The sequence below is a fragment of the Amblyomma americanum genome, chromosome 7 (genome assembly GCF_052857255.1).
Source record: "Amblyomma americanum isolate KBUSLIRL-KWMA chromosome 7, ASM5285725v1, whole genome shotgun sequence".
NCBI classification, from domain to species: Eukaryota; Metazoa; Arthropoda; class Arachnida; order Ixodida; family Ixodidae; genus Amblyomma; species Amblyomma americanum.
The window spans coordinates 20,415,295-20,474,932 of record NC_135503.1 but is presented as its reverse complement, the minus strand read 5'-3'; the positions used below and the strand labels follow the sequence as shown (position 1 = coordinate 20,474,932).

Genomic DNA, 59,638 nt, shown 5'->3' with positions numbered 1-59,638 from the left:
CCCCAAAGTGTTTTACGAACGCAGGCACACTAAAACTATTTTTTGGCGACGCAACTCTGCTGACCTCTAAATGAGCTTCAAGAGCGGAGCATAGCTCGTCGCAGTCTGTCGGGCTTGGCTTTTGCATCCCCCCCGCCCTTTGCTAACATACAAAACATTTCGTCTGGTTAACCTCCCTGCCTTTCCTCCTCCTCCTCCTCCTCCTCCTCCTCCTCCTCCTCCTCCTCCTCCTCCTCACTGCAATGCCTTGCAGGGAAAAGTAATTAAGTATTAAGCTCCATATTCGTCTGGTTCTCTTTTCGAGGTTTCAGTTTGCGCTATCCTGAATAGGCCTACATCATGTACAGGGTCGTCCACTCTTAAGGTGAACATGCCAGCGCGTGGCCGCACTATTCATTTAGCCGTCACCGCTAGTGTACATTAAATACACTGGTCTCGCGGGGGCTTTCCAAAATAATTACGTTTCCGACTGTAGAGTGAAACTACAAAAGAAAAAAACCTCATCTCATCTATACTTGATAAGTAACCTAAGCCTGCAGGCTGATAAAATGTTTCCTTGCAAAGTGCATCAATTTCTGCGTGCTAAGGTTTAAGGAGGATGCATTCCTGCAAGCTTTCTACGAAAAAAAAATGGTACGGTTTTAACGTAGTTAAACCGAGTAGACGTGCGAAAGCATCTGTTTAGCCTGGTTGGCGCATGGTTTAGCTTTGCGAGGTCGTCGGCATTAGTTAATGAAGACGACGATGTGCAATGCACAGAGCGATGGTGTGTTGCAGTTTAACACGAGGCGCGATTGGCTGCGGAGATAGCATATAGTGCTCTCGTGCAGTGGCCAGCGAAGCTGGTCTGTTCGCGCCGTCACCGGTTTGAATCCCACTCGTGGCAGTAATAATTTTATTCATTTATTTATGATTTGCCCAAGGTCACCCTCAAGGTCAAGCTTCACACAAACTCGGTTAACCGGTTTGACCTCGTGATGTTGTGCTTTCGCGCTGAAATGTTAAATTTGCTGTCTCCCGCGCGCTGCATCGGTGCAGGATAACTTCACGAACGTTTTGTACCAGTAGGCGTTCGTAGAAGTAGACTCTCCTTTGTGACCAAACGCATGGCCTAGTTTTACACAAACGTCTGCCAAGCACACACACATTATTGATCGAAACACTGTGGCTTAGAAATGTCATTGAGTCTTTATTCGAAAAAAATGGTGGGCCCTCATGCAAGTGAAACAGCGTCCCACAAAGACAACAACAAAACTCACAGAGAAGTTGAAAAAGCAGACGTGAGCGAAGAAAACACATAGAACACGTCACATTTCAGTTCATTCGTCTTATGTACCTATTTTATGCCCAGGTAGGAGCGGTGGCCACCTTTTTGCCGAGCGGCTGCACTACGGATTGACGCCTGTCGCTGTTTACAGCCGTGCCCTAAAATGCTGACTTTTTCTCAAATAAAAAAAGTGGCAGGTGCGTCACTGAATTGTTTCCAAGATACCAACCTCCCAGGCTCTTCTTGCAACCGTCATATATTTATTTCTCAGCATAAAACGGTTACGCTTAGAACATGAAATGTTGAGCTGGTATCTGGAGGTACAATGAGCCTTGAAAAAACATGGCTGAATATAATGTGCCTGGTTGTAGACACAATCGTTAAAATATATTTATTGTTGCTCTTAAAAAAGTTACCACGCGACCATCACACTTGCTGTTAGTTTCAGTGAGCGCTACTCTAGTAGGATACAACTCAGCACCTATTGGGAACAATGCTCCATGGCGCAGCGGGTCAGGTATTGTTCCGCTAGCCAACCTAAGCAGTAAACAAAAGCATAATTTAAGTGTCTCGCTCTAATAAACAAGTCAGATGCGTCAAAGTATTTGTGTATAAAATTTTGTCTTTTAACGTTATGTTAAAATTCCGGCTTATAATTTTGTCCTGTACAGGTGTCGGACGTCATGAAATCAAACAACGTCCTTTATGCAGCTTGCGCCGGAAACAAATGAATTTTTGAAAAGAACCGCTGAGCACGTCATAACTACCGAAGATGTGTGTTTGGTATCATGCAGCCGGAATCTGCTTATACATCAATCGGGCCTAACCAGATTCAGGGCCCCGACAGTAATACTGTGAGTGAGCGGGGGAATAAATACAGCGCAAAGAATTAAGCATACACACGGGACGAGAGTGACACGGACACGCGCTGACTAGTCGCCTCAAGTTCATATTTCTTTTCGTTGCATTCCACCATTTATGATGCGCCGCTGAACCCAATAGCCAGCTTTAATACAGTTCAACTGTGTCGACGAATTTATTTAGGGGTGCCAGATGCATAAAATTGGAGGGGACACTTAGCCACCGCCTTAAGTGTATGACGCGATAGCGTTAATTGCTCAATGCAAGTATATGTGGAATTGGTCAATCTCTATTTTACATTCTTATATCCCCGGGAGTCCTCATACCACTCCTGGCGCAGTGGTGTAGTGTTTAAGCGATGCGCCACTGCCTTGCGATGACAGGTGCTGCCACTGGTGGGACTTGTGCGACCCATGTTGCTATTCCCGAGCGACCTCTTGCGACCAATCATGAACTGCCACCTGGCACGGTGGTCAGTTTTTCTCACAATTAGGCAAGCAGGTTGTGATGACGCCACAAGGTCACGTGGCCTAGGTGACCCGCCTAGGTTGCTTCTCCGGGGTTTTTTTCGCTTACAACGCCCACGACGACGGATTTTTCGCAGAACGGGTACTTTAACGCTGTCGCGTTAAAATATATAGCGCCAGAAAACATTATTACGGGTTCAGAAGGAGTAGGGAGTGGGAAAATGTTACATGTAACAATAATTTAATAAATGTTCGTTCTTGTATACCAACACGCGTACGACGCCGAAATATATGTACAAATTTTATAAGATGTCCATGAATGCACCAATATACAAAAAGACATTCAGAACAGACCTCTACGCACGTGCTTCCGAGAGAAGCGTGCAAAGGCAATGCAGTTCACAACTGCCATCACGCATGAATTGGAGAGACCCCATTGTGTATGCTCCATTGTGTATGCACTGCAATACAAGAAGACATGAAAAAAAGGAACTGCACTGGTCGTGATCGCTGAGGACACATTTATCGGCCACGCCCACTGAACCTTGAGCCGATCAGAAGGCGGATCACCGGAGTGCTAAGTTTCTCTGTTGGGTGCCTCTCTCTGATGAAACGAAGGAAAGAGCTTGAGGACGGGATTGCAGAGAGAAACGAGGACACCGCGATGAAATTTCTTACGAAAGTAGATGATAGGGCTGTAAACAAACTTTTGTGATTGCTCGTTAGCACATCCTAGAGTGCGCTAAAGCTTATGAGGCCAGCTCTTGCAAAAAAAAGTTTTGAAAACCACTCTATCAAGAACATCATCGCTATCTCTTTTTCTTGGGCTGTTTTCTTCACATTAAATGAGCTCAATCGCTATGAAACCAGACCCCTCTCTAATTCTCCCGCATAGAACTTGAGAGCGAAACACAGCGACATGTCGGAATCACAAAAGTCCACAGCAGCAAAAAAAAAAAAATGACAGTAATGCTGGCACAGGTGTTGTTTATAAAAGGAAACTCTCGTACGTCTCACATATTTTCTACAAAGTACTGGTCACTTCTTCAATGGGTGCCATGGTTGAGCGGAACACCAGCGGTTCGTGAACGCATCGTGCCGCGTGCGTCCTTTTGGGCGACACCACGGTCCTGTCCCTGGGCAGCGCGCAGTTGCACAACGGTCCAGCCGCCGTCACCACACCGCACCCAGCGCACGTATTTACGTCTTCCGCGAGCCTTTCGTCCGCGATGATGCACTGCAGAAACTCCGGCCGCCGCACAATGTCAGCCAGCTCGTCATCGAAGCAGTCCGCGTCCGGAGCCGGCTGGTCCAGATAGTCCACCGACGTAGACCAAGACGTAGACCTCTGGTAGTACAGAAAAGACCTCCGGCAGACGCAGGGGGGCGTGTTGATTGCTATGTCGTCAGCGTCCGCGGAATCCATGCACTCGAAGCAGCCCTTGTTGGGGCCGTCGCCGACGCTGGAGGGACGGTGATGGTGAACTTGTCGGGGACATTGACAGTCACTGCACAAAGTTTCGTGAGAGTGGTTATGATTGTGGCAATGGTGAAGCTTGGGCTGATGAGCTGGGTGGCTGCATCGAAGTGGCTCTCTTTGAACGTCCGGCAGAAAGAAGAGGCTTGTAGCGCCGGCAAAAGTGCACGCCGCTGAGAAGTAGAAGCCCGCCTTCGGGTCCTGCCGCGACTTGCTGATGTAACCTGCATGAGTGAGCGCCTGTAAGTAGTCTTGGCTGTCCTTACGATAAAGCGAAGCAAATATCCTTTCTTTCAAGCCGTGATTCAGGACACGGGCGCCCTCGTGAGTTTTAACATCGAGCACTGTTACGGCATATATAATAAAGGCTGCGGTTAGATGGCGGCTATGGTAAAACACTCTCAAGCAACATCACTCTAGTCTATAGGTGCGGGCTGTGCGTAATTTCCGGCCGTCCTGCCGAGTTTCTTAGCAATTTTATTTTATATTAGCGCTACCTTTTGTGAGCGCACGTCAGACTCTGAGAGCGAGCACAGAACTACATAGAGTTACAGTTAATACAGCCGTTTTGGAAATACAACGAAAATCTTAACACCAGAGCCAAAGCACGTCCAAACTGGAACATTTGCGTCGTTACCACACGTAATGCGTGATTTGGCTAAATTCCAGAGCCAAAACACGTCTAAACTGGAACATTTGCGTCGTTACCACACGTAGTGCGTGATTTAGCTAAAGCCCATAATATATCGTCGAAAGCAAGTAATGCCTGTTCCACTTGATTCACGTCTTCCACACTGCAGTGCACTGATAGCCTACTTATTCTGAAGCAAGCTTGTATTAATACAGCCACTACCGCAGCTTACTTAAATTAGCTGTATAGCTTCCAAAAACACACCTCTGTTTGTTCCAGTTTCATAACTCCTATCGTGAACCAGCTTTACAGGCGCTTTAATCGACTTTCGTGGCTCATTAATTCGGCCACTTGTAACCATCAGAGGGATTCCGGTGTTGCTTTGCTATCTGGCAACGCGTTCAATGAGACGTGAACCCCAGTACCCGTGTACACCGGTGCAAACATGGTCCATAAGTGACACATTGGCCTAAAACCATAACGTCGAAGCTAGCTCCACCATAACTATGCTCCAGATGCTGTATTATAACTTCGGCCATGCGGTACAGCACCCCATCTCACCCTCGTACGAAGCAGCCCATGGCAGTCTGTATAACGAAGCACGCAACGCTATCCTTCACCTGTGACGGGCACTCCGACCAGGACGGGCAGGCACTGCACCCACTGGACGAAGCCCCAGGCGCGGCCGAAGTGCCTGGCCCGCAGCCGCTCGAAGACGAGCATGCGCAGCGCGTACGCGACCCCTCCGGCGCTGGCCCCGTACACGGCGGCGAAGAGAGCGTAGCCGGCGAACCCGCTCAGGGCGCCGAGCGCCGTCATGGCCAGGCCGGCGCCCAGCAGCGACAGCTGGCACAGGCAGCGCCGGCTGAGCACGCACTGCGCCGAGCGCCGCCGCACCAGCAGCAGGCCGGCCACGCCGGCGCCCCCGGCCGACGCCACGCCCAGCAGGGCCTGCAGCACCCAGGCGCCCTGGACGCCCTCGGCCGCACTCAGGGGAACCTGGCGGAAGTGTACAGACTTCGTACGTGAGAGCAGCGCCCGGCAAGACACAAGGACACAAGAGGCAGGAAGGCACAGCCTCTGCGTTTTTCTTGCCATTGACGTCAGATTAAAAAATAATAATAATTGTTTTTTGGGGGAAAGCAAATGGCGCAGTATCTGACTCGTATATCGCTGGACACCTGAACCGCGCCGTAAGGGAAGGGATAAAGGAGGGAGTGAAAGAAGAAAGGAAGAAAGAAGTGCCGTAGTGGAGGGCTCCGGAATAATTTCGAGCACATACACACTTCGGGGGATTGGCTAATAGACAGTAGACTCAGTATACGCTAATAGACAGAATTCTGAGTATACGCTTAAAAAGACTTCATCCGTATCGATCTGAGCTTAGACCAAGTTTTTTTTTTATCCCGGAGACGTGTCCGCCCGCGGAACAAAAAAAAAATTTCCAGACGTTCAGTGAGATTCATATGGCAGAGTATGCGTTAGCATAAGTGCTCCTCCATCAGAGCTTGCGAGCGGATAGCGGGATACAGTCCATCAATCATAGTGTGACACGCCGTACTTCTCCCCTCGCCCGATTTAATCCAGCAACCCCTGTGTGCTATTCCGTACTCCCTCGCCACTCCGCCCATCCCTCGACTCAGATTGGTGACCGTGGTCTCCCTCTAGCTACCAGTAGCCTCCACCCTCTCTCCCTCTTCTACTCTCATATAGTGATAGCAGGCTTCCCCATCTACACTTCTCCTCTTCTCCAATGAGGCTTCACACTCCATCGCCGGACACTTTTTGCGATAATTAGCGTTCTAATGCTGACGCATTTAAATGTGCGGACGCGTGAATGCGGACACGGAGAAACTGACAAATGTAGACTTATTGTGCATTCCATGCATTAGAAAGAGCACTGCGAATTGCGGCGCCACCTTCTGCCAGGGCCAGAAACGTACGAGGCAGAAGAATGGCGTGTACAGTCCCGCTGCGGCCAGGGCTGCAGCAACCATGACCACCCTGAGCGTACGGGTGCGCAGAACGGAGAAGTCGAAGAAGGGTGGCTTCTCGGTGCGAGGCTGTTTCTCCTTGATCTTGCGCCGCTGGTTCTTGAGGTGCACGATGGCGCGCCGCTGCGGGTGGTACAGCGACGCCGACCGGTAGAAGGCGCCCAGTAGGAAGTTGAGGGACACCAACCCAGTCAAAGCCTGAAGACCAGGCCGCCAGCCCAAGGAACTGCACCACGCAGGCACACCCGAGTTAGGCATGGGCAAGAGGTGTTCCATCTACCGTAATACGGGACAACTGCTTTTTTCTTATATGATAGAGTAAGGTCTGAAAACAATAAGTATGGAGCTTAGAGTGCCCTGCACAGTGCGCCAGGGAGAGATCAGAGAGAAAGCTCAGATGGTTCCTTTTTCCTGGTCTCGAACTGCCACAGGCCATGTAGCATAATCTTAAACATGACTATTTGGTTCATACCCCGTAGCGCTCACTTGGTTCTAAATATTCGCTCCTCGCTAAAACACAATATCACCTCTTTCAGTGGGTTATGTGCATCTGTGCAGATGGATTGACTAAGGTTCGTCTGTCTGCAAAAAGCACAAGAACATCGCTGTGAATGTGATTGTGAACACAAGAGATTGTCTCGTCAAGGCCCGCAGAGCGCACTAGCGAACGCAAGGCAGCCAAATGTAGATAAATTGGTGAAAGCCCATTTATCCGTGTGTCGCCTACGAACCCAAAAGTGAACAAAGTCGAGCTTCTTTAATATATTGGTTAATCAAAAGCTGAATAAATGTTATAGATGCATCGCTGCTTTTTATTTGCTTGCTGCCAAGTTAAAAGCTCGCACAAATGATCAAATTACGGCACGTTGAAATCGCGTAGTCCAGTGTGGAAGTTTTCACCTGCCTGATTCCTGCAAAACGCAATATTTCTTTTTCTCGTGCACGCCACTGCAAAAGAAAAAGGAAGCTGAGCTAAAAACCGTCGCAAGGGGATGAAATGCTGCGAAGCAGAAAAATTAGCTTCAAGCTGACAGCAGTAACATTATTTACTGCTGTTGGCGACCAACAGCTGAAAACGATTAGCAAGTAATAACTTCATTAGAGAGTCCGCGCTGCTGTGAAGACAGCCACGTTCGCGACATGTGCCGGAAGTGAGGCTGATAAAGCACTACGTTTTTGTATTTGAGCTCACGTTCGCTTTATATTTAGGCAACTCTCGACGATTCCATTAACAAGGCACACGGCAAACTACGATGCAACGCGCTTCGTCATGCTGTACACTCTTCGAGCAACGATTTCGCGACGTGCTTGCTAGACGGAAGCGCGTTGCAGGACAAAGTTAGGGTGAGTGAGTGCAAGGCTCGGCTAGTTATTGTTCGGAAGTTTATTTTCTGCAAGTAGGGTGGCTGCTCTCACGTGCATTGCACGTGGGTTTGCGAGGGCAAGTGCTGGCGAACAGCAGGATAAATAAAGTAGGGAAAAGAAACGAAAGCAACAAGGGAATTATGACATGTGTGCTAGTGGCTTAGAAAAACGGGAGGATTGTGTAAGAAAGAGAAAAGTGGTACGGAGGAAGGCCTCCCTTGCAGAAATATTTAGACAATCCATAGACAAATATTTAGACTGTCCATAGACAAAAGTCTAGTTTAGACCGTCTACAGATTGCCTAAAGATCTTTGTAAGAGGGCTAGTTTCTTTGTGCATGATTTATCACATTCTATTGCATTGCCCTTTTCTTTCTGCAAGTTATTTTGCAACCGAAATTTTATTATTATTATTATTACTTTTTTTTCCTTCCTGCAGTGACCTGACCGTGCACGTTTTTAACGTGTGTATATAATTTGCCCCTGCCCTGCACAATCCTCCACGATGAGGCTAGCAGCATGTTGTAAATAAATAAAAGTAAAAATATAGGCAATACGAACCCTATAAAGTGTAGACAGTCTATAGACTCATGCCCATAGACATTTAGTAACCTTTTTGACTGTAGACTGCGAATAGGACAAATGGTACCAACAAAATAGGGGAACAAGCACCTGAAAATCGTTTTGAGGACTTCTAGCCACCTCTGAAGCTTCTTACCCTAGCACTGAATGAAGGAAGGCCGCCATTGCAGCCGTGCCCAGTCCTGTGCCCGCGCAAGACGCCACCTCGGCGCAGTGACGTCTCCGCTTGAAGTACTGTCCCAGCACCAGGTCCCCTGCGTCGCGAGCCATGCCCAGACCCAGGCCCAGCACCAGACCCTGGCTGAACAGGGACTGGTGCAGCTGCGAAGCGAACGACGAGAAGAGACAGCCCAGTGCGGCCACCAGGCCCCCAACCAGGGCCGTGAGCCGGGCGCTTTTGCGACGACACCAGGCCGCCACCACGGGAGACACGAAGAGAGACGAGGCCAAGGAAAGAGATCCCAGCCACGCTGCATTAAGTAATTAAGGAGGACCGAATGACATAGAAGAAATTCACTACGTGAAGCGGCACACTGGGCTCCAAATTTCGAGCCAGTTATCTTTAGTCCACACTGAACGGGTAGTATCTGAAATTTCTCTGATCAAGATTCACCACGTAGGGGCACGCACGGCGCACATTACCTGGACGAAATAATCAAAGACTACCTTGAGGGCCCCTGTGCTTATCCATGATGGGAGCGAGTAGTAATTGACCACAAAACTGTTCTAAATTTTTCTTAAATGGTTAATTGGCAATTGACAGTGGCCTTGACAGTGGCCTTTACTGTGGCCTTGAAGGAATTCTTCAGTGTTAACGGAGAGATGCTACCGGGCTACACGAGAAATTTTCGTGGACTCAACATGGCGTCCGCGCTTCGCTGCAACACATCTGAGAGAGCTGTGCACAGTACACCACTGGATAATAATAATAACCACCCATGTGCTTTAAACCACACAATGCGTACGGGGCACCGTACGGCGCATACTGCATACAGGGATGCTTGAGTAGAAGTATAGACTATTCATGTTACCCAGGTGAACTTGGAAAAATATATAGATGAAGAAAAAGGAGAATTATTTGTAGAAAAAGAAGCAGACAGCTTGGATGCAATACATCGGTTTGTGCTGGTAATCAGTGAGAGTGCATTCCTGTAGAAGTAGTGTCCAAAGCTTTGTGCATCTACTAATTTTTAAACTGAGAACTACAACGACTTGCTAATTGAGAGCTGGGTACACTACGATAAGATTTGGCAGCGCATTTCTCGCAGTGCTGTTCTGCTAACAAAGAAGTGCTTGAAAGAACATTTTAGATCAACGCAGACAACCTGTGGGCCGCACAGGCACAGGTAAATAGAAGGCAGTGCACGTGAGTTGCATACAAAGCAAGATTTAGATGCACTTTAGAATAGCAAATTATTATACTGTGAAACACTTCTTCAAGCATAATGCTTCTAAACTGTCTAGGCCCATAGTTTCAGGGCAAAATGTTTGTCGTGCTGCTGCTGCCTTAATGGAGTTAAAAAGGCAGACGGGAAACAAATCAAAGCCCAAATTGCGAGCTTGAATATCTTTACGGACTCGTGATTTGTGATTTTCTCTGCTATATCTTTGTGCTATCCTGTTGAGCGAAGATAACAAAGAACTCGCGGATCATTTGCTTGGGTAAAAAGAATTCACTTTTTTTTTTTCAGCAACGTCTTTCTACTTCAAGCGGAAAAACAGAAAGCAACTACAAAAGAAACGAGACCTTTGTCAAACCTTTGTCGTAGTAACAGTTCCTATAACACGCTGTATGTGGAACAAACTGCGTTTGGTTGACGACCACTATTCTTTTTTTTTTCAGCTTTAGCACAAAGCCCGACGACAGACAAAGGACGTTGAACCCTTTCCGCTCAAAAAGAGGGTTGACGCTCGAATGCGCTTGCGCGGGTCCAGAAGAGGCCACGTGGGCGCATATACAGCTATAGAGACTAGAGCGAGCGGGGGTGGTGCGGATTGACGGAAGCTTGTTTGAAAGCAAGCACTGCCCGGGTGAGGGAAAAAAGTCGAAGCAATAACAATTGCATGTAGTGATGCTTGAATGATATGAGAGATCGCTTACTTGTTTCACTGTACGTAAATTGGTTCTAGACTGTTTTAAAGACATTTTAAAGGAGAAAGAAAGGCGGTTTCAATTTCTTGGACGCTTTCTTGTTGTTTCTGTACACTTCATTCACGGATAAATTCCCCCATAAGCACGCTCAGATAAAAGTAAACAGAACTGACAATTCAGATGGTTGAACATGTTGAAATGCGATGGTTTATGGTTTATGGTGGTTTAACGTCCCAAAGCAACTGAGGCTATGAGAGAGAAGGGCTCCGGAAATTTCGACCACCTGCGGTTCTTTAACGTGCACCGACATCGCACAGTACACGGGCCTCTAGAATTTCGCCTCCATCGAAATTCAACCGCCGCGGCCGGGAAATGCGATGCCTTTAAACCATTGTTCAAAAAAAAAAAAAGTAAGTCTAACCAAAAGTTAGAATCTGTGGGCTGGTTTGTTATTCGTCGCGTTTTCAGACCAGCAGAATCGACGAAATAACGAGACGTCCAGTTTCGCACTCGAATATTCCCTATTATCAGAACATGCGCTGTTAATCCTAAAAGTCCCGAAGTTATATTTAGTACGCGTCATTTCGCGTCGTTGAGCTGCGTTTCGATACAATTAATTTTCAGATCAATTCTACTGCTCCTTTATCATTGGCATGTATCAGGCAACTGCCTGTGACGTCAATGTAGTCACAGGCGTGACGTCAACAGAAGCGTGACCTCAAGCCTCCAAATAATGCAGGTTGACGGCTCTGGTATCAAAGGCGGGGCTTACATAGGCCAATGAGGCAAAATAATAGAACAAGAAAAAAAACGTACACTATGCCTACGCTGTCCTGTCGTTTGATTGAAACTCTTGCTTCTGTTATAAATTTTCTTGGCACTCTCCGGCTACCGCATTGTTTTTGGCGCACGTATGGCTCTGAGACTGGATAAAAATGTCCTGACTCTGCAGTCACTTGCGCCGCTATCAGACCGGACCCAGACAAAAGGCAACACAGCTAGATGCACGCGCTCTGAACGCGAACAAAGATAAGCAACAGATAAGATCTGAGAACGTTTCAAATTCCCTCAAGCAGAGAGCAGGAGGTGGGGGGGACCCACCGCACGCTATCGCCCACAATGCTGTACAGGCGACGTGCTTCTTCCAGTTGCTCACAGATATGCACACTGAGCGAAGTTTTCTGCCCCCGCCTTCCCGCAACACTGGGATTGTCGGCGCACGCTATATTCGGACGGAAGAAGCACAATCGGCGCTCGCCTCGCCTCCTGCGCCCTCATGAAAGACACGCCTGTGGCTTCAGCCCCGCATGCCGCGTCGTTTTCCGGCCTCACTTTTTGCTCGCCGCGCGCTTTTTCCTTGACAGATGCGCGCTTTGAAAACAGACCCGCAGTGTAAGAAGCGAGTCTCATACCTTTCCATGTTGAAGCACGCAGGTCCAAAGCGCACAAAGGCGTTCTCGCGTGCCCAGGCATTCTCGTTTTAGCTTCTAAGCAGCCATGCATCCAGAAGCGGGAGGGGGGAAGGGAGAAAAGAGTGGACGAAACATAGAGCTCCGTAGCTTTTATTCAGTACCAACTAGGATATTGTCCAAACGGTTGTGTTCTTTCTTCGGCCGCTATATTGGGTAGCGGCGTAGCTTGCCAAAAAGAGTCTTCGTCAGGGTTATCTCGCTGACAGTGCTTAAGGCGTCGCGTTTCGTCTAGATCTGACAAACTAAGGAACAGCTTTGTCAACTGCCCGTCCGTCGTGATGCCAGCGACAAGTTATAGCAGTTGCAGTTACCGCAAGCTTTCCCCACCGGGTAAATGTGCGAAGATGTCTAGACAAATTTCACTTAGCCTGCTGTTGCAGTCTGACTGACGCTTCTCGTGGGGTTCAGCGGTTTATTCAGTGCTTACTTATGTGCCGAGATATACGGTACTCACTTGGTAACTTAAATTTTCGGCGGGTTTAAGGATAATTTCATAAACAGAGACGCGCTTGCTACTAAACGAATGCTTGCTATTCCCAGTTTAGCTTTCGTAATCGAATGCCAGCGGCCCATGAAGAGTAACGACGTGTCGCAATTGTTAGAGCTGCAAACTAAAAATACATAGCAGCGTCAGCGTAATATTTGCAAGAACAAAAAATAAACTCGAGTGTCATTTCTTGATGTTCTACAGGCCCCTCATTTGTCAGATTTTGACTCGCACATTTCTTGGAACGGTGTCACGTTTACGGCGTACAGAACAGAAAAGCTAACCCAAGAACAAAGCTCATGCCCCTGGACATACTATTCATAGGATTGGTCACAAGAATGCTCCCTGTATGTACGTAGAACCATTCTTTGTTTTCGCCGCTGTGGTATACCGCAAACCGCATTACAAAATTACAGAAAGCTCTTTATCTTGCGTTTCTTTCATGTTACCAGAGGTCGTCGACTCTGTTCTTCATCTTAACGCCGACTTGCAAATGTATCCGGCGAAGCATCTACCTACAAACTCTGTATATTCACAGAAAAGAGAAAACATCTCAAGACGCTCCTTCATCTCACGTGTTTGTGTGATTCCCATCAGGTGCTTTTGTGTTTGTTTTTCGTCGTTGGAGGCACATTCAACACACACTCCGTTCCAAGAGCACTCGCTTATAGAGGGTTGTTTACCAAAGGGGAGGGGGGCTGCTCAACCTCCGGCCAACGTAACGCGGTTAGGCAAATGTTTTGACCGCGGAAATAACAAAGAGATGCGGCACACGCGCGTAATTTATGAAGCGTCCAGCGAGGCGACACTCGTTGCGTTCCCGCGGCACGGCACTTCTTGCTGGGCGGGCTTGCTTCGAGCAGGAATAGCTGAAGAAAACAAAAGCAAAGTCTGGAGCCCCTAGCACACGCACACACACAAAAAAAAGGCTGAACTGGGCCCCGGCAGTAGAAAAGAGAAAAAGGCACTTCTTCATATACGAACCAAAAGGGTTAGCTATTTTCTCAGCGCGCTTTCAGCCGCGTTCCGGGCAATCGCCGCCGTCGACGTGTCAGTCGATCCCTTTAGTTGAGTCCAAAGTGGCGCGGCACTCGACAAGGGTGAGGGGGGGGGGGGGGGGGGGGTTGAGCCGTCCAGAAGCTGGGGAGAACGTGACTGGTTTTCTGTCACTCGTGTTTGCTGCGGACCGCGCGGTTAGGGTTGCTTTTGTTTTTCACTGTGGACGATTTCTGGCTGCGAATGTGAGCAACCAAAAGCGATCGCAGTGATGCGGAAATTTGACTGTGATTTATTTTGCAACCTTGGACAACGCCGAAGCGGCCTAAAAACAAAACGAAAATTGGAGAGGATACTTAAGCTCAACTTTAAGGGTACGAAGAGATAGCGTAGTGGGTTACGCTCTCCATTCTGAGCAGTTTGACACCTTTGAACGCATTTTTCATTTTATTTTTCAAAATTTTCAATCATCTGTTTGATTAATTACACACTCTAAAATTACTTAATTAGTATTATCAAGCATTTGCTTTTCACTCTGAGGATCTTGACACCTTTGAACCCCATTTTTCCAGTTTTTAACTTTTCCATTTCTTTAATTAATTGATTGCAATAATTTCATTAACTCCTCAGCGCCTATCGCACATAAATAAATTATCAATGACTAGAACCACAAAATACTATGATACGATTTTTTTTTACGGAGCCCCCGACTATTTCCGACACGCGGTGCCGACTTCTGCTACGCAGACGGCTTCACGACCGAACGAGCTGTATACGCTATCGCTAAAAGAAGAGTGTTTCTTTAAGTAATTCTTTTAACCTTGGAAGCTGTATGACGTAAGTTATCGGTGTTTCGAGGCGTCGTCGTAGGTGTCACTGACCTGAAATTGTTCGACGTCATTAAGTCACGTGACGGCCCACTGATAGGTGTCACGCAGTACATAGAAAAGCACATCACGGACGCGGCGCTGTAGTTTGTCCACCATGGATATGCGCAGAAATGTCGGGAAAATAAGTTTTGTATTTGGCTTGGCTATTGTTGGTCATATAAAGTGCATTCAGCCGTAACAATACCACTATTTTCGAGGCAAAACTCGACGAAATGCTGTGAGTTTCCATACCAGACTAATGCGAATCTTTCAACTTTCGTTACATTTATTGAACAAGTGAAAATCTAACAACTGAAATAATTTAGTCTGTACACAGAGAAGAACATCACAGCACAGCTGAAGACTTTGAGGAAGAAAAGTTTTTGACCACACACTAGCCAAGCCAAGTACGAAACCTCGTCTTCCCGGCGTTCCAGCGGTGGATGAAGGGCTCTTCAAGAAACTCGCACAGACGGTGGGTCCAGCTTTCAATTCCGGGCAATATTGAGTAACTCTATGACGTAGGGGAAGCGTTCGCGTCGCAACGTCACAATGTCACGTGACCACGTGCGGCTGTATGATTAAAGGGCTGAAGCCAGGAGATGAGCGAGCGCATGCTCACTCGCGCACAACAAAAATCCCACAAATGGGAGGTATGTGGTAAGGTCACGATGTGATTTCTTTTTCATCCAAAGGCTTTCATTTATGTTTGTACAGTAAGCGTCACAGGTTAGCAAAGCATTTACAGGTGGTTTTACATTCACAACACACACTCGCACATTTCTTTAAACAATGCCTGGAAGTACGATTTGAAGGCCACTGCGCGCTCTAACTACTTGTGAATCTGCCAGTACGTGAAGGATAGCTTCTCTTATTTTGCAACAATTCAACGCCTTGATGACGCTCATAATCTGTCCTAAATTTGAGCGAGCGGCGTAACACGGCTATTATTACATTAATTTATTTAATTCAAGCCTTACAAGGGCAGAGAGGTGGCAAGTGAAGGGGCAGGGAAAGATGTTGCCTGAGAAGAGTTTGCCTTTGCGATGAGAGGCGTTGTGCCTGGAAGACTGATCATTACTGGGGAACCAAGAGAAGGCGGCATTCAGCCCAGTGGATTTATCACTCCTCAGCAGTATTGTATTTAACGAGCAAAGGCAGAACTGGGCTAGAGAACGTGCGATTTCCGCAAATTTCGACACCTTCTAGGTCTAGTCGGGTGCCTCCCACTAAAACGATCTCGTTCGGTAAACGTGCACGCGGTTCGCAGATGCATAGCGTTGCAAATATGAAACCATGAACCATCAAACATTGCGATTCATTCGCTCGCTTTAATATTAGGGCGCTTTATTAATGGCACTCTGCTGAAGACAAAAAGAAATGCAGGATGGCGAAGCTGTAAGATGGTTTGAGTTCAGCGAATCTCAGAAAATCCTGCGAAGAGGAATGAATCTTTCGGAATGAATCTGATAATGTTTTTTTTTTCTACTGCAGTATTTCTCCCTATGTATTTATGAGATGGAAGTGCCATTCTAGTTTTATTACTTGCTTCCTTCTTAGACTATGCTACATATGTTGCACGTGTATCGTCCTGTTGCTGAAGCTTCAAACAGTAGCCAATGAAACTATACTCGTATATACTTAGTCTATGCTACATATGTTGCACGTGTATCGTCCTGTTGCTGAAGCTTGAAACAGTAGCCAATGAAACTATACTCGTATATTATTTATGCTCTTGTCCACTCCTGTAAAAATCACCAAAATGAATTGACAGTATTCCGAAATAAATTAACACCCTACGTGATGGAGAAACAGCATACTAAAGAAAGTCAGAACGCCTCGCCGTCGACTGCTTGCGCCACTGTAGACTACGTCTCATTCTGAAGACATTCGGGAATAAGGAAAACAAAAGGTTTGGCAAGGATGCCGCCTCTCTTCCGCGCTATTTATATCGGCCGTTTCGCACGTGATCGGTTAACGGCCGAGAAGCAGTCGTAACGTGGACAAGGCCATTAAGATATCTACCCGCAGTCCAAAGCAGCTGCTTAGTGCGGACCTGTCTCTGTCTGTCCCTGTTCGGAGACAATTTATATCTGTCACCTTGGCGTTTTATTTTGTTCATACACGGGCTCTGAAGGAGGTCTTTTGGACTCGAGTGGTAGTTTAAAGGTTGGAGTGAATAAAGATTCAAAGATTTAAAAGTAATCGCGTACGTGGAATAAGGCTCTCTCTGGCAGCCCATGATTAACACATGAATCTGTGGCAGGGTTCTTCATCAAAAGCCTTTATTATATTCGAAGGAGGAGTCGAGGTTGTTTACCTCAATGAAAAATCGCGTATTCTACTAAGCTGACACTTGAGACAGATAACGATCGAGTGCGACTGAGAAATATCGTGTCGCACTATACACAGTGAGTATTCCGTTTATCACGAGACGACTGGTCGGTCTTCATTTTCCTTGTTAAAAGGTTAAAAAATAAGCAGAAGTCAGGAATTATGAAAATGATTTAAGTTTTAAAATAATGAAGGCGGTGTAATTATACGTTACGCTCGACTACTGAGTCCACACTGGGGAGTTACTGTGCACGAATAACAATTATGCCAGTGACGGCAATGTAATTACTTAAGTAGGTGGTTATGTGTAAATTCGAATTACCTCTACTATAGAGATGCCACCACTGCTACTGCTCCTACTGCTACTTAATACTTTTAGCACTCTAGTATCTGAACTACTGTCTTCCAATGTGTTAAAGGGAATCCTGCAAAAGTGTAATGGGTTTAAGGAAATAATTACTTTCGGCTCATTGCTTTTTATCATCCGCCAGAGTGCAGTCACGAGGCTACAAATAAATCCATACCGATTCCTCAGAATTCCCGCCAGCGAAAAAATCTATTTCCTGCTCCGGGACTCGTGCTCGGGACCATCGTCAGCCGGGTCGTTCGCTGTACCACCTAAGCCCACCAGGATAGGTAGGCAGATGGCAGAGCGATGTGTAACTAGAAGCGGGAACAATGTTAGTCCAATGTCATGCTTGTCCAACAATGTTAGTCCAGCTTTAATTTTAACCGTATAACTACGTTCTGGTGGTAGTTATTTAGTAACAACTCCTTTTTCAGCTAAGCTATACTGCTACTGCCAAGTACTGCTACGACTACGCTGCAGCTACTAGGACATCCCAGTCGTCGCAGGCAAGGGAAGATCTAGATATCTCTGTAAAAAGCTATAAAGAAAAATGGAAAGCTAGCGCATGCTCAAGAACCTGTTGAAATGAACGCTCCGTATTTACCATCACAAAGAGAATACGAGCAAGTCGCGCACAGAGGCCAGGCTCTCGTCATTAATTATTCACGCTGTACAAGGTAGGGAAGAAACAGGAAGTTCACAGAACAAAAAATCTCGCAATTTGCATGCAAGGGTGCATAGATGAGAGAGAAAGAGAGAGAGAGAGAAAGCGAGGACCACCCGGAAGCGTGCGACAGAGGTAATTATGACATATTCTTTAGGACTTTTTTTTTCAAGAGCGCCCACGCATGGAGCTGCGCAAGCACCGGCCCACACACGCATCCGCCCCCGCAGACGGCACACACACCACTAGAGAAACGCTCGCAGTCGAACAGAGCGAAGATCCCCCGAAGCAGAACCAAAGCGCCAGACGTACCCGAGAATCCCAGGTATGTACAGCCGCAGAAGTGGAGGCGGGAAGGGGGGGCTTTGTAAAGCGCCAGTTTCGATCGGCAGCCGAAACCTTGGCGGGCTCATGGGAGATTAAGGATGCAGCAAAAACGAGAATAAGAACATGGGAGAATCCCTTGCGCAAACATATAACACTCAGCGAAACCACCCACCTGCGTCGCTAACAGACAGGCAGATAGGCAGGCACACGGTGAAGCTTAGGGAAAGGGGGGGAGGGGGGGGGGGGGCTTGCAGAACAAATGGAGAGGAATGCGCTCTCTGCTGGCAGTTTTGCCAAAGGTTGATTTACTCCAAGGAGCGATGCACGCTAAAGAAGCTCTTTTCCGCTAGGTGCGCGAAGGCTTTGGCGCGCGAGGCTTGCATAGTACGTGCTGCCTGTTTGTACCGACTCCTTTGGAAGTCGTTGCCCCCTGCTGACGAAGTGCGGAAAAGCGATATCTGCCGTCGCTGCTGACGGCTGAAGCAAGGTAGCAGCGTCAACGTGCTGCGCGCGCGCCGTTCTGTCTGCCGTGTCCAGTTGATGCTATTTCTTCATATTCTCTGTCTTTCTTTATGGTCGCACAGACAAGCCAGCGAGTACTATGCGAAGGACGTTTTGCACTGGGAATCTCTCGGCATCTCGTTGTGATAGAAAGAGCACAGCGTGAACTTGAGGCATGTAGTGCTGAATTTTGCGACATCATTCTTTTTTTTTAAAGCAATAACAGAGATCGACGAAGAACGTTTCAACCTGAGATCATCATCACCAACTACCAGACTCGTACCACTGGCAGCACAATGACCTCGATACAGATCTCAACCATACCTGTCCTGGGGGAGGTGCGGCCACTTTCTCCAGGAATATTCTCTAACGTCACCTCCACATCTGTTTCTCATCACCTCCCCCCCCCCCCCCCCCCCCCAGCCGCCTTTTCCTTCCTATAGCGTTCAGTTTTTTTATCATAAGTGATCGCTAGTCAGGGTGTCTGCGCAAAACGAGTTACGCTCAGTTCCATTTCCTCTGCTTGATTCCAGCGCAAGTATCATCGAATAGAATATCAACTATAGTATAATATATTTATCTAACCAACTGCCTGATGTCATATCATCAACTCGCGTTTGCTCTCGAATAGAATATGAACTATAATATAATGTATTCATCTAACTAACTGCCTGATATCATATCATCAACTTGCGTTTGTTCCGTAATCTGCGCTGCATGCTCGTCTGTCTCATTTCAGTTTTTGTCGTTGCAAGATTTCGGGAATTCGCACCTTGCCACGGTGGCCGCATTTTAGTGGAGGCGAAATTTAGAAAAGTGCTGCGTACTGAGATTTTAATGCACGTCGAAGAAACTCAGGTGGCCGAAAATAAATGGGAGCCCACCAATGTTGCCCTCCTTATAGCCCCACGTCCTCGGCTTCGTCATGCATATACATATTAAAGTTAAATACGCAATAAACGAACTTCACTTCAACAAAATTTTCAGTTCAACGAACTTTTACGAAATCTCCCGGCGAAACCCTATTCTATCCAATAAAATTGTGTTTAAGTCGGACGGCTTTCAGAATGCTGCATGCTGGAGCGGATTCAAGAGGGGGGGGGGGGGGGGGGTGAACGAAGGCGGGATATCGCCCATCCCCCTCCCCGAGCAAGAAATGTTACGCATGAAAACAATTATGAACTGATTTTTCCGACCAAAAAAGTTCAAGAAATACATGGTGTCAGCTTCATCGTTAAGAGGAGCCCAAAAATCCGCTCCTGATTGCATGCAATTTTCAATTCAGGAAATATTTCGGAAAGTACTAACGTACTTCCCACGGATAGAATGTATCATTTCGGCAAGCAAGCCGTATGTTTGGGACGCGAAACTGGGACAGTCAGGAAAGTTTGCAGCGCCTTATTTTCGCTAGCACAACCTCGGCATTTCATATCTGTTTTATGACTACGCAGCAGGCTTGTAGCTTGAAGGTGCCTCACTCTTATTGTGAGGAATAAGTCGATAAAGAACCTATTTTGACGAAAATGCTATCAGAACTTCAGAAAAAGAGGCGCTAACCTGCTTGCAGAAAATTGAAAACCTTTACCACCCAGCAGGAATATGTGCCATAAAAGCTTTGCAAAATAAAGAAACTCTACCTGTTTAAAAAACTGGCAGTCATGAACGCAAAAGTTCAGCACAAAAATCACTGAATTTTGTAAAAAGCTGCAGCTGCAACGTACATTCAAAAAGTGCCGGTGTGCGGGAAGTAGCTTAGTTGGATTTAAAATCTCGGTGTCTTCATGTTGCAGTGAGTACAGCTGAAGGTATTTCGCTGAAGTGGTACTTCTGTGTACTATCATGCCTATCGTTTGCCCCCTACGCTTTAGCGTTTCAGGTTAGTATTGTCACGTAGTGGTGACGGCAGTCGAAGCAGCGATGAAGACGGACAAAGAGGTTTTCTAAAAGAAAACTGTTCATTGGGCTGACTTGCACCCAAAATGGACTGAATCACTCGGCGGCGGCGAAGCGACAAGCGTGCTCGGCGGTCGTCGAACAGCACGCCCGCCGCTGTCGGCCGTGCTCAATTTAAAGCTGATAGCGAACATTCGAGATAAAGCGTGCAAAGTTACTAGAACATTCCGGAACAACGTAGAATCAGCTCTGCCTGGCTGCGATCAATCGAGATAAATCTAGTCGCGTCTTGCGTCGCAAACAAAGCGATAAAGTGGTGTGGCGGCAGATTTGAAAAAAGAACAAACACTGCAAATATTCGCGGCAGTATTGTCAAGACATGATGGCGACCTGTTTTGATAGATATTGATTAGCCGCTGGTCATAACTTAAGGGCTCCTGCCAAATGCAGTGCAATTCAATCGTATAGCGGTTCATCTCTTTTTATTGGTCCGGGATCAGCGGTCAATGCTTAGGCAAGTAAATTTAATGCCAGTACGGTGGCTACCTGTTGCAATGCATTGCTTTTTTACTGGAGTGCTCATTGTGAAGCTGATTATTTTTTCTTACAAAAAATTATTTGTACTCTTGCACATTGCTTGCTCATTATCCCTTATGTGGCACTAACATGCTTTTTTTTCCTTACAGAGTAAATATCAGCAGTGTGCCATTAGAAGTAATGTCGTGAGTGGTAGGAAGGGTACCAGGAGCGAGGTGACAATATACAGCAACGTGAAATCTCTATTGGAGCCCGCATGACAAATAGCCACTTAACATCACGCAGCAGAAGAGACTCCGTTGGAGAAGCGGTGGAGGCGCATGCAATTCCAGCACTTGGTATCGCCGGATACAGGTTTTCTGACACCAATGTTACCAGGGATATAGAAAGAATAACTACCGAACTCGCACCGAAAACTTCGCATGTGTTTGAGAAGCTTTAATGAAATACTGATTGGTGGAAATCAGCGCCAGGAAATAAGCGACAAATATACACGGGCGGTTATTCCGAAAGATTCCGAAAGCATTTGAGTGTTTACAAGCAGTTCGTGAACCCATCACGCCACGTCAAAGTGCGCAGATCTTACTGCTCTATATTTTTCCTCCGGGTCCATGGGAAAGTGGTACACATGTCAAAGCATCGAGTTGAAAACCGCAAATAAAGCTAAAGCTGTGTAAGAAAAAAATAGTGCATATCTAACAGATGTCACATGAATCCCAAGAAAAGAAAGGGGACGCCGATAACATATGAGGCTGGGCTGCTGAATCTGCATGCACTGAGGAACTTTAGTGATACTTCTCACCTTGTTGAAGCTCTCTACGTTATGAAAAAAAATTCCAAAAGGCTTGCAATGAAACTTTAATCTCATAGGCTCATGTCTCTATCTCACCGCCGTGAACTGTGGTTGCTCAAATGAAGGTGTGTCAACGTTTCATTGAAAAACGAGAATTTGTGGAAAATAGAAAGGAACACGCGTTCTATAACTCTGCAGATATGAAGGGGCTCTCGTAGTCTTTACCCGAACATATCTTAAAATATAAATACCCTAAAAGCTGTCCATGAATCTCGTGGCGGCCACCCTGTAATTTTTTTTATATGCAACATGGGTGGAGCTAGAAGACAAAAACGGTATGGCTGCAAAAAAAAAAATAAAGTTTAGGCTGCTTTTGTTACAGATACAGCAACATGAGCTAAGAGAAAGGGAGAAGGACCAATACCGAATTCTGTTAGAACTGATTCTACGAAGGGCGATATTCCTCAATGTGTTAACGCTCGGTTGTTACCCGTTCAGAAGCCTTGGCCACGAGCTGCGGACAGAAAGCTGGCTTTTCACCAGCTCTCCGTCGCCTTTTCCTTGAGGTTTCTGCAATGTGAAATGAAGAAGTGCGCAGCAGCTCACTCGTGCCTTAATTAAATTGGCCCAATCCTTTCTGCCAATGTCGTCGGCGTTACAAAAAGATGATTCCGCTTCCTGACTTTTCTCATTGCATGTCGGAGGTACAGGGCATGCACTGAAATCCAATTTGCGACCGGACATCGTGAAATTCGTTTCGGGTACCCTTTTCCCCCATAACTGAGTAGGCTGGATGGCCCCCTGAAGGTAATGTGAGTAGACACTTCTGGAAGAACTTTATTTCCGGCAAAATGGCACGAACTTAAACCGCACCGCAGGCATAATTCTGGAGCAAACTTTTCTTAAACTGGGATGTCCGAGTTTTTCAGATAACCACCAAAGTAAAAGCCTTAGCTACGTTTGCTCTGAGGCTACCTGTCGAAATCTCAGTGCGTTAGGAGTGTTTAGAGCAAGTGAACAGCATCAGCCATGGGCTGTTCTCTCTTTTTTTTTACTTCTAGAGAAGAACGCCGCCTGAAACATGCCGGAGGGTGCGTTCAGACGGCGCTTTCAAGTACGAATTTGATGTTTGGTGGGCTCTACTGAAGGCAAGAGCACAGCAAATAAATCGGAGAGATTTTCGCATTCTTGCAGCCAGGTGCTACCCAAGTAGCAGCGAAATGTTGAAATAATGTTAGTCTCTTGTTTTTGTCGAAAGTTAATACATTGTTCACAATGTTCCTTTTTTAAAGTTCCAGACGCGTTACAAAACAACGTTGAAACAACCTGTCGTAAGTATAGTTAAACATTTCAACAACGTAACTCCAACTTTCTCTAAAATTGCAGAGGAGACTTACTGCACTCTGAACTGAGAGGAGTAAAAAAGGGAGTGACATGTCCACCAGCACACATCCTTTTATAAAAACAAGTGCACTGGAGGACATCTCACTCTCTTTTTACTCCCTTTCTACAATACACCACAAGACATACATGCACCTCGCTCACCTCCAAATGGATACCATAGAAAGGAGCTTATATATCCATTTTGGAAAGGTTTTCGGGGAGTGACAGTGGTTAATGGGCAATAAGCAAGGTTTTCTAGCAAAATAATGGGGCTGTGCATGCAATCTATGGCAGGGGCAAGCCAAGAGATTTATTGCGAGATACTGCTAGTTGAAGAACATCTGCACTGTAAGTCTGGGAAAAGTTCTGGGACACAATGCCTGATATATGTCTGTAATGTTGTTTTATAGCTATGATCTAAACACCATAATTACAATGTGAACTCAATATTAGAAAAAAAATTTGATTTAAATGTTGAAATAATGCTTATGGTGTGTATATACCGTTACTTGTTAATTTTTATCGCTAGAATAACGTTCCAGCATAACGTAAAACTTTAACGCAACTTACGTCACAATTTTATAGCATTATTTTAATTTTTGGTGCTGCCTGGGTCGCCCTGCGAGGACAATGCATACAAAAATAGCACGGAAAGTTCATTGAACATCCCAGGTTAACTACGGTTGTTGGGCAACTCTGGGTAAAGTTAAGAGCAAATCTGCGAAGTGCAAAGCAAGAAAAACCTAAATGTTAATAAAAGTGGTGAAAGAAAAAAAGTGTGCGATTCCTGTATTCCCCGGAAGTTCATAAGCGTGGCGAATCACTAAGCGACGCTTGTTAACGGGCGTGGCTTAAACCCACCGCGCCTAAAGTCAGAAACCGTGCGCCCGTTCCGGCCCCAACTGCCCTTAACCACACGCAACCTTAACGGAATGCCTATTAACGTGCTCAATAACCCTTCCCACTTCCCCAATGGCACACTCCCCTCCCTCTTCATGGAAGGCATGTTTTAGTTCAGAGCAGCCTGACTATCACGTGATCCTTGCGGGGCAAGCCCAAGAAATTCCGAGCGTTTATGTGCTGTATGCTCAATAAATAGTGTTCTCTTTAACTACTCATATGTTTGGTCGAAAGGCAGGTCGTTTCTGTCGACCACGCAGATGTAGCACTCGGCACAGGCTATGGCGTGCGCTTGGAGGTCCAGCGTTTACTGGACCTCCAAGCGCACGCCATAGCCTACAGCGTACACCGACAGCAAGGTGGCGCTGCAAGTTGCATGCGTTTAGTGCGGGAACATATATGTACACTGCATGCGTCCAGCCACTTGCGAGAGGCGCGGCATGGCGACCCGGTCGAGAGCCAAAATTTCCGCCCATCTCCGGCTATCAACTGCCCCGGCGAGCCACCTGACGGCGCTCGTTTGAATGCAGCGGCAACCCCCGTAAAGATGGCGCTGCATGCGCAGCACAATTCGATATGTGCTGGGATCTGTGGGTGCGCCGACTCGCAGCATATCGGCGTTTCAGCTTGCCATTCACATTTGTTTCATGTCTGTCATTTCCTCGAGGGCGAAGTGGTGCTCAGCAGTATAGGGGATATAACGCCAATAGCGGTTGATCATAGGTTGATCATGGGTTAATCACAGGTTGTTCCTAGGTTGCCTTCTATGCCCTAATAAGTGCGGGCGAAGGTGCCGGTGAGAAACCTTTATTGAAAAGCAGAAGGCTCAGCTGCGCGTACGAAACCAGCATTCTAGCGTTGCTAGTTGTGTACAGCGCTGCAAAGAATTAGGCTTACGGTCGGTAAACAAGACAAATCTCAAGCTCTCCTGCTCCTACGTTGCTTAGTTAGCAGTTCATTTTGCTTCTCACTCACTCATTCACTCCTTCGCTCGCTCGCTCGCTCGCTCACTCACTATAACTCACTCACTCACTCCTCACTCACTATAACTCACTCACTATAACTCACTCACTCGCTCACTCACTCACTCACTCACTATAACTCACTCACTCACTCACTCACTCACTCACTCACTCACTCACTCACTCACTCACTCACTCACTCACTCACTCACTCACTCACTCACTCACTCACTCACTCACTCACTCACTCACTCACTCACTCACTCACTCACTCACTGAAAGGTTAACGCCAGAGTCGTGTCATTGCGTTCGCCCACACCCAATTCCAGCGCCCTGTCTGCGCAACCCAACCCCCGCCCCCATCGACCCATCCCCACTTCGCCCGTCCATGCTGGTCTGCCACCCCTGAAAATGTCGAAGTTTTCTGCGCAGAGATGAAAAGTATAGAAAGCCTAAGCCTGAAGCTGATAAGAACGGACTCTCCGTAAGTCAATAACGGTCAATAATTAGTTATGTTAGGCACCCCGCCTAAGAAGCGTCAAAAGTCCCTCCCTCCCCCTCCCCTCTTTCACACGTTGCAGTCGTTCTACAGTGTATCCTTACAGGGTATCTCTCGGTTTCAGACTAAGAGCACAGCGCCCCTGGAGGGGACCGAATGCAACATCAGGAAACTACGTCCCGGAATAAATTGTAACGCTGAGACCAAGATGAACAAGGCTTAGAGAACTTTGATGAAAGTAAACACGAAAAGACGGACAGGCTTTGAGAGCGAGGACAGGAGGCAGGAACTCTGAAATAAGGCCCGAGGGGGAAGCTTGCAGGGGAGTCGAGATTTATTCAATTTCTGGCCACGCTTGCGGGGTCGATAAAGGGAGAGCGTGATAAATGATCGGCCCTCGCGGAAGGGCATATTAAACTTGAAATATGACAGCTGGCACGCCCCCCCACGATCTAGGGTGTGTCGGGGGAGAAACGCGGTGGCTTCCACCGGAACCGTGAAACCGCAGAGCAGGATAGGCGATGGAAAACAACGCACTTCTTCCAAACGAGATAAAAGTACATATATAAAAATGAGAGTTTTGTTCCAAAAGAGATAAAGGCACATATATAAAAATGAGAGATTTTAACCCTGTTAAACAGAGTACGACGTGCGAAAGCATTCGGTTTCGAATTAGCTTGACTACCCGCCTAAACATTGCCTTAACTGTTCCTTCGAATTCGCTTGAATCTTACCTAGACATTGCCTTACATTGTCCTCCAAGGCAACTTCTTTTAAACTTTCGTACCACGCGATTTTCCTCTAGCTACACCGTATCCAAGTCACTGCATCGCAAGGGTCAAACCTCGAGGCTTCATAGATCCATCGGTTTTATTTCAAGCTTGCTAGTGAAGTAGTGATTACGCACTGGGGGAAAAAAAAAAAATAAGCGAGAGGTTAAACCATGGACCAGCTACTTTCATTATACGCTTCTAAGACGCACCTGAACAATTCAGTCATATGCTTCTCTACATATCCTCTATCCCCCAGCTGAAGAAGGCACGAGAGAATTTCTCCTGATATGGCTCAGTACGCGGATGGGTCGACTTCACGCATCAATTGGTATAATAGAAACCTAAGCTTTCAAACATTCGTTCTAATCGTTCTTATTAGCAGCGTACGATCACTTCGGCAGATCTGAAGCAGTTGTGATGCCTTCGCTTTGGAACCAACGTTTGCGCAAACTACTGTGTACGGGGGTATACCTTTTGATCGCTATTCAGAGACCTTTACATGAAAACGGTTACGTGTAGACTGTAAATCCCTGAATAAGCTTTTGCTCGGCGTGTTTCTTGTGCTGCTCAAGAATGGCGAAACTTTCCTCCCTCGCGCTACTTTGTCGCACGGAAAGAATCTTTACACAAATAATACTTATCGCCTTCACATGCTTAAGTTTTCAGCCCAATGTAGCATTCGTCATGTCTGCGCCTGGTCCATTTTTACGCGCGCATTGTATAGGAACACTGCTCGATTATTCTTTTGTGTCGACTGCACCCGAGTGAGGACAAGGTAGACCCCGTCGCAGCAAGTTGCGTATTCAGCGTCAAAGAGTCGTTTCGGCCACAAAGAGATTGCATGGAAGGGCACGTAACAACAACACGAAATATGGCACAAATGAAGAAAAATTAACACCGCTTTTCTTCCCCCCTTCCAAAAAAAAAGAACAGTTTTCATAGATCCCCAGGTGGTCGAAATTCTTTCGGAGCCCTCCACTACGGCACCTCCTTCTTCCTTTATTCTTTCACCCCCTCCCTTATCCCTTCCCTTACGGCGCGGTTCAGGTGTCCAACGATATATGAGACAGATACTGCGCCATTTCCTTTCCCCAAAACCAATTATTATTATTATTATTATTATTATTATTATTATTATTATTATTATTATTATTATTATTATTATTATTAGTAGTAGTAGTAGTAGTAGTATAACCTTACCGCTTCATTTCCACTCTATTCCTATTTATTTGTTTATTTACATATTGTATGGGCCATACATGGTACTGCCCGTGGAGCAGGACAAAAGGAGGTAATTAGTCTCCTGACGAGGTCCTGGCCCCACTGGGCGCAACAGCAGCGGTTACAAAATACATGTAGACAGTACAAATACTATGCGACTGCGATTCTGAAGGCCTTGAGACCAAAATAAATTTTACATGCGTTTCTTTGCCAAGCGCTGAAAAAACAGGAGGTGTCGGTGAGGAGGGGAGAAGTAGGTGATAGGGCAAGACGAAGCAGCAATGCAGGGCAACGGCAATGCGAAAGCAGGTAGCAAAGAAAAATGCGCAGTAACCGAATTTGATGAGCGCCCGAAAGCGAGAAATTCGCCTGACGCTTCGGCGTCGAACGGCTGCCTAAGCCGTTATGTCAAGCGCCATAACTTTTCGACCCGAATTGGAAAAGAACTTCGCGCGCACCCTTTCTGGTGGTCGCCGGGAATAATATACGAGCTATCGTTTCTACGTCTGTATATCTTATGCATCTTTCAGCATTTCTTTTTGGTTTATCGAGAGCCCGGGCCTCCGTTTGTTGCACATGCTCACTTTTTAGTTTTTACGCGATAGCGGTATGAGCTCGCTCTGCTGAAGACACGGCGTCGGTCGTCGTCATGCGTCAGTCAGAAAAATACCCCGTAGTTTCAAAATGAAAGAAATTAACCGGCGTTGCGGTTTTAACGCAGGACCTCTGTGTGCCGGGCACACAGCGCATAGGCCACGAATGGTCCTTGATAAAAACATCTTAGAGGGGCACCTATTGAGCGCATTGTGCTGTGTGTGACAGTAACGTGTGTTTGGGAAGTGTACCGATCTTACAGTAAATTAAATAAAAAACAGAATACTGATATTCAAATTAGGCATCGGAAACTGCGCGGAATGGTAATGCGGTGTTACGGTGCTTCATTGTGCTGAAACAAACTGGGCGCATGAGTATGCAGTGGCGTAGTATTTCGTGCAGTGGAACCTAGACAGTGATTTTTAATCGGTAAATGTGATTGTAATCGATGATCGTTATCTATAATGTAACTGTGGATTGTAAATCGGTGAGAAATTAAAAAGAAAAGGTACAAAAGAAAAAAAGAATAGGAGAAAACGCTATCGCGTCTACTCTTAAGGCGGAGCTTAAGAGTCCTCCTCATTTCTTTTTTTATCGAATTGACACAAACACATAAGGTTCAGATTCCTTAGCAACGCAACGGCTTTTACTTTGCTTAGAAGAAGAAGAAAAAAAGAAAATTGAGCATCACACATCTGTAACACGCCTGTGCCAAGCGCTGCCGCACGGAATACGTTCCGATGACACTTTCATCATAAAGTCCGTGCGATTGCCAACTGGCTTTTTATCAGCCGTGATGGCTCTCTCTGTCCGAGGTTGACATTTAACGCGCATACTGGTTACCTTTGCAAATGTTGTTTCACTGGCTTCTTGTCTTGAATTCGGACATTATATCGTCCCGTTCACGTCCGCCTCATAAGTATTGCTCTAAAAACATCACTCAGAGACTCCGGCAGAAAGTTCTTTTCCATACCTGCAATCCTGCGCCTCCGTCTCGCTTCTTGCTTCTTTGCCGCCTTAGCTCTGCGTTTCGCCGCTCGCGTAACGATTGTCGTTAGAGGGCAGATCAAAGCCCCACAGATCTCCCCAAACCTGGGCGAGCACATAATATTTCCGGGTGGTTCGAGGTCGGCGCAGTTTGTCAAGAGACCCCTGTAGGTACCATCCCCGTCCAGAATCGACCTTTCAAAGGCCTCTGCAGCTGTCAGCGGTTCCAATCCGAGGCCCCTTCTTGGAGCATTGCAGTGGGCCAGGTCCAAGTAGTACGCGCCGATGAGAAAAGCAAGCCCCGCCTCCTCCAAATCTTCGGCGCCCCTGTTCTCGGCCTGGTAGATGCGCCACACGAAGTTGAAGCCGGGTCCGCACGCGAACCGCACGTGGTTCAGCAGAGTCCACCTCATGGTTTCGCTCGGAAGCCTCGCGGCGATGTCCTCCCAAGGAATCGCTGTGGACATGGACGGGACGTACTTGGCCATGCCTTCCAGGGTGCGTGCCGCTGCGGGTCCGGGGGTGAACGTCTTCGTCTTCGGGTCGTATCCAGTTGGAGGCTTGGCAGTCGCGTAGCCGCTCCTCATGCAGTTGTCGAACAGGAGACACGCCGAGAGTCGTTTCCAGGTGAGCTTGCCCTGCCCCACGTATCCGCCTATTTTGAGCTCGAAGCCTTCTTCCAGACGCACGTTGGATCCTTGGGCGGCCGCCTTCTTGATCGCCGCGCGTACGTCCCTGCTTTTCACCAGGAACCTGAACATCGTCCATTCGAATAGTCCTGCGTCCAGCACCCTGTCGCGTATTTCCGAGTAAACTCCTCGGTAGATGTTCTCTATTTCGATAGGAACACTGTTGTCGCCTACCATGTCGTCAGTGAAATTATCACTGCTTTCATCGCTGCCGTTACTCTCGGACATTGCGTGCCTTCGATGCTGCCGTCTCCACCGATCCGAAAGAACTGAAAACCGATAAACCGATCAACTACGCCCAGAAAAAAAGAAAAGAAAACATAAGCGTCACGCTGCAGCTTGGTCACTTCCGATAGTGCTGCTATCGGCACCGCTACGCATAATGCAATCTCTGCCAGTCTGGAACTTCCAACAAAAGCCATTGTAGATCAATGCTCCTACTATTTCCGCTGAGCATTGCTGTACGTTATCTTTTCGCTACTGCGGAAATACTTGTACCCTAGGCGCAGTGCAGGCTCGGTTCCCAGCTTCTATGCTCTAAGCAGAGTACAGTCCACGTGAAAAAAAAAGCGCATAAGAGAGCACTTAGTGGTTCGCATAAAGCGCCGGGCGTTGCTCTGCGCTTACGATAATGCGCTGAAAGCACGATTGTCAGCGAGTCCGAGTTTTGCATGGAAATGAATTCGGTAACTGCGTTGATCCGGAGTTCCCGGGTTCGAACCCGACCGTGGCGGCTGCGTTTTTATGGAGGCAAAACGCTAAGGCGCCCGTGTGCTGTGCGATGTCAGTGCACGTTAAAGATCCCCAGGTGGTCGAAATTATTCCGGAGCCCTCCACTACGGCACCTCTCTCTTCCTTTCTTCTTTCACTCCCTCCTTTATCCCTTCCCCTACGGCGCGGTTCAGGTGTCCAACGATGTATGAGACAGATACTGCGCCATTTCCTTTCCACAAAAACCAATTATTATTATTAACCGCGTTGATAGTGGTCGTAGCTGTCATCTTTGCTTGCTCAATCGCAGAGAGCACCGATATACTTTTTTTCGAAATTTTAGTACCCCGCGCTTAGTTATTAAAGCGCAGTTCTATTTAAATGGACACTGGGGGGACAAACTAAAGCTGGTCTCTATCGGTACATTACCGTTTTCTATTGGCAAAGACGCTACTTTAACAAAAAGAAAAGCGGAGCCTTTATAGTCTAGAAAAGGTCAAAAAATAAAATGCAGGTGTCGACACCACTGGCTTTTTTCGCAAGCGATTGACAATGAGTCAGGTCAGATTTTTTTTGCGAATCTCTGAGGCTAGGCCACATTGCCAATCAGTTTCAATGGGGATGACAGAGACTTTTTGGGTCTTGGCGTCACGAGATTGAACTGAGTGGCGGGAAAAGAAATGTTCCCTTTTTAATTTTATTTTCTCAGCAATAAACGAGTCTCTTGCTGTCCGCCGACAAACATCAGCACAGCAAAAAATAAACTTGCTATACTAGAGAGTCGGTTCATTCGAGGGCAAAATTAGCCGCAGCTCTTTAGCTGTCGTCAATAGTCCCGCCGACCACTCACTAATGACTGCGTCGGTCGTCTGCCTAGCACCAATAAAACGCACTAATGCAATTATTATATCCACTGACTTCCCTTCATTCTAGTCATGCACAGACAACCACCTGTATTATATGCCTATCGTTCCATTCATCCTTTTTTATTTTTCACTATTTGTTGATCAGTTTCTGGTGGCGACGCTTTATCGGTTATGTTGTGGAAGCTTTACAGGCACACAGTCCAGCGTTCCGCTGCTCCTCATGTGGCAGGACACTTGTTTATGGCCTGCTCAAGGTTTCATTGAATGCACTGAAATTATTAGACCCCGCGGAGGCGATGCAGCGATATTTTTCGTGACCTGACGGTTTTCACACCAACCTTGCAAACTCCCCTTATGAGCGCGGGCAAGACGTGAATGAAGACTTCTTCTTGCCACGTTTACGCCATAAACCGTCTTTATTGGCAAGCGTCTCGCTCACTTGCACGAACACCCAGACGCCGGTCACAACACATCCGTACGGTCATGTCATGTCCAGCTCATAACTCTTGGAAGCCAAATGTATAGTAGTAGTAGTAGTAAAAACATTTATTTTCACAGAAGGAAGAGTAAGGGAGTAGGGTGTTGGGGATAGATAGAAGTGGAGCTGCAGTGGTCGGTATTCCCTAGTCCAGGATCCCGTTGGCCTCCGCCGCTGCCTTGGCCCTCGTCACCAGCATAAGCTGTGTGCTCGGGTCGGAGTCAGCCAGGAGGGCCTCCCACTGCTCTAGACTAGGGCTATTTATCTTTGGTAGTAAAGGGCTTTTTTCACAGCCCCAGGTGGCGTGGTACGTTGTGGCGTAGCCCCCACACCACACGCACTCTTTCGCATATCTGTTCGGCCACATTTTATAATACATGGCTCTGCTTGGGTAGGTGTCTGTTTGTAGTCTTCTGAGCGTGGTGGCCTGCTCTCTGTTGAGGATATCCGCCGGAGCCGAGTACTTCTTGCGCGCTCCCAACAACGCCTTCATTGCCTCCCCGTACGATTCTGGCGTGCTGAAGGGTTCGACCGGCAAACCCGCCCTCCGGTTCGTGAACCCTCGGACAACGGTGTCTGCCATGAGATTTCCCTCAACCCCAGTGTCAGGGACCCAAATGATGGTGTGTTGAATGTGTGTGTTGTTTGATCCATGTCTGTGTTGGTTTTGTGCGAAGAGAATCCTCGCGGCTTTTTGGCCGATCCTGCCATCTCTGTATGCCCTCGCTGCAGCCTGAGAATCCGTCGCTATCCAGTAACTCAGTCCCTGCCGATGGGCTTCAGTCAGGGCTAGAGCTATGGCGATCTCTTCCGCTGCTTGAGTTGTCCTTGTGCGCACTGATGCACCAGTAATTATCTTCCCATTGGCGTTCACTACTGCTACCGCCCTAGCGTTTTCCTTCGTTCTGTACTTGGACGCGTCAACATACAGAACCATCTGTTTCTTCTTTAGGAACCTGTCCAACTCCAATGATCTCGCCGCCCGTCTTCCTTCGTGGTTCTTCGGGTCCATGTTTCTGGGCACTGGTTTAACCAAGAAAGTGCTCCTAATTTGGCTGTCAATGTCTGTCTTGTCTTCGCCCTCGCCTTCTGCCGGGTATCCTAGCTTTAGCAGTAGTGCGCGGCCAGTGGCTGTTCTTTTAAGTCTTTCGAGTTGAAATCTGAGCATAGTTTCACTGTGCTCCTCATAGGTGCCGTACACACCCATGTTCATTAACTTTTCTGTCGAGGCGCAGGTCATGACGCCTAAGGCTTGCTTATACGCCTTTCTGATGCATGTTTCCATTTTGTTCTTTTCCCCTTTATTAGGTTGTAGGTACGGAAGCGCGTACGTCATCCTCGGTATGATGAGCGCAGAAGTGATCCGTAACGCATCTCGCTCCTTCACCCCTTTTCTCTTGTTCGTAATCCGGCTTAACATCCTGCATATCTGTTTCGTGGAGTGTTCCAAGAGCTGGATGGTATGGTCTCGTTTGCCTTTCTCCTGCAGCCACATTCCCAAGATGCGAAGCTTATGTGTCCTTCTTACGGGTTGTCCATCGATCTCTAACTCTATCGATCCCCTGTCCTCTTTGTTTTTGTGAAGTCTAATAAATTCTGATTTTTCTGGAGAGCACTGCATCCCGCTAAATAAAGCAAATTGACCGATCTCATCCGCCGCTCTTTGCAGTATTTCTTGCTTGTGTCCTGTCGATCCTTTTGTCGTCCACACTGTTATGTCGTCCGCATAAATTGAATGTTCTACATCTTTGATGTTTTTCAGTCTCCTAGTTAATCCAATCATTGCTATGTTAAAGAGCAAAGGTGAGATGATGGATCCTTGTGGTGTCCCTCTGTTTGGCGTCGTCTTCTTTTCTGACCTAATGTTGTTGATGCCGATCGTTGCTGTTCTGTTAGACAGGAAGGCCTTTACGTATGCGAAGATCCTCTCCCCACAGTTTGTTGTCGAGAGTTCTGCGAGAATGGCGTTGTGGCTGATGTTGTCGAAGGCCCCCTTGAGGTCTACAGCCAAGATTACGCCTTCTCGAGTCCCCGATATTTGTTTTAGTACCATGTCTCTTAACTGGAGCATCACGTCTTGCGTGGAGAGTCCCGTTCTGAACCCGAACATAGTATCCGGAAACAGACCGTTGTCCTCCATGTAGTTGCTCAGTCTAGTCTTGACCACTTTCTCGTATAGTTTACCAAGGCATGAAGTTAGCGATATCGGCCTAAGGTTCTCTAAACTGGGTGTTTTCCCTGGTTTAGGTATCACGATAATCTCAGCGTGTTTCCACTCCGCCGGGACCGTGCCCCTTTCCCAGTGCTCGTTGATTAGTCCGGTCAGGCTTTCCATTTGGTCATCACTGAGGTTTCTGATCATTGCATTGGTTACTTGATCTTTTCCCGGTGTTGTGTTCCTCGTGAATGACCTGGCAGCCGCGTATACCTCGTATTCTTTTATCGGGTCATCCAGCTTCGAGTTCCTTGTCCCTGAATATACCATGGTGCAGGGTGGCACCTGCGTGCTTCCGACGTACCTGGACCAAAGAAAATCTGTAATCTGGGCGTCCGTGCCCTGAAAATTGTGCGTGATACGTTCTATCGTTTTGCTGTTTTCTCTCTTCGATTTTGTCGGGTCTATGATGTGCCTGAGCAGCGCCCATGTTTTAGCGCTACCCAAGTTGCCGTTTAGTTCATCGCAAATTTGGTGCCAATTATCTCTAAGTAAGTTTGCGGTGTGGTCTTCTATCTCCTTATTGATTTGAGCTATTCTGAGTCTCAATTTTCTGTTATGTTTTTGTTTCTTCCATCTTTTCGTCAGCCCCCTACGAGCCTCCCAAAGATGTAGCAATCGTTTATCCGCACGTGGAAATTCATCGGTAACCTCTAGCGTCATAGTATTGTCTCTGTGGACCTCCCGTAGTCGTTTGGTCCACTTTTCGATGTCCGTTATCGCATTTCTTCCGCCTTCATTCTCCAACTGTTGTCGGAATTTTTTCCAATCTGTGATTTTTGTCTTCCTCTGGATTGTGCTGAACCTTGTAAGTTTAATTTGCGTTTGAATTACGTAGTGGTCGCTTCCGAACTGCTCCCCGGTGTTAGACCATTCGTAGTCTAGGATATTTCCTATGATGGTCAAATCAGGGCTAGTGTCTCTTGAAACGCTGTTTCCGACCCTAGTAGGGTATCTGCTATCGGTAACGATTTCCAGCCCGTGCGTGTCCACTCCATCTAGGATGGTTTTTCCTTTCTTTGTATTCATCTTGTAGCCCCACTCTTTGTGCGGAGCATTGAAATCTCCTACAATCACAAGGTGGTTTTGTTTTACCAGGCCGATCACCGCTCTAATGATTTCTCTGAAGTCATGTCTCCTCTTGCGCGGTGGGGAATAAATGTTAAGTACGAACAGGCTCTTCTCCCCGCGCTTCTTAGGTATTACCTCTATTAAAAGGTGTTCTATATCTTCTTCTGGCGTCGTGTGCTTGTGCGTAGTGACCCCCTTCTGACATAAAATGGCCACTTTTTTATATCTTTCATCTACTATGGTGTCGTAGCCGACTATCTTCGGCGAAGTGTTAGTTTCTTGCAGCGCTATTACAGTAGGTGGGTGTTTATGCTGCATTACATGTACGTTGAAATCGTTTTTGTTTCTAAATCCTCTACAGTTCCATTGCCATATTGTAAATTTTTCTTCTGCGTTAGCCATGATGTGACACTACTGCTGCGCCGCGAAGATCTTCGCGCTTTCGTTTAGGTCGACCTGTTCTGGTGCTCTCTTGTTTTGTCTCCTGAACAGTTCTGCCAGTCTCTGATCGGTCGCGTTCAGTCTGGTCATGATTTGTTCCAGCGTCGTCAAGACTGTTTTCTGTTGTTCCTGTATTTGGTGTAGTGGTTTAGTAGCATCTATTGCTTCCGTTACTTGCGGTTGTACGGCTGCTGGCCCCTGCGTGCTTGTTGTCGTCGAGGGCGATTGTACTCCGTGTACTTTTCCTTGGTTTGTTTGTTCTCTTTGTTGTTGCTGTTCTATAAACGAAAGCCTCCTTTTTAGTCGTTCGTTTTCCTCTCTAAGTTCCCTGTTTGTTTTTTCTAGAGCTTCGAATCGAGCCTGTATGGAATAGTCTAGAGCAGTGGGATAGACTGGAGACTCGCTCCTAGACTGACTCACCTTCTTGGACTTCTTGGTCTTCTGTTTGGTTGCGGAAGCGTCATGAGCGTTCCCTGGAACCCAGGCGTTGCCGCCACCGTGGTCGGTGGATCTCGCGTCTGCTAGCCCCGGAAAGTCTCCATCTTTGAAGAACGGCGTTCGGCTTCTGCTGCCGCCGCGCCTGTTCCGAGACGCAGATCTCGAAGATCCGTTCTTTCCTCTCGTTTCGGCTTCCTCGCTGTCGAACCACCGCGGCCTGTGGCCACCGTGGTAATTACTTTCTTTTTTCTTGCCTTGCTTGTTCTGCTGGCCTTTCTGCTTGAGGCGTCTCTTGCATCCTATATCGCCCGTGGCGTGAGCGTCGCCGCACCACTCACACCTGGGCTCCCCACACTCGTGTCCGTCGACGTTGGCACGTTTGCATCTAGGACACTGCGGAATGGGTTGTGGTTCCGGGCAGACGTCTGATCGGTGCCCCTGCAGGTGGCATCTGAAGCACACCTGCTTCGTAGGTTGGTAAGGGTAAACTCTGTACAGTCCTCCCATCACTGCGACTGTCTTGGGCAACCTCGGTCCATCGAACGCGATGAGCGCTGACTCTGACTTCCCGAGCATTCTGGCGTAGACTGCACGAATTCCCGGCGTTGCTACTTGGATGTGGTTCATTAGGATTTCTTGCGTGGTGCCGGCCATCACTCCGTGCACCACACCCCGGACAGTTCCCTCCGCTGTGGAGCAGTAGGCATTGAACTCGAATTCTTTGTCTCCGAGGCACAACTTCCTCGTCTTTTGCAGAGCTTCTGCCTTCGCACCATCTGGCGTCCGGACTATTATTATGTTTGAGATGGCTTTCACCGCGACAAGCATGTCGCCGATGTAGACCAGGTTGCATTCCTTCACCAGGGCTTGTATGTAATCGCTGGGCTTGAAATCTCCCACTCTTAGGTTGTGGCTCTTCGGTCGGAATACGATTTTGTATCCTCCTTTCGGGAGCTGTACGAAATCTCGCCTGTTACCAGCGAGCGTCTTCAGTTGTTTGTTTACAGCGGACGCCGGTGGCGCGTTCGGGACCATGGCGTTCGGTCCCAGCGTCCCAGGTTTCTGCTGCTGCGGATCGCTCGTACTCACTGGAGTCTGGTTTGCCTCGGAAGGTGTACTTGCTTGACCGGTAGCTTTCCTATCCTTCTGGGCTCTGCGCTCCACTAATTCCTTCATCACTCGCCACGGGGTCTCGTTGACTGGGTAGACTCTTGGTTGTTCTTGCGGTCCCCTCGTACCTCCGGCGTTGCTGATGCTTGCAAGCTCCATGGCTTGGGGCTGGTCCGTACCCGGGCTATTTTCAAAAACCGGGGCCGTAATGTGTGCCGCAGTCGATGCTGATGCCATGCCGCCGTCGAGGCTGCTCAGCCCCGGTAGGGCCAGCGAAGCCCATGCGTCTCCTGCTTCGGCCACGGCCGACGCTACGTCGGCGTTAGGGTTAGCGTGACTCTCGCCGCCTCAAGATTTCAATGTCCCGTAAGTGGAAATAGATTCTACTCACAGAGATAAAATTGGTGTTCAGATGGTCCTCGTAACTTCACGGAACACATCCAATAAACACTTTGCATTAAACTCGGGTTTTCCGGTCAAAAACACTGACGATTCACGGAGCCCATGCAGAGCACGTCCGCGTTCCCGCGCAGTTCACTCCATATGTCCCAAATGTATAAACCAACTGAACGTTGATGACCGGCTCTTACGCTGTATTTATGCGCCTTTCACTGCCGACTGCCTCAAGCATCGGAGCAATAAGTTACTTCCTGAAATTACATCTCTGTTAGGCTGTTCGTTGCTATGTTTTAGAGAACGTGAATTTTCATTGGTGTTTTTTCTTTGCTCCCTTTTTCTTCAATACGTAGTCGCACAGCAGTAGAGAAAATACTCGGCATAATTCTCGCCCGTTACTTGCACCCGATGTGAACAGAATATAGATGAGTCTAAATAGAGTAGAGTCCCCGCGCCACAAAAATATCGCGGGTACCCAATACGAACATTTGTTAGGTTTGGGCAACCTGAAAAGAACGAACACCGCCACTTCAGACACTCGATATGAACAAAAAGTATAGTGGGGCAGCCAGAAAAAGAATGTAAACCAATATGCCCCTGCCTGTGCCACTAAGTATAACAGGCTTACTACTCGATATGAACAGAGAACATTTAGAATGCTTTGTAGAAGGCCTCATTTATCGGATAGGCCTCATCGTATAAGCACTTTTTTCGCACCATGGCACTCCGCCATGTCTTAAAAGATGAAACCTTGAACGTCCTTTGTCAACTAACACTGTCAAGTGTGCTTAGAGAAAAACAACAGAACCATGTGCAGTCTCTTGAATCCTTTCCGATGTCCACATGTAAGGATAACGTTTTTGGCCATAATAAATTTAGCTTCATAAAAGAGTATGCCTTAGCATCATGTTGTGGGGCTGAAGCTGATGGTGTAACGCAAATTTCGCGTAACAGTTTTCCGGCATGCTTTCGCCTTTGCGAGAAAAACGAACGGACAGGGGTTGCGTTTGTAAAGATATCTTTAAGTGGGTCACTGAGATAAATTCTCATTACCCTTGGCTAACAGCACAAGTTGCCCAAAACAGTGGAGTTAAAGGCAATAATCTATATTCACATTCCGATTATTTTTCATTTGTCAGAGGAAGTGAACCGTATAGGGCCAAAAGCTGCTTAAATACCGAATGTTTCAGCGAGGAGGAGGAGGAACAACTTTATTTACGTCATGGCCTAATGGCATCATGACCTAATGGCGCCGTGACGGGGGCCCAGGCGGCAACTCAGCGGAGGATCTGAGGCCTTTGTCGCTCAAGAGCCGCCGAGACCTGCTGGACGGCCCAGGTTTGCACGTCACGGCGCCATTAGGTCATGATGCCATTAGGCCATGACGTTTCCATGAATGTTTCAGCGAAAACTTCCAAAAAATTTCAAAAATAGGCTTTTTGGGGTAAAAAAAAAAAGGTTTTGCGGCATGGTGTTACCAGTATCGAAGGACACCAAAAAACCGGTGAATTGTCCTAAGTAGTAAGCTGGTTAACAAATTTTAATAGTTGTAGTGTTAGGCGGATAGTTGCAATTAGAGTTTTGTAGCCGGTCGTTAGTAATAGCCCTATAAGTTTTTAGAAGTTCGAAAACGCGATTAACTTCTACAAACTGATATGGCTATCACTAACAACCGGCTACAGATCTCTAATTGAAACCAGTTGGCTATCTGTGATAGTTAAAAAGTTGGGTATCAGAAATTAGTTAACCAGCTCAGTACTTAAGACAATTCACGTTGTTTCCGGTATCTGCCAACCCTGGTAATACTATGCCGAAAAAGCCATACTTTTGCACCAAAATCAAGAATCCTATGTTTGAAAATTTTTGAAAGTGTTCCCGTGGCCTAGTGGTCTGGGCGTCCGCCTCGGCTGCGGGAGGTCGTTGGTTCGAAACCCACCGCCGGACACCCACCGGTAAAAATGGGTACAATCCACCCCTGGCCCGGCGCCCGGCTTCTTCAGGTGTGAGTGCTTGGAGGAGGCTCCGCAAACCCCGCTGCGCCCCTTCGGGGGCAAACCCAGTTTCGAACAACTCAACCTGCAAAGGTGGTTCGTGTTTCACTCCCCAGTGAAGAGTTCCGACTCAAGACTCGTACGCTCTAACCAGCGTCAGGTTCAAACACTATGGTCCTTCGTCAGAAGCGATTCAGAGTATCACTACGGTCATGGGCTAGTCCGGCTTCTCGGCTGCCCGACTTTGTGAGTTTTAAAACCTCTGGAGTGCAAGTATCGCTATCGCTACCACGTGAATGCAAAATGGCCAACTGTCGCAACAGCTGCCGTAAAACGATTGACTACACAGGCAGGGCGTCCTTTATTCACGGCAGCGCTGCAGCTACCGATTAAACAAACAGCAGTTATCAGGCTGACAGCGAACAGCGAAGCGGCGTGTGAGGGTTTAATAAGAAGCCAGGCAGGAGAGATAAGAACAGGAAGCGAAGTCAATACAATGAAAGCGTCAGATCCTGGCGCACTCAGCAATGGCCTCTGTATCAGCGTTGCGATCGCAGACGCCTCCCTACGACGGGGCGCAGCACATCTGGCGGTTTCTACTGAGCTGGCCGAGCGAAAAGCGTTTCGTCGATGAAGCGTTAAGAGTGTTATTGTGGGCACGGGCTTAACGCGACTGACCCCGAGTGCCATCTCGTGGCAGAATCTAAAATAGAAACGCCGCTTTTATGCGTTCATGTTAGTAAGCACACTGGTGAGCCCATTGCTATATTCAATCTAGAAGCGCCGGCGCAGTCATTCGTTGTAAAGAATGAGTTACAAGCTTGCGATTCGCTAGATCTGAACTCGCCGCTGTCAAGGAACTGGATGCACCGTCAATCAAAAGCGCATCGGGCAGCCCTATCGGGGAATAGGGAGACCGAAAATTTATCTCTTCAGTCCGATTCGAGGATGTTTTAACCTCCAAGGCTAGGAGTCGCCCAGGATACTTTGAGACCTGACGGCTGCCCGGGCTTGATTCCTGACTTCTTTTTGTATATCTGCGTCCGAGCTGTGGATCAGAGCTTCTCATGTTTCATCATTTATAACTGTCTCACTTAGTAGACAAAAGGTCACTGTGAAAAATAATTTTATATTCATATTTGTTCATATTTGTTGCCACAGAGCATGAACATGAACCTGGCCAGTAGGCCATTGGCTGGACTTAGTATGCTGCACTTGTTGGTCTGATTGAGCGGTCCTCTTAGTTGTGTCTGACAAAAGTAATTGATTGATACCAGTGCACGATACATGTGTGCGCTAAAAAAAATAAACAGGTATGAAGCGTATGTTTGAAAGGCTTCGAGTGATTTAATATTTCTTGTGCACTCAATGGCGAAATTCGTTATGAACAAAGGATGGCGACAAATATCAACGGCTTTACACCTAGTGTTTTGCAGTCGAATGACAGTGCATACGTACGTTCCACAACGCCATCCTGCAATCCCGGCGTTTGGTTTATGGTTTATCGGGGTTTAACGTCCCAAAGCGACTCAGGCTATGAGAGACGCCGTAGTGAAGGGCTCCGGAAATTTCGACCACCTGGGGTTCTTTAACGTGTACTGACATCGCACAGTACACGGGCCTCTAGAATTTCGCCTCCATCGAAATTCGACCGCCGCGGCCGGGATCGAACCCGCGTCTTTCGGGCCAGCAGCCGAGCGCCATAACCACTCAGCCACCGCGGCGGCTCAATCCCTGCGTTTCTCAACTTCAAATAAGACAAGCGAGTTCAGATGAGGAGAGCGCTTTATCGTAATGCTTGTAAGCAAACAAGTAACTCCTAGACTATTCGGTGAAGACAAGAAGACGCAAACGTGACCGTTTCTTGTTTGTTTAACGTCCTAGTGCTCTACAATATATAATAAACGGTTAATTAAAAGCACAAAAACGAGCAAATACCTAGATAAACAAAGGCGCTTCAGCTCGTGCATCCGCTATTTGGCTCCCAACAGTGGCGACGGTGGCTGCTCCTCAGTCTGCCTGCTTGTCTGTCTCGGAATCCAATTCGGTTGATGGAACTCGCCAGCGGGTAGCGTGTCTGGATCCCCGGCGTCGTATTTACGTCTGTCATTCGGCAGTCGCCTCTGCTGCAAATATAGCCAGCGTCTTTCGCGGAACCGTTCATCGTGCCGCGTATCGTTTGTCGATATCTGGCAGCAAGATGCCAAGTAATCTGGGAGACAGAGCACACACGTGCACGTTGGGACGTTGCGAAGCGACTGGTGCACTATCGCAATCTTAGCAAGAGGCGCGTTAGAGATTCTCTGCGATAGCCACGTAATATACCTAAAGCCATGTCGACGTGGTCATCGGGAAAAGAAGGAAGAACTATGAAAGGAAGCCCTCAGCGCTCCAGACACTAGCGTTTATTTGGTTATGCACCGAACTTTAAAGAGGAATATGAGCAGTATTCTCCCAAACTAAAATTAATAACACCAACATAAATATATGCTACTCGCTCATAGATGAAGGGTACGTTTTGTTTGAATGTTGTAACTGATCCATTTCACACGGTTCTCACCTGTCCATGTGCTTGGAACCAACTTAAACAGCAGTAAAACCTTGTTAATTGGTCTCTGAACTTTAATCAATTTTTTTAAAGTGAAAAGGTGTTTAAGGACATCATGCGATGCAACCGTAAGCGTGATCGGTCGCTTCGTGACGTCATCTAATAAGAAGAAGGAGAAAAAGGCGACAAGGGCTGGAAACTGCAAGAACCAGCTGCTAGGCTTCGCGTTCAAACCAAGCATCGTCATCGCTATACAGCTTACAAGGCGCTAGAGGGAAGTATTCTACACAGACACATGCTCCTCTAACGAAAAAAAAAACCCCCAATAACCAAGCTTACCGTTTCAGTAAGCAGATACCATATTTACCAAGCAGGTGCTAAGATCAGATCCCTATGACAGCTTCTCGCAAAATTAGGCGCGTCGTTCTATAGCTTAACATGCTAAATTTTTTTGCCCTTGTCAGGTTTACTTTTTTCTGGCTTACCGTCTTCAAAATGCACATTTACCAAGGTAAAACCTAGGAAATAGTTTTTATTATTAGATCTCCAACGCAATATTACTGAGTCATATGTAAGCCTAACATGATACCATAATTCCATCCCCATTATGCTCCGTAAACGAGTGCGCGAATTGCATCCGCGAGTCATTCAATTGGAGAGGGGGCCATAAAGCAGCCCTGTGCTTTTTTTTCTATTTACTTTCGAACATGCATACAACATAGCACTGACACACGTATTATATTTGGTTATGTTAAACTGCATAACTCCAGCTGTGCACTGTCCGCAAACGTACGATCCTCCACAAAAACTGAACAGCCTCAACCCACAGAGTTTCTTACTATTACCTAGAGGGAAAGCTGGCGCCCCGCCTATGGGGGTTTGCATGGGGCTTCCTCAAGACCACCTCAGCCACCATGGGCGCTCTAAGCATCATGGGACGGAGAGCTTCCGACTGCTGAGCCAGACCTTTTGGCCAAAAAATAGCGCAAAAATAAACGTTGTTCGACAATCAAGAATGCACTAACATTCAATTCAATATCTTGTCTATAAATTGCAACAAACGAGCAGAAAAGCATGTGAAATCAATGTTTGCCCAAATTAAGAGGTGGCTTGCTCTTCAAATGGCCAAGTATTGCACAGCACAAAAACTAACATTTCGTGCTTAACAGGCGCATTTTTAGAAATAAATATGTTTTTAAAAAATGTTATTGCTTAAACACTTTAAAATTTTTTTAATGGCATTTAGAAAAAAACAGAAACATTTTATTGACGCCGTGTGCTGTTGCGTTTTCGCGGCTACGGCTTTTGCACGCTACCTTCGCGCCAAAGTCGTCTGCGCGCGGGGCGCGCCATGGACGGAATGGGACATCTCATTAACGCCACTTTGTGTTCCCGGAAAAGTCCGACTGTCCCGCAACAAGTAGCTCACCGGCCCATGATGCCTTGAGCGTCCATGGTGGCTGAGGTGCAGCGACGCCAGCTTTCCCTCTAGTTAATAAAAAGAAACTCTATGCATTACACTGTACAGCGTGCATCTCGCTTTCTTTATATCTTAATACCGGTATCCGTGCTTCAATGTTTCCGTGCTAGGCGTCACCCCTGACAGCTCAAAATCCACTTGAACGACAGGCCCGTTGTTTTCGGCCACAGAAAGGGAAGCGCTACTTACTAAACAGCGTGCGGAGTAGGCGTCGCTGAAACCCCTTCTGCACGTTGCGATTCTCTGCAGGAGAGTCGAATGACGCTAGGCCAGCGGAGTAAAACAGACGACATGCGTGGCTTGCAGTTGATATCAAGGCGAACACTTAACAGGGAATAACACACGATATAGCCAACCTCTGACTTCGGCACACATTGCTATGGCTCAGCAGTAACCGATAAGTACTGATAACAGCCTTCCACAAGAGTTACTCTCATATCTCATATCTGACGCGTTGATGCAAAGGAGAGCCCGTTGATGCAAAGGAGAGCCCGTTGGAATAGCCACATGACCCGCCGCGGTGGCTCAGTGGTTAGGGCGCTCGACTACTGTTCCGGAGTTCCCGGGTTCGAACCCGACCGCGGCGGCTGCGTTTTTATGGAGGAAAAACGCTAAGGCGCCCGTGTGCTGTACGATGTCAGTGCACGTTAAAGATCCCCAGGTGGTCGAAATTATTCCGGAGCCTTCCACTACGGCACCTCCTTCTTCCTTTCTTCTTTCACTCCCTCCCTTATCCCTTCCCTAACGGCGCGGTTCAGGCGTCCAACGATATATGAGACAGATACTGCGCCATTTCCTTTCCCCAAAAACCAATTATTATTATTATGGAATAGCCACACTGTGCAAATGATACAAAGAAACTCTGTGGCACACTCTGCTGACCAACGTTTCGACAAGTGAACGTGTCCTCAACTACGCCAGACGAACCCGTGTCCTCTTGTCGAAATGTAAATCAACGAACTGAGAATTCCCTGTCTATCCTTGTTAAGGCTTCTGCTTCGTAAACCACCTTCCCTTTCTTTTGCAGTTGTTTTGCGTTATCCGTACTATTTTTAAGCTGTCTTAAGGAGAGAAGACTGATTTTCTGTCTAAAGCATTTCCTGAGCAGCATGTGTCTGAACGGCTTCTTTGAGCCTCGCGGTAATGCATCCAGGAGACAAGAAGGAGCGCCGATCCGACAGGGGAAGGACGATTCCGCGACGCGACGGGCGTGACCTCGCAGTCGCGATCTGCTGCCCGCAGTCGTTGAAGGCTGCTTTTCGATTAGAGCCGCCTAATTGCCGGCCCAGCCCCTGCAATTGGCGGCGACCTATTGATCACTGCCTCCCCATGAGCTGACGTGCGAGGGAACGGGGCACCGCAAGCCTTTTGATGTCCATTAATGCTCGCAGTGCAATAAAACAGGCGTACTTGTGAAACCAGAGTCCAGCCATTATACTAAGATGGCTGAGGGTCACTCTTTAATTAGTGTTTGCAGTGTCATTAGAAAAGTTAAGGCAAGTTGTCTTATACATGCTTTGATGTGTTCACGATGAGACAGTTGGGCATTGCCGCATTTCGTAAAGAAGGCTATGGATCGCCGAGCCATCTGCACAGTGGAATGAACAAAGTAGTGCAACGCATCTTCGTAGTTGGCGGTGTAATCATAGCTGTTTACTTTGCAGTTCGCTAACGTTAGAATGCTACTGTCCGGTGCCCTCCATCCAGACACGAACATCTGTTTAGTAACCATGCCAACTTTCTCCCATGAATGGACAGTTTTGGTTGATGACACTAATTTTGTTATACACTTGCAAGAACACTGTGAAATAAAGCGGCCTCCATGACTAAGCTACCAAGTCAAAGTAATGTCATGTCAGCCGAGCTCTTTCTTTCTTTCCTTCTTTCTTTCTTTTTATTTTTTCCTTTCTTTTCTTCTTTCATTCCTTCTTTCTTTCTTTCCTTCTTTCTTTCTTCCTTTCTTTCCTTCTTTCTTTCTGTTTCGTTCTTTCTTTCTGTTTCTTTCGTTCGTTTTTCTTTCTTTATTGTTTCGTTAGACGCAGTCTAAGAGGGGGCCCAGGCTAAAGGCGTCCGCGCACCTGACAAGGACCTCGACCCCCGTACACAATGTGAGAAAATGTAAAAATTTTAATTTAAATCTAAAATTGTCCGGCATATCGCTAAATTCCATAAAAAACTCAACAAATGGTGCGATAAGTCTGCTCTAAAACTGTGCATGCAGTGAATAAATAACCAACCACTTACAGCTACGCACACGCAAGTGTCAAGAGAAAACTTAAGTAACGTTGCAGTGGTGTTTTTTGAGCTTTTCAGTTAAGCACTCCAGCCTTCCCGTATAGATCCGCCCTCAAGACAAAGGACTGAAACAAGACAGCTCTTCAGTGCAGGCTGCAAGTGACGACAGTGCTGTTTGGAGCCCAATGTGTCCGATATCTCAAAAGAGCTGGCCTTCATCCATAGTGGCCTTCATTCATTTTTGCGGAGGAAAAAGAACTACCTGCACCACTGTTTGCTGTCCTGTTTTCTTGGGTTACGACAGATAGCAAAGAGCATGCATGTACGGAATCACGGAAACATTTACTTGCGAACAGAGTCGACTATGGTGACTTTACCAACTTTCTTCGAATTTCGAGGCGCAGAAAAGTACGATGAACTTCTAAGGCAAAGGTCCTGGCTGCCAAAAGTTGCTTCACGCTGATGGTCAGGTGATTTGGTGGCAGCGTCCGTATAAAGTACGACTAAATGAAAGCTCTCTTTACCAGCCTTGAACAGGCTAATCCAAAGGAGAATTAGAGATTTTTTCGTCTCGGCTCGTAGGTCCAGCTGATTTGCTTTGCGGAAAGGAAGGGGTCTATGTCTAAAAACCGCCCAAAATTCCAACAGGGATTCTTGAGCTGTACTGATGGTTAGGGACACACAGAAAACATAAAAATGACGTCAGATACATGTGATGCATGGCAGTAGCTACAAAAGTTGATCACTACCAGAAATCACCGCCAAAGCTTAAACAAAGCGGATGTAATTTACTCTTCACGCTACGCCTTGAGTACAGGGTCGTGCTCCGATGAGATCTCTCAGCACGACTGTGACGCCGATGCCAATGTGTACTCTATTCTTCTGATAGAAAGCGATTTCGTTATTTCACCGTAATTATATGCGTATTCCTGCGAGACACCATGTGTAAGACAATCTCTGCGGTCTATCTACACTGTCACTTACACATTTCTGATTAACCCGTCATGCAAAATAAGATAATTCAAATATTTTCTGTGACTTGCGGATGCTTCAAAAGTAATGTCAGGTCTTTGTTTGAAATTCTGTATGACGCGCTTCAAGTTTTTGACCTTGAACTTCAAGCGCGTCATGCAGGATTTATAGTTTGACCCTGTTTTACGGCTGTTCAAGGTAAGACAGGATCAAAGGCTGTTGCAGTTAAAAAAAACAAACAAACTAGCGAGGCAATTTTTTCGTGTCTCTCTCTTCTGAGACAACTGCGAAGGCAGCTATTGTTTGTTCTCTAATTTTGCCTGTTGCTGCTCCAGTGCATTTATGTGAGCCTAGCTAGAAGATAAGGGTAGCATCCTGTGACCGAGTCATTGCACGGTGCAATGAGTTTATTGCTCATTGGCTTTTGGGTTTGTTGATCCGCCAGTGAACAAATTCTCCCTCTGCATGGCAAAGACGTCCGGTGTTAGCGCTGCTGCCACCAATCGTCTTTCGCTTGTCAGCCGCCTTTGTCCCATGTGCTTTGGCAAAAATACGGAAGAACGACACCTTACAAAAAAAAAAAAGTCACTAACTGGCTCGATGCCAGAGGCACAAACTTTCATTTTTTTTTCTCCCTCAGCTTATCTGTAATACTTTTCCTTTTTCAGCACTCCCATTGAAATCACTGTTACGTTGCTTGTCAGAACAATAGTTGCCTGCCGCACTACCCCCGTTTCCGCCACTACCTCTTTGAACTTTCTAATCGTCACTTTTTTTTGCGATTTTGAAGCATATTGCAGGTCCAAGGGACTCCCAGTAAACAGTACGAAACATGAAGCTATAAGGAATTAACTATTTCGTCCGATTATTCCTGAAGGTTGCTGGTCTGGTTATACCCGCGTAAACGAGCCATTAAAAAAAAAGTAAAGGATAAACGCACGCAAGGCGCTGGTATTCCTGCCAGAAAGCAAGATGTTGCAGCGCTCGACATAATTACGAACCACTGGCTCGTGCTATCTGATCTGAAGAATGCAGGTATGTGACCACTGCTTCAGCCCGTATCAAGGTTGTAATATTTTGTGAACAGCGTGTGAATTTCTCATTGTGTTAGTGCATTCGTAACGGCTCTCCTGGAATAAAGACAGCAATGAAACTGCACCAGTACTCTTTTCTGCTTATAGTTTGCGCTCTGCATTTTTAGTCATCTTATTTCTTATTGTAACCTCACCGGTAGAGCTTCTGAAATAAATGAGGCGTATTAGTTAGGACTAAATTTTTCTTTTTTGCGCATGAAGTTACCGAGGGAAGAGTATAAAGGGTTTGTGAATAGGGTCAACGCTTGCTGGAAGGGCAACTGAGCCAAAATAAAAAAAAGAGCAACGGGATTCGCATTGTTTTTGTGCTGGTAAGCTGTGATATCCTTCTTTTTTTTGGCCCTATATATAAACATCCCCATAATGGCTGGGGCGAGTTTTGTGCATTGTTTGTGGCGTTACGCGTTCGCATAATTGCGCGCGACCAGTCGTTCGCCCGGGCTCTTTCATGTCTCACAGTGCACACGCTAAGTGTAGTTTTTCATTCAGCATTGCTGCCTTTTTTTACGGCGAGAGCCGTTACTTGGACCTTCCTTCGAGAGGTCGTCTAAGTGAAGCTCGTTGTAGCAGCTGTAGTTGTCAAAATCCGCAAGCCAAGAGAGAGAAAAAAAGATAGACAGTAGAGAAAGGAGACAGAAGTCAAGCCAGGCCAGGGAAGAGAAGACGAGAAGAAATAAAAGAAAGAAGAGAAAGAAGCAGAGGAAGAAAGAGAGAAGAAAAAAGAGGAAGAAGATGGAAGATGCAAAGAAGAATGAGACATATGCCATGTCAGGAAGAGAAGAAAAGAAAAAAGGAGAAGCAGAGGAGAAAGATTAAGAACAGAAGAAAAAGAAGCAGTTGGGGAAGAAGAAGAGAGAAAGAATAGCCACCAGATTCTTGGCTGTTCTTTTTAACATTTTTCTAAGCTCAATTCCATGCATTCAAAATGTGAAAACTTATGTGTACGCCGACGATATTGCATTTTTTGCATCAGCAGGTGACATTCACACTCTTTATCGAACCCTGCAAAATTACCTCAATGTTCTTGACAACTGGCTAGGAAGAATTCATCTGTCCCTTAATGTGAAGAAATGCGCATTGTTAGTATTTCCAGTTTCTGTTCCTGTAAACATCTGCCTGGTCTATAGAAATAACATAATACCTCAAGTTCAGACGGTGAAGTATCTCGGTGTAATATACGACTCTACTCTCTCCTGGCGGCCACACATTGAGCAAGTTTCTGCAAAAGGAGTTCGGGCCATTGGCATCCTGCGCAGGCTTTGTAGTGCTAGGTCAGGCATGAGAAGGCATACGCTTCTGATGATTTATAAAATGTACGTCCGCCCAATTTTGGAGTTCGGGTGTGTTTTATTCTCAGGAGCTCCTGCCTATAAACTTCGCCCTCTTGTGCTTTTGGAGCGTGAGGCGTTGCGCCTTTGTCTGGGGCTTTCAAAATATGTCGCCAATGCTGTTCTGCACCTTGAGGCGCGAATGCCTTCGTTATCAGCTAGGTTTCGCCTTTTAACAGTTCAAACATTTTTAAAATTGTGCGGCTCACCTCTTCACGCTTCCAGTATAATATTTCTTAGTCAACCTTCCGCCTTTTTTGGTGCTGCCTGGTCTCGATTTCATACCCCGCAGATATGTTACTGCAGTCCCTCCTTGATCACATAAATATTCATTTCACTGATGTCCGCCAAATATATAACAACTCCTCATCTGTCCAGATTGAATTCGATGACATTTTCCCATCGAATGCAAAGCTGCAGCCCTTCCCGCTTCTTCAGGGTCTATTGCAGGACCACCTAAGGTCCTTTCCCTCTCATGTTCTTATTGCTACCGATGCCTCGCAGGATCGCGAAAAGGCAGGTGTGGGAATTTTTTCACCTTCACTGGATTGGTCTTTTTCTCTCCGTCTTCCTGACTTCACTCCAATTTTTCTGGCTGAATTATTAGCAGTAATCTTAGCCTTACGAAAATTAGAATCTACCGTTTCCCAGGTCGTGGTTATGACAGACTCTCTGTCCATTTGCTCTTCCTTATCCTCACCCACTGACTCTCGGCCATTACGCCTCTTTAAGTTCCTGATTCTGCTGCATCTAAATTCGGTAAGGTTGCTTTGGGTACCAGGTCACATGGGCTTTCACTTAAATGAGGTTGCAGATTCCTTAGCAAGAGCCTCTCTCAGCGGCCCAATTGTTGCTGTCCTACCATCGTGTGCATATACAGCTGCGGTGAGGTTTCGCAGCTACACAATATTTAAGGAATTTGCTGCCTCGGCTCTTACATCATCTCCCGAATATCAGCATCTTCTGCATCCTTGGAGTAGCAAAGACTGGCGCTCACGCAGACTAGAGGTCTCTTTCACGCGTTTGCGTTGCCGGGTTCCCCTTCTAAATTTCTACCTTCACAGATCTGGACTGGCAGCTTCCCCACTGTGCCCTTTTTGTGCCGAACCTGAGACAATGGATCACTTCCTGCTGTTCTGCCGCCGCTTTTCTCATTTGAGGAAGCGTCTTTTGCAAATTCCATTTCATCAACTGGGCTTGCCTGTGTCTTCCGCGGTTGTTCTTTCCATTGGCGCTTCTTTGCTTGGACGAAGCGACAGGAGTGTGCGCTCTGCTGTGCAAAATTTTCTTCAAGAAACGCAGCGATTCCCATTCTAATTTTTTTTCTTTTTTTTTCCCGATCTCAGTCAGTAAGACATTGCAACATTACAGGCATTGTGTACTATTATGCACATTAAGCAATTGTCCCGTCTTCGATCTCCAAGTTAACTGAATCGCTTTCCTTCCCTCTTCCAATCAATCAGACTACATACTATTTCCACTGCTTTTCCCGTCAAAAATTTCCTGTATCCAGTAATTAACCGCCTGTGTCTTGGCCACTCCCCCGTAGTGGGTATGTGCCAGCAACGTTTGAGGCCTTCCTTCCTTCCTTCCTTCCTTCTTGGCCGATCCCCCATTGTGGGTATGTGCCATCTTTTGATAGGCAAACAACAACTAGAACAACAACAAGAGAGAGTTAATGGAGGTACGCTACCAGTCTTTTTTCTCTTCGTTATTCTTTTAACGCTAATTGTTAAAGATTGTTTAGGGTCTTGGGGAGTTTAACGTCCCAACGCGGACTCAGGCTACGTGAGCCACCGCAGTGAAGGGCTCCGGAAATTTCGACCACCTGGCGTTCTTCAAAGTGCACTGACATTGTATAGAACACAAGCCTCTGGAATTGCACGTCCATCGAAATTCGACCGCCACGGCCGGAATCGAACCCGCGTCTTTCGGGTCAGTAGCCGAGCGCCATAACGATACAGCCACCTCCGCGGCTGCCTCCTGAAATGTTTTTCACCAACAACGTAAATGCTTAATTTGTTTCAGCGTCCGCTGAAGCACTAATCGGTTTTAGAAGAGCTCGACCACAAGCTCAAAAATCTGCCCACGAACTGGCGCCATTACTCGAACCCTAGAAAAATTTCCGCGGTCAGTTCAGCGCCTAACGATTTGAGCGGGGGAACTTTTTAAAACCAGCCGTTTTTCGTCATTCACTTGAGAAACAGCTAATCGCGTTTTCGGGTCGTGCACCCAGAGACGGCTAATTTTAGACACCAAAACTGCAAGATAAAAACCAAGACTGTAATTTAGAATGCTCAGTGTGTCTGTTTAAAATGCTCAATATGTCTTATTTGAGATCGTCCGCCGGCAGCTTAACCGCTGCCTTTTGGTTCAGTGTTCGCCAGTGAGCCGCCTCAGTAGGACAAACTTGCTCCTTGCGTCTGCTTCAACTTTAAAAAAAAGAAATCATTTGACGCATAGCCAGAAAAGCAGGCGAGCATGTGCCAAAACAATATATTTCATTTTTATGATAATGTGCCAAGATAGCCTGTGACAAAAGCATCTCATTCAAAAGCCTATAAGAGGGCGCTGTGGCATGGAATTATAACTCATCCTACAAGGTAGTAGCAAAAAGAAAATGGCAGCGGCATCGCTATGCATCTTGCTTCAGTAATCTTGGCGTGAACTTTTGCAACGACCCCTAAAATAGAAGGATGTTTGCATTTGCACCACAGCTAGTGAGTGATTCTAGACAGCGGTGAATTGAGCCTCTGTTAATAGGCCACTTGTCGTCACTGTGTGTTATTAAGTACGCTATCACAGAAGAAATGAAATAACGACGCGTAAGTACTAAGAGAGAGCGGGTACAGGAATATTTATATTGATTCAGGGAGAACAAAGATATGCGTGGTAGCTTTTGAACGAAAACAGCGATAGCTGATCTTAGCAATTATTTCTGCCTCAGATGCAGCCTTCCCCTTTTGTACAGCGACAGCTGTTAAGGCCATGATTCCCGCTAATACAGTGCTGGTGTCGTTTGCGTAACACTCCAAATGCGACGCGCCACGATGACTGGTCAGAATGGAATGACTTCATGCATGACGTCATGACAACGCGCCAAGCTGGTTCGCCAGAATGCCAATCAGTGATTGGACCGAACACAAAGACGTTACTAATGATGTCACGAGAGATTCACTACATCTTACCCGTGGAGCTATGCGAGTGTAGCGGCATAAATGCAAATGGCGGTCTGCGAAAATACCCAGCATTAAGACACTTCCTATTGGCATAGGCATTTAGCGCCATTTCTACAATGAAACACATCTGACCAATTTCGTTTTTCGTTCACGCCACCCTGTCCTCATTTCGTTCCTGGAAGTAAATAGATTTAAGTCATAAAGGGTCAACACATGGGCAACAACACCGAACTCTGCCCGTGCAATAACTGCAAGCACTCACGGACGTCGTCGGCGTGCTCCTCTCCGAACTGCTGCACGGCGGCGGAGTGGAGGACGCCGTAGTTGAGCTGCAGCCCCCAGCTGAGCGCGTTGACGAGGCACACGCAGGCGCACACCACCCAGCCCCAGCCGCCCTCCGGGTAGTAGTGCTGCCGGATGGTGGCCGCTACGCGCTGCTCGGCACTCGTCAGCCGGGGAGTCGCGGGCTCGGACCGGGACGGAGGCCTCTCCGGCCGGCTGTCCGATCTGTGCTTCGGGCGGTTGTGCTCGCAACCAGTGGCATCGTGACCCTTTTCCTCGTCGCATTTGTCCCCTGCACCGTCATTCTCAGCGTCCGCCTCTATTTCGTCAGATGGTCCGGCTCTCGTTAGAGATTCGGCAGTAGCCACGCTCGAAGAAGCGATCGGTCCTGGCGTCGTCTCTACGGATGCCATATTGTCCGGCTCCTCCTTATCAGCGACAAGCTTTCTCACGCGCCGAAATGAATTGCAGCGTAGCCAACAACAGTGGGTCTATCACGCGGTTCCATGGTGAAGTCCAAAGCTTGACTGCTGACAAAGCGGCCTGGTGCCTCCGCAATGTCCTATTGAACCATACCATGCTAGAGACGCTGAGAAGTGTAACGCACACTTTCCTCTGATGATTCTTTCAGAAGAAATCGGTGCACTCGAGTTCACATGAGCAGTCTCTGGAGCAGTCAATGCATGCTGGCGCCTTTTTCAGCGACGTGGTGTTTCCTTTGTTTTTCCTCTTTTCGAAGATGCGAGGTGGCTTCACCACCTCAGACGTAGGAAATGTGGTGCAGGCTCATTTCGGTCCATTAAGAAGGATGCCAGCCGTGTCCAGTGGTTCACCATCACTGCGGGCGAGAAAAAATAAAACTTCATGCAGAAACCTCCATATCGGGATGCCCGTTGGACATGCTAAGTCTTAGTACCGACATTCCCGTGCTCCGCATTAACGCGACACTGTTTTGTATGGTTTGCACAACAGGCCCACCATCTTTGTCCTTCAAAATTGCCATATGAAACTTATCGAGCAAGGTAGGCTGATTACGAGCCATGACAGTAAACCCAGGCACGCGTTTTATTATCCAGGAAATACACGAATCTGAAAGCTTTTTCGCAAGAGCACCGCTTACTCCCAGCACCTCGCCTACGTTTAATTTACCTATCTTCAGTTGCATTAAACTCAATATAAATCTGTTTTTGCTTTATATAGCAAATTGCGCAACGTACATTTTCATTGCCGGAGCATAAGTTCAGCCAGAACTTTCCTCAGAACAAGAACACCGTTTGATACCACAGGTGCAAGTACTATCTGGCAATTCCAGTGTAGTAAATAATAAACGAAAATTTACTTGAACTGTATGATTGCACCGCACAACAAGCGCTAACCCTTCGCGAGAGTGCCACCGCGTCATCAGCACCTCCTCGTAGGCAGAGGTGCTTGTGGTAGCCTAAGTACAGGCAGCCTCAATTTTAAAGGGAAAGTTGGCTTGCACAGACGAACTAATTCTATCGTTATTTTTCCACCGAAGTAGATAATGTTTAGTGAGTATTATTCCTCCAGAAGGCAAGCAGTCATTGGTTGAGTGCTCACCGTGTGTTCTCTTTTATATGCCCGCTGCATGTGCACTAAAGTATTTCACCTTGTGAACTGGAAAAATGCCGGCTACTCGTGGGCGAAGTCATCTGCAACGACACCGTTGTGGCATCCAGCTCCAGTAATCGAACGCTCAAAAGCAACGAACTTAAACGATGGCCGCTGAAGCATCACCATTCTCCTGTCACCGCCAGGTCCATAGCGTCCACGGAGAAAAGAAGAAAAAAAGTGAAATGGCGGAGTCCTGGTCTCTTGAAACTCCATATTCCGGACCCCTGAAACCGCAGAAGCAACAGAGGCATAACGAAAGTAAACATTAACAGTTCTTTCGAATCCATGCTTTTACGTCACACGCGTGCGCCTGTAATGAACGTAGATTCTAAGAAAGGTTCACTTCACACCACTCTTGCACTTTCCGGACGTTATAGCTCAACTCGCAGTGTTAACATGGCTCAAAATACAGTCAGACTAGGCATGCGTAAAAACTGGGAAAAGGGTATACACGTTAAGTTGGGTAAGGCAGTTTTGCGACAAATTGATTCTTCCCAGTGACAAAATGAGCTGTCAACTGCAATATATCCAAGAAACTCTGAGCAAAAGCCTTTCACAGCGCGACAAGACGCGACATCCAGTCTATCAAAAACGCACACACCTTATCACCACGAAACACTCGAGCAAAATTCGAGGGTAGAACGGTGTACTTTACGAAAGCACGACGAAAAACACGGGACGCTCTACGACAAACAACACATGTCATCAGAAAAAACGAAGAAAAGCACGAAAATATTGCGCACTTTTCGCTGTTTGCTTTGGTCACTTCCGGCGTCGTCTGCACTGGAGCTCGCGTTCACTCGCGGTTAAAAATTGACCTCGGAACGCGCACAAACACAAATAGCGTCTCCATCTCCAAGAAGGAGCGTGTCGTGCTTGCTCGGACACCCGCGTCATCCGCGCAGCCTTTCGAAGCCACTGACAGCCGCGTGCTACTCATCCCGCCAACTCGAGAAACGGGAGCCCGCCGAGAGAAACGCCCCCTTCTGCTCCTCGAGCAGAAGCGAACCGCGAGCAGCACTCACCGCCGCCGCCAGCGCGCAACTGGCAGAGGGAGACGATCCGGCCGAGACGTGGTTCTCCCCCCGGAGCCGGTGCGACTGCGCACGCGCGTGGCAGCTGTGCCCTGCTGCTGTCTGGATCGCACGTGTCTCTCTCCTCCCGGCGAGCGGTTAGCGCGCGTAGGTGGGTGCTGTGTGTGTACGGAAGCGCTGGAACTGAGAAAACGCGGACGTCAACAGCTGCGGCTTGTCGCGGCTAGCTGTTTATGGGCACGGACGGAGGAATTGCTCGGTGAATGCAGGAACCTCCCAAAACAAGAAATTAGTGAACTACTAAACCAAGTTAGGATGTGATAACGAACGAGTGAATGAACTGTCGGAGGAAGCAGTTATAGAGGTGAGGGAAGAGAGGAATGAATGAATGAATGAATGAATGACATGATAACGAACGAGTGAATGAACTGTCGAAGGAAGCAGTTATAGAGGTGAGGGAAGAGAGGAATGAATGAATGAAATGATAACGAACGAGTGAATGAACAGTCGAAGGATGCAGTTATAGAGGTGAGTTAAGAGATGAATGAATGAATGAATGAATTTTAGGATGTGCGGAGGAAAGAAATAAAAAAAGAAACTTAATCGACCGTCTAATGAATACTCGTATTAAGAGTCCCACGTCGAGCTCATTTGCTGACGTACCTTTATTACTTCTCACCTTCTGACTATGGCCGGAGATAGCCATGGGAAAATTTTAACGCCGGAAACGCAAACAGTATGTCACTGCTATGCATGCGCACAGGTAGCGGATTCAAAGGGGGCGAAATGAAGAGGCCTGTGTGCTGTGCGGTTGTCAGGCCGGAATCATCCGGAGCCCTCCACTGCGGCGTCCCTCATAGCTTGAGTCATTTCCGGACGTCAAACCTCATTGATCATATACAAAACGGGTAGTGTAAATTAGGAAAGATTTTTTTCGGCCCACGATCAATGACTACCTCCCAGTAGGAGCGCACTGCAAAGTAGCACGAGATCTTTGCGCTCAAGAATGCCATGTGCCGTGCAGTGTAATGAGCGGACCTAAAGGGAAAACGCAGTACCAGAAAAAAAGGGGGATCCTCCTCGTGTAGTGACCTAATGTTTGCTCGTTCATGCCTGGGGGCATGCGCAACCAGATTCGGCATCTTGCCTCAGAAAACCGGCCGCATGTTTCAGCAAACGCGTATGTAAATCTCGACTGCACAATCTCGTCTTCGACAGCCGGCAGGTGCCGTGAAACGGTGTGAACAGAGCTAAACGAAGTTTAAAATATTCAGTATTTCTTGTGCGAAAATGTGGGCCACCCCTTTGCCCCTTTCGCAAGGTGTTCTTTTGATTGCACAGGCACGTAGCAATGATTTCTTGTCTCACGTCTTCGTTATGGTTGCTATGACACCAAGCGACAGATTGTTACGTGTTTCGAGCCAAAGCCCGTGATATACACACGGCTACCTTGTTTGGTGTCACACTGTTTGCGTACATCGCTTAAGCAATGCGTATACTTATATAGCGTTGATATGCCGTACACGTCTCCCCTCCCCATGGTAAAAATCCCTAGCGCGTCTTTCAGTATTGCAGGTTTTTTCGTCGCGTTCAGTTCGACGAACTTCACCCGTACGCAGGGAGGTATCGCATTCGTTAGTACTAACTCCATCATAAGAGTACTCCACCTGAAGCAACTGCAACTGGTGGTGGTAGTGGTTTTGTTAAAAAATATTAGTGAAAAGGAAGGAAAAGATTTTTGCTTGCCCCGGCATCTGCCATCGTTACTGAAGCAACTGCAACTGCAAAATTGTTTTTCCTTTTTTCTCGGACATGGACTTTTTCGCTTATCAGTGGCTACGAGTAGAGTTGGACACAGAGCTATTCTCTTATCAGCAGCTAGAATTTCCGCTCTGTAGTCTGTATATCTCTCTGCTTGATAGCAACCCCTTCCTTGCATCCCAAACGAAATTAAACGCTCTTCAAGAATTCGCAACGCTTGCCGGCAGCGCTATTCCAAGTCCACGAGACGGAGAGAGCGAAAGCCACCGTGGGTGGCACTTGTCTTTTTCCCTCTCTCTTTTTCTTTTTCCTCGCGAAAGCCGAGAATACTTCGTCGGTGGGCCCAACGCGAAAAATGCGTCTCCCGCGAGGTGCTGAAATTTCTTCGCGCTCTTCTTCAGAGACAGATTGTTTAAACGCGTCTAATGAAAGGCAAACAGGCCTCGAACTCGCATTTGGGGGACGCAGCAAATACACAGAACGCACGCACTGCACACTCGGCCTTCCGAGTGGCTCCCCTCAGTTTCGGCGCGGGATAAATGCCAGCTTCGGCAGTGAGATTCGCGACTAGAAAAATTGCCCCGCAATTACAGCCGGAGTTGCGTGCGCTCCTGCCATGGATTACGAGGGTAAGCATATACAGGTGGTGCAGAAGGTTCGTTTTCTTTCTATCTGTCTTCGGCAGTGTCACCCCGAGTATTGTTTTGTTGGAAACGTGCCGGTAATAGGCGGTTACCGGCGAAAGACGGCAGGAGTGCCGGAGTCCGAAGAAAATTCAAACCGACGGATCGTGAAAGACGTGACGCTTTCACCCGTGCCAGGGTCGTGGTTAGTGGTTTCAGAACCTCGTTTCCCTGCGAGCGCGAGAGGAAAATAATGCAACGGTAGCTTTACGAAGTGTAAAGAGGCGTAGCCTGGAACTGCCATTTTATGAAAGTGAAGAAAGAGGGCTAGGAAGTTGGAAGGAGGATGTGTAGTGATGTCGCTGAAATATGTCCAGCGTTTGAGACGACAGGTAGATGAGGTGAAGAGGGAAAAACTTTTCTTTTTATGCGGGGGTAAATGCCACATTATAGGCGAAAGGCCGTGAGTTGGTGAGCCCATCGATATGTCGCTGCCCGCCCGCTAGTGTGTCGTGAGGGTGCTTATTTCAAGACGTTAGCCAATACAAGCAGGCTGTGCCATTAGGCGCGGAAAACTACCGAGACGAGAATTCTGAGGCGGCTGGAGTTAAGCGACTTGCCATTTTCGTCTGCCACTATTACATCATTCTTGTCTCGACCGCTCCGTAATTCAACATAATTACATATGATTCAAGATGAGTGCCGATCGAAATAGCTAGTAGATCCCAAACCATTTTCATTACTTTTTCATGACCCTTTTTTGTACCGTGACGAGAGAGAGGCATAGCAATTATAAAACCTTCTAGGCAATTTAATTCAGTTTCGAGCCTGCGGTTTTAGATTAAGCAAGCAATAAAACTCAAGCAAATTTTTCAATGTATGGCTATTGATAAAAGGAAAGTTTTCACTTAGGCACTGCATAGGCACTACATATGTACAAGAAAGTCTACACTAAAAAAAAAAACAGTCCTTTCGTTTGTTTTCTTTTAGTCTTAAATTTATTTCCTTTTTGGAATATCGGTATTTTAAAGTTGAATCCCCTACATTTGTACTATGCATATTCTCATTCCCTACTCGTTGTCTGCTTCCTTTCGGGCTCACTAGCATTATATTCGGTGATTTAAAGCGAATTTATTTACACCCAGCGTAAGACTTGAACCAAGCACGAGAAACTTGAAGATGCATACTCATTAGCCCGAAATCAAAAGTTTACCGCTTTCGTGAAACGTTTTGCACTGCCACCGTGTGCCAGTTATACACTGGACAACGTCAAGGAGTTTCTGTGGCGTTCCTGTCTTTACAATTCGCCACACAAGAAGAAACCCGTTCACCTTACTGCCCAGTGCCTCTGAGCCTGAGGAGCGCTGCGCGTTACCTGAGTGCAAGGCCTGGCAATATCTCTCTTTCTGTGCGCAGTGAACAGTGTATGTGAAAGCGCAGAGCATCAGTCTATGTGATCCGGTTAGTAGATAAAATCATTCATAAAAATTGTCGAGCCGGCATTTTTGAAGAATGATTCAAATACGTGCTAGACCTTGTGTGTAACGAAGGACGCACCTTCTAGAATAGACAGCGACAATGAAATTACGGCACTTATGCACCTCCGCAGCAAAGGAGGGGAACGTTCTGAGGAGCAGGCGCGCTTTACTCCATATGTTAGGGATGAGCTACAGAGGGGCACGAAGACTCTGTTCCGGCGACCTGCAACAGACACTGCACTAACCCCGGCCTTAAGGCACAAGTTTATGAACAATGACCCCGATGAAGCGATATGCAGTCGCTGCC

The 59,638-nt window shown here is 47.1% G+C and overlaps 2 protein-coding genes across 3 annotated transcripts; both read right to left on the bottom strand.

Annotated features, from left to right (window-relative positions):
- Window positions 1–1,185: 1,185 nt before the first annotated feature.
- LOC144098626 (monocarboxylate transporter 11-like) lies at window positions 1,186–55,460 on the bottom strand. Of its 2 annotated transcripts, none has more exons than XM_077631415.1 (6): window positions 55,179–55,460; window positions 52,781–53,638; window positions 8,780–9,113; window positions 6,647–6,923; window positions 5,324–5,702; window positions 1,186–4,296 (listed from the first exon to the last, which is right to left on the bottom strand). In XM_077631415.1, exons 2-6 carry the CDS (start codon window positions 53,211–53,213, stop codon window positions 3,620–3,622), a joined length of 2,100 nt encoding a protein of 699 aa, XP_077487541.1. In that variant the 5' UTR covers window positions 53,214–53,638; window positions 55,179–55,460; the 3' UTR covers window positions 1,186–3,619. The 2 variants fall into 2 exon arrangements, with proteins under 2 accessions (XP_077487541.1, XP_077487540.1); XM_077631414.1 differs by lacking the exon at window positions 55,179–55,460 and adding an exon at window positions 54,431–54,632.
- LOC144096978 (uncharacterized) lies at window positions 28,908–30,254 on the bottom strand. The gene has a single exon (XM_077629783.1). It carries the CDS (start codon window positions 30,191–30,193, stop codon window positions 29,192–29,194), a length of 1,002 nt encoding a protein of 333 aa, XP_077485909.1. The 5' UTR covers window positions 30,194–30,254; the 3' UTR covers window positions 28,908–29,191.
- Window positions 55,461–59,638: the final 4,178 nt, after the last annotated feature.

Excerpts from the sequence above, each read along its gene's own strand:
- LOC144098626 (XM_077631415.1), bottom strand. The coding sequence starts at position 53,213 with ATGGCATCCGTAGAGACGACGCCAGGACCGATCGCTTCTTCGAGCGTG. Across the intron at positions 6,924-8,779 it reads TTCCTTCATTCAGTGCTAGG|TTCCTTGGGCTGGCGGCCTG; the intron begins GTAAGAAGCTTC and ends TGCGTGGTGCAG. Across the intron at positions 5,703-6,646 it reads ACACGCCATTCTTCTGCCTC|GTTCCCCTGAGTGCGGCCGA; the intron begins GTACGTTTCTGG and ends CACTTCCGCCAG.
- LOC144096978 (XM_077629783.1), bottom strand. The coding sequence starts at position 30,193 with ATGTCCGAGAGTAACGGCAGCGATGAAAGCAGTGATAATTTCACTGAC.